Source organism: Solanum dulcamara, chromosome 12, assembly GCF_947179165.1.
Source record: "Solanum dulcamara chromosome 12, daSolDulc1.2, whole genome shotgun sequence".
Classification (NCBI taxonomy): Eukaryota; Viridiplantae; Streptophyta; class Magnoliopsida; order Solanales; family Solanaceae; genus Solanum; species Solanum dulcamara.
Genome location: NC_077248.1, coordinates 6,952,536 through 7,013,696, shown reverse-complemented (window position 1 = coordinate 7,013,696; position 61,161 = coordinate 6,952,536). Strand labels below are relative to the sequence as shown.

General features: G+C 33.2%; 5 protein-coding genes across 6 annotated transcripts; 2 read left to right on the top strand and 3 right to left on the bottom strand.

Moving 5' to 3' along the window:
• Positions 1 to 14,402: 14,402 nt before the first annotated feature.
• Positions 14,403 to 20,515, top strand: LOC129875512 (uncharacterized). Its single transcript, XM_055950789.1, has 2 exons — positions 14,403 to 14,895; positions 19,990 to 20,515. The coding sequence occupies exons 1-2, from the start codon at positions 14,575 to 14,577 to the stop codon at positions 20,437 to 20,439; spliced, it is 771 nt and encodes a 256-aa protein (XP_055806764.1). The 5' UTR covers positions 14,403 to 14,574; the 3' UTR covers positions 20,440 to 20,515.
• Positions 20,516 to 25,246: 4,731 nt separating this feature from the next.
• On the bottom strand, positions 25,247 to 28,721 carry LOC129877180 (protein OCTOPUS-like). The gene is made up of 2 exons (XM_055952666.1): positions 26,488 to 28,721; positions 25,247 to 25,672 (listed from the first exon to the last, which is right to left on the bottom strand). The coding sequence occupies exon 1, from the start codon at positions 28,434 to 28,436 to the stop codon at positions 26,496 to 26,498; it is 1,941 nt and encodes a 646-aa protein (XP_055808641.1). The 5' UTR covers positions 28,437 to 28,721; the 3' UTR covers positions 25,247 to 25,672; positions 26,488 to 26,495.
• An 8,217-nt stretch (positions 28,722 to 36,938) lies between these two features.
• LOC129876081 (protein DEFECTIVE IN EXINE FORMATION 1-like) lies at positions 36,939 to 46,469 on the bottom strand. Of its 2 annotated transcripts, none has more exons than XM_055951387.1 (12): positions 46,227 to 46,469; positions 44,653 to 44,763; positions 42,907 to 42,989; positions 42,553 to 42,670; positions 42,316 to 42,473; positions 40,728 to 41,308; positions 40,569 to 40,639; positions 39,589 to 39,845; positions 38,148 to 38,613; positions 37,941 to 38,058; positions 37,686 to 37,868; positions 36,939 to 37,610 (listed from the first exon to the last, which is right to left on the bottom strand). In XM_055951387.1, the coding sequence occupies exons 1-12, from the start codon at positions 46,463 to 46,465 to the stop codon at positions 37,293 to 37,295; spliced, it is 2,703 nt and encodes a 900-aa protein (XP_055807362.1). In that variant the 5' UTR covers positions 46,466 to 46,469; the 3' UTR covers positions 36,939 to 37,292. The 2 variants fall into 2 exon arrangements, with proteins under 2 accessions (XP_055807362.1, XP_055807363.1); XM_055951388.1 differs by having other exon boundaries at positions 40,728 to 41,179.
• A 593-nt stretch (positions 46,470 to 47,062) lies between these two features.
• Positions 47,063 to 48,697, bottom strand: LOC129876963 (uncharacterized). The gene is made up of 2 exons (XM_055952439.1): positions 48,510 to 48,697; positions 47,063 to 48,215 (listed from the first exon to the last, which is right to left on the bottom strand). Exons 1-2 carry the CDS (start codon positions 48,695 to 48,697, stop codon positions 47,063 to 47,065), a joined length of 1,341 nt encoding a protein of 446 aa, XP_055808414.1.
• Positions 48,698 to 52,904: 4,207 nt separating this feature from the next.
• LOC129876958 (uncharacterized mitochondrial protein AtMg00810-like) lies at positions 52,905 to 53,600 on the top strand. The gene has a single exon (XM_055952435.1). It carries the CDS (start codon positions 52,905 to 52,907, stop codon positions 53,598 to 53,600), a length of 696 nt encoding a protein of 231 aa, XP_055808410.1.
• Positions 53,601 to 61,161: the final 7,561 nt, after the last annotated feature.

Below are 61,161 nucleotides of genomic sequence, written 5' to 3'. Positions count from 1 at the left end.
TGACTATACATGAAATATACACCGACTATATATGCCTATAAAGCGAATGACCATTTTTTTGATAATAATTTTTGTCAAATAACCATATGGCGTAATTATCCCTAATAAATATTATAAGTCATAAGAAACATTTTATGATTCTCGTAAAAAGAAAAGTAATTTCATATAAATTGAGAGGTGAGGAATACCATTTTTAATTACCTGATTAATTAGTTATCTAGAAGTAATATCTGATGCTTGTTATGTACGTGCAACAGATAAGTTAGATCAAGCGTTAGAAATTTTCAATAAATTACTCAACAACCTTAATTTTGTCTTAAGAGAGGAATGAATTAAATAGTACTTCGTTCGTTTGTCTCATATTAGTTGATTATTTTTCATTTTACACGATACTTAAGAAATCATAAATAAGAAGATAATTTTACTAATTTAACCCGTAAAAGGTTTCTTGGGAACTTTACATATAAATAAATGTGAACACTTTCAAAAAAAATTATTTGCAAGGGTAATATAGAAAAAAAATAATTAATGTTTTTTTGATTTAGTAAGATAGACAATTAGTTTTAGTATAATGATCAACTATTATGAGACGAATGGAGTAATAAAGATTTCTTTAGCTACAATGCAAGCAAAAGCGATCACGGTCAGTTAAACTTTTTTTGTCAAAAAATTATATATATAGATTAAATATTATTTTTTTGACATAATTTCTAACTTCATCACTATCTATCTATCTGGAAGGAAGAATCTTGAATGAAATTAGACTATCTTTTGTAATGATGATATATGTCATTTTTTACTTTGAAATTTTTAAAGAGAAAAATAATATTGTGGCAAGTTGTTGAAATATAATATGAGATTAACTTCAAGAGTGTGCTCTCTGACAATTTAAAAATTACCCATTAGGAATAATTCTACCCACTAATACTAGCCTTTTAACTTGCCTTAAGAAGAAAAGAGGATGTATGAGGCGTGGGGAAATTTAAAAGAAAATAAAAATGTTTAAATTAGATGATCACAAACGTTGTCAACGCAATTAATATATTAGTTTGGTGTATGTATTTTCTACATATGTGTCATGTTAATAAAAAATACATATATATAAAAAAAGCAAATAATAGTACTTGCCATTAAAATTCATGTCAATAAAAATAAATAAATGTTATTATTTTGATGGAGTGGTTAAATATGTTATGAGCCTGCAAAGAAGAGAAAATCCATTTAATTAGGTATATAATATTTATTCTTATAGATGTGTTGATGCTTAAGATTACAATTTATTTTATTTGCATTTCATATAATATTTTAGATGTATGATGTGTTTTACATGCATATTTTATTTTAATGACTACAATATTTTAAATAGCTCATAAATTTTATTTTATTTTTTTCGTTTTAGTTTGTTTGTCATGATTCTAACTTGGCATAAAATTTAAAAATAATAATAAAATAATCTTATTAATATTTTTTTTAATTGTTGATTTCTAAAGTAATATTAATTGTTGAATCTTATTCTATTCTACTTTTTTTTTAAAATCCAACTATAATGTTGCAGTGATTTTTGAGTCCCATTCTTCTATTGTTTTCATTTTTTATCCAACAACAATGTGGAATAGTCGTGGAAGCATAAATCTAAAGTGACAATTTGGAATTGACAAGTGATCGAAAATTTCACTTAATATACCAATAAACAATTAATTGGTCAAAACATAATTAATAATATAAAGGACTCCCAAATCTAAAGGAGCTCAAAGTGCTAAAAAAAATCCTAATGTGCTTTTATGTGTAATTACTTCCCTTTTACAAATATGGTATATTACCTACTTTAATAAGGAAAAACTTAACAACTCAAATTTAACTTGATTTCAAAACCTTAAATATGAGGAGGGTAATTAAATGACTATTATGTCGTGGATTTATAATTTAAAATGAAGAAAGATTTAACAAACAAAATATTAGTCAATTTTAAAGTATTAAATATTATGAGTTTTTATATCTTACAAATAGGTAAAGATTTGATAGTTATAACTTTAATTAATTTCAAAGTCCTAAATATTATAATAGTAATCAAATGACAATTATTTAGGAAAAATAGTAAATGACAATGTTGCCTATTGTAGAACCTGTTAACTAAGGACAAAAAGTTCAATCAACATTTCTAAGAATCTCCATGCTTTAAAAATAATATAGAGATATATAGATATAGATAGATTAGTGATTTAGTAAAAATTAAGCTAATGTTTTAAGTACTTTAAGGAAGTAGAGGTGGAGACATTTATATATAACACTAGACATAGGAACTCGTGCCAATACGCGCTCAACACATGTTACTTTTTGTTTTAATATATGTGACATAATTGAAATTTGCAAAGTCGTCCAATTTTTTATATGATGTTTAAGTATATTTTAAATTGTTTGTTATTATGATTATAGTATTTTATATAATTTTTAAATAATATATATTACTTCATGTGTCTCAATTTACATGGTACAAAAAAAAATTCAAGCGTCTATAAAATTTTCATATGCCTTAAAATATTTTTAAGTTGTTAATTATTGTGATTTATAGTGTCTTTTACTTCATTTTCAAATAATATATGTTACCTATTCTTTTCTAATTTATGTGGCACCGATAGAATTTCGAGTGTCAATCAAATTTTTGTATGTCTTTTAAATATTTTAAGTTGTTAGTTATCGTGATTTATATTATTTTTATGTGATTTTCAATTATTCAAAAAATAAAGAAAATAAGACAAATAAATTAAATCGGAGAAAGTACATAAATATCCTCAGCTAGAAACAAGCACGTCGACAAAGAGGTGTCTACTTTCAAAGTTTTTTATATCGTGATTTATAATTAGTCACGTTCTCTAGTTATATTTGTTTTACTTTTTAAGACTTTATGTCAAGTTAAAATCAAACGAACACAAAAAATATTATATATTCCATTTATTAAAAATAAAGCTTTTCTATTCTATATTTATTAGAAATGGAGGATATGGTGCATGAATTGCAGTAACTAGTTAAGCTTCTAGATTGTAATACGTAGTGTAGGATTTGAAAAGTGCGACGTTTCACCTGAAATGATAAAAATACTCTTCAATTCAATTTTAATTCCTACAACCACACGTATTGATCAAGACATGTATGCTACTATATAGTTTTCTATATAGTAATAAAATTAAAATCCCCATGCATGAAGGACATATATAAGCAGCAAGACAACAAAATCATAGAAAATAGAAAATTGCTTTTTTTTACTATTAAAAAAAAGATCCTAGGTAGTTAGTTATAGGAGGAGACTTTGCTTATAGCTCTCCTACAATGCATGAAGCAGCTTCAAACACAAAACTTTTTTATTGTATATATTAAAATAAAGAAGCTTCTTTTGAAGATCATGATATACAATATAGAGGGCTAAAAGTGAAAAATATTTGAGGAATTTGTCTCTTTTGATCTGTTTGTAGTTTAAGGTGGCAAGTGGATGCCTGGTTGGATCGAATTTTGAATGAGTTAAAGATACATCCGGATTAATAAACGAGTGAGTTAAAAGTTATTTGGATCGAAGTGAATTCGGTTGTTTTGGGCTAAAGTAAAAGTTATTTGGATCGAAGTGAATTCGATTGTTTTGGACTAAAATGCGGATCAACATTCAATTCGTCTAATGTTTACTATGTTAAGTGTTTATTTGTTCTTTTATAACTTTTTAGTATCTAATAATATTAGTATTTATTATTATTATGGTTATATATAACATATCAAATAATAAAACTATTTTTAAAAATATTTTGGTAAGATTTCTCATAAATTAATTTGGGCTAGATATCAACCCAAATTTTGATGGGTGAAATGATCTGAGCTAATAAATAAACGGGTCAATAATCAGCTCAAATAACTTGAGCAGTTTAGGTTAATTACATCTTCATAGCTTCATAAGCATCGGCTCATTTTTAGTACGATATGTGATATATATTGATAAACAATCTTGAAATGTAATAGTATTATCTATAACCGTCTTGCTTCTTTATTTTTAATCGAAAATTCCAAATTTGAGTCATATATGAATTCACCTTTAAGTTAGAGCAGTTTACCCCCTCCCCTCCCCCCCCCCCCCCAAAATAAATAAATAAATAAATAAATAAATAAATAAATAATTTTTCATATACGAATCCGAATCACACCACATACGAACAATCGAACGGAAAACCAATAAAAAATTATCTGATATGCACCAACAATTGTAATAGCCAAAGATCTAACTCAATAATGGTAAATTAAACCAAACATTATAATTGTGTTGTTAATGCAAAGAAACGTGTCAAAACCCTAACCATAATTTAATTTACCACCAAATTTGGTGGAAAATAAAAGGACAAAATCAAAGAGTTTGCTAATTAGGAACTACAATATATACATTATTTTTTGTGAGAGCATATGGGAGTTAATTACACGTTCGAAGAACTGAAAAAAATTAGTTGTTGAATAGTTTTCATGGTTATATTATATATATAAAGATAGATCACTATAATTACCATTATTAGCTAGCTAACAATGAATATGACACTAGTATATATACATTGTTTCAAAGGTAAGATTAACCCCAGCCAATGGATTGATAAGTCCTATCATGCATCCACACTTACAGATAGATAGAACTTTCTGATATTATTACGATAAAGAATGAACAAACAATTCAGAACTCTTATTCAAATTTCAATAACATAATTTGATCTAATTAGAGGATCTACCAGTAGATGATAGATTATATGTTTCACTTTCACGTCGAATAGACCACTTCCATCATGTAACATCACCATAATTTTCTCTTGATACATTTCATGTTTGTATATTGCTTGTATATATAATAATAATAATAATAATAATGTGAAATGAAATAATCAAAAAGAAAAGAGAGACAATGATCCATTTGTTATAATATCAGGTGAAAATTAGGCTATTTTCATTTGATTAAGTAATCCCATAATAGTTAAGATCTTTGTATATGCCGTAAAATCTACACTAACTGATATTTCAGAGCGCAATAAATTTCTAACACGCAAAAAATTCATGGACCGCCATTTAATATGTATCCGTCTTTTAAAAATTGTGCACACCCATACACTTTAAATATATAGTGTTTGAAGTTAGGCTTGACAAAATTAAACTTCAAATATAATGTCTGAAATTATATGGCTGAAGTTTATATAATTATTTTAGTTCGATTTCAGGCATTTCTGTTCGAAGTTCATGCACATATAACTGATGAGTTCAAACAAAATGGTTGAATTCAGACAAAAATGATTAAACTTCAGACAAAAATCACTGAATTGAGGCATAAATTAAATAAACACCAGTGATATATGTACTTAAACTTCAGCTATATGAAATTTCATACACAGACTTTATCACTACCTCGTGGAGGTAGAGAGGTTGTTTCCGAACTTGTGTATAGATACACATGCAGAAAGAATTTATAAGCAAACACAAATTAAATGACTAAAAATGGAGTATATATCAGTGCACTTTGTCCTTCTAATACTTATCTTACCCAGGCCAAGTTTTTAATATAAGCAACAATAAAAACGACAATGGTGTTGAAAATTAAAACATAACATATCATTAACAATTTTGCCTAATAAAAAGTTTATTAAATTGGTAATGGAAACTAACGATGAGATTACCATATAAATTATCATATAAATTAATTTTTTAAATGTTTCAATAATAAAATTGGTTATTTTCTAATTAATTATTGAACTCCTAATTCTTTCTAGGGACATTTGCACTTTTAGTCCGTTAGAAATTGATAGATTTTAATTTTAATCCTTATGATATTTGGCTAAGCGCATTTAACTTTTAACTTGTGAAACCTTAGAAATTTACAAGTTATATGCTAATATATTATCTGATTACTCATGTGTTATGTTAAGTTTGTGTTTACTTTATATTTGAAAGTAATATAGTTCTAAGCATATTTCCTATATAAAAGGACCAAACATATATTTTAATAAATTGAACGTTAACTATGATTAATTAGCATAGGAAAAAATCATTTGATTTGTGAATTAAATTATTTATCTTAATAACACCCAAAATAAGATTCTTTATACACACCGAATCATCACATGTGATGATCTATAACTTCTGTTGGAACCAAAGCCTAACAACAATAAAGCTTATCAGATAAAACAAATTTTATTATGAAATAAAATTAGGGAAAATTTCAGAAATGACAAACATATTAAATTTAATAATTCTCTATGGGTATAGTTTTCTTAATTACTCTCAATAGCTATATTTATGTTCGTTACGGTCATCAACGTTTGTATATTTCGCTGTATTATATAAACTAATATACGTATCCGTGTGTTGCCCAGCCAGTTAATAATGTAATTATAAATATTAATTTATTGACAATTTCAAAATTCAACCTACTATAAAATATGATATTATAAAATTTACATTAGAGAATGTTAGCATTTAGCACGTTGACATGTTATAGTTGCAAGATAGTCAAAACGTGTTTTGAACGCGTAGTCAAAAAAGGAACAAAACGTGTTTTGAACGCGTAGTCAAAAAAGGAACAAAATGCGTTTTGAACGCGTAGTCAAGAATGGAGGGTCAATACGTGGATTTTACGCGTTTCTAGTTTCCTATAAATAGAAGACCTCTTGCCCTCATTTATCCCATCCCAGAAAGAGAGAGTAAGAATACAAAGAGAGTTATACACCAAGATAAATATTGTAGTCTTGAGTGTCCTCTTTAGTAGTTGTTCCTTTTACAAGAGAGAAGTGTTAATTGTTGTTTTCTCCTTGTATTTGAGAGTTGTAAACTTCATATTAAAATAGTGATATCCTTCTACCCCATGGTTTTTCCCTTCTATCATTTAGAGGGGTTTTCACGTAAAATTCTCGTGTCCAATTTATTTTCATTATTTTCATCATATCAAACTTTAGTTGTGGTGCTTCCTCCCCCCAACAGTGGTATCAGAGCCCTCGGTTATTCTGTCTGTTTTATGCAAATGTACTATTTGTGAATAGTAAATTTGGTGAATAATATTATTCACGTGAATAGTAAATTTTGGTGACGGTACAATTTATCACGATTGTTCGCAAAAATATTCAGAAACGATCTAGAAGGGTGTGAAGCAAATAACAATGTCGAGTACAACAAAGTTTGATGTTAAAAAATTCAATGGGACTAATTTCTCATTGTGGAAAATGAAAATAAAAGCGATATTAAGAAAAGACAATTGCTTAGCTGCAATTGAAGGCAGACCCACAGACTTTGTTGATGACAGCAAGTGGAACGACATAGACAGCAACGCAGTTGCTGATCTACACTTGGCACTAGCTGATCAAGTGTTGTCTAGTGTGGCGGAAAAGCGGACGACGAAGGAAATATGGGATACCCTTACAGGGTTGTATGAGGCCAAGTCTTTACATAATAAAATCTTCTTAAAAAGAAGATTGTATACTCTTCGAATAGCAGAGTCCATGTTAGTTACTGAACACATCAATACTTTGAATACTCTGTTTTCGCAACTTACAACAATGGGTTGCAAAATAGAAGGGACTGAACGTGCGGAGCTTCTACTTCAAAGTCTGCCTGACTCGTATGATCAACTCATCATTAACCTGACGAACAATACAGACAGTTTAGTTTTCGATGAAATTGCAGCCGCTGTCTAGGAAGAAGAAAATCGGTGCAAAAATAAGGAAGACAGACAAGCAAGTTCGCAGCAAGCTGAAGCCTTGATGATGGTGAGAGGAAGACCAACAGAACGTGGTCCTAGTAGGAGTCACAATCATGGCATATCTCAATCAAGAAGTAAGAAGAATATCAAGTGCCACAACTGTGGCAAGAAAGGGCACTTCAAGAAAGATTGTCGGTTCAAGAAGAAGAGTGAAAACCTTGAGCCATCAAATGCTCAAGGAAATATTGCATGTACCTCGGATGATGGCGATATTTTATGTAGTGAGGCAATATCAAATAATGAAGGCAGAAAACGTTTCGCTGATATCTGGATCATGGACACAGGAGCAACATGGCACATGACTTCCAGAAGAGAATGGTTCCATCAATATAATCCTATCTCAGGAGGATCTGTGTTCATGAGAAACGATCATGCTTTGGATGTTATTGGTATTGGGTCCATCAAAATAAAGATGTATGATGGCACAGTTCGCACCATCCAGGAGGTACGACATGTAAAAGACTTGAAGAAGAATCTATTGTCTTTAGGACAACTAGATGATAATGGATGTTCATATAAGACTCATGGTGGAGTCATGAAAATATCCAAAGGAGCGCTTGTAGTGATGAAAACGGAAAAACTTGCGGCAAACTTATATGTGCTTAAAGGTGAAACACACCAAGAAGGAGAAACATCAACCGCATCAGCAAGTTCATTTGAAGAATCAACGATGATGTGGCATCGTAAACTTAGCCATATGTCGGAACGAGGTTTAAAGATTCTTGCTGAGCAAAAACTTCTTTCAGGGCTCAAAAAGGTTTCACTACCCTTTTGTGAGCATTGTGTTATCAGTAAGCAAAATAGACTGAAGTTTAGCAGTTCCTCTGCTAAAAGCAAGGAAATACTAGATCTGGTTCACTCTGATGTTTGGCAAGCACCGGTGGAGTCTCTAGAAGGAGCGAAATATTTCGTGTCATTTATCGACAATTACTCTAGGAGAAGTTAAGTGTATCCAATCAAGAGGAAGACAGATGTTTTTTCAGTTTTCAAAGAATTCAAAGCGCGGGTAGAACTTGAATCTGAGAAAAAGATCAAGTGTTTGAGGACAGATAATGGAGGAGAATACACTGGTGATAAATTTAATAACTTCTGTAAACAAGAAGGTATTAAACGGCAGTTCACGGTGGCATATACTCCACAATAAAATAGAGTAGCAGAGCGGATGAACAGAACCTTGTTGGAACGGATAAGAGCTATGTTAGTAACTACAGGATTGGAAAAACCATTCTGGGCAGAAACAGTCAAACCGCCTGTTATGTGATCAATCGGTCACCATCAACTGCAATTGATCTGAAAACACCAATGGAGATGTGGACAGAAAAACCAGCTGATTATTCTCGCTTACATATATTCAGAAGTCTTGCTTATGTTATGTACAACACCCAAGAAAAATCGAAGTTGGATCCAAAATCCAGAAAATGCATTTTCTTAGGGTATGCTGATGGAGTCAAGGGGTATCGCTTGTGGGATCCCACATCCCGCAAGGTGGTAATCAGCAAGGATGTTGTATTTGTTGAAAACAAGATACAAGCAAAAGAAAATAGCACTTTAAAAAAAATCAGAGACTACTGCAGTTGAAGTTGAAGAAATAGAAGAAGTTCCAGTTTCTTCTGAAGCAGCACTAGAGCACGAAGAACAAGAGCAAGCTGAGATCGAAACTCCACAAGTTCGACGTTCAACTAGGGAGAGAAGAGAACCAGCTTGGCACTCAGATTATTATATGGAGAGTAATATTGCATACTGTCTACTAACAGAAGATGGAGAGCCTTCAAGTTTTCATGAGGCTATAAAAGGCCAAGAATCATCTCTGTGGGTGGCAGCAATGCAAGAAGAAATTGAAGCTCTTCATAAAAATAAAACATGGGATCTTGTTCAATTACCACAAGGAAGGAAGGCCATTGGAAATAAATGGGTCTACAAGATCAAACGCAATGGTAATAATCAAGTGGAGAAGTATTGTGCAAGATTGATGGTGAAAGAATTCGCTCAGAAAGAAGGTATAGACTTCAATGAGATATTTTCTCCGGTGGTTCGGCTCACAACAATTCGAGTGGTCCTGGCGATGTGTGCTACATTTAACTTGTACTTGGAGCAGTTAGATGTCAAAACTGCATTTCTTCATGGAGAACTTGAAGAAAAAATTTATATGCTCCAACTAGAAGGTTTTGAAGAACAGGGAAAAGAGAACTTGGTTTGCAGGTTGAACAAATCTCTATACGGTCTCAAACAGGCGCCGAGATGTTGGTATAAGAGATTTGATTCCTTCATTATAAACCTTGGATACAACAGACATAGTTCAGATCCTTGTGTTTATTACAAGAGATTTGGTGATGAAGATTTTGTTATTTTGCTGTTGTATGTTGACGACATGTTGGTAGTAGGCCCCAATAAAGATCGTCTCACAAATTTAAAGGCACAGTTGGCTAGGGAGTTTGAAATGAAAGACTTGGGACCAGCAAATAAGGTTCTAGGGATGCAAATTCACCGAGACAGAAATAATAGGAAGATTTGGCTTTCTCAAAAGAACTACTTGAAGAAAATCTTGAGACGCTTCAAGATGCAAGACTGTAAGTCAATTTCTACCCCACTTTCTATTAATTTCAAGTTATCCTCAAGTATGTGTCCTAGCAATGAAACAGAGAGGATGGAGATGTCTTGAGTACCGTATGCATCAGCAGTGGAAAGTTTAATGTTCGTCATGGTATGTACAAGACCTGACATTGCACAAGCAGTGGGAGTGGTTAGTCGATACATGGCTAATCCTGGTAGAGAGCATTGGAATACTGTTAAGAGGATCCTGAGATACATCAAGGGTACCTCAGATGTTACAATGTGTTATGGAGGATCAGACTTTGCTGTTAAAGGTTATGTTGATTCAGATTATGCAGGTGATCTTGATAAAAGCAAGTCCTCCACAGGTTATGTGTTTACTCTTGCTGGAGGAGCTGTAAGCTGGGTTTCAAAACTGCAATCTATCGTGGCAATATCTACGATGGAAGCAGAATATGTAGCAGCTACACAAGCTAGCAAAGAAGCAATATGGATGCAGATGTTACTGGAGGAGCTCGGGCACAAACAAGAGAAAGTTGCTCTATTTTGTGACAGTCAGAGCGCTTTGCATCTTGCAAAGAATCCGGCATTTCATTCAAGAACAAAGCACATACGAGTTCAGTATCACTTTGTCCGTGAGAAGGTGGAAGAAGGCAATGTGGATATTCAGAAAATTCACACCAATGACAACCTGGCAGATATGTTTACGAAGCCGATCAACAGTAACCAGTTTATATGGTGTCGATCTTCTATTGGCCTAGCAGAAACGTAACATTGCAGTAATTAGGTAGAAAGGATGGTGTAAAGACTTAATTGATTCTCAATTAAATCTTCAAGTGGGAGAATGCAAGATAGTCAAAACGTGTTTTGAACGCGTAGTCAAAAAAGGAACAAAATGCGTTTTGAACGCGTAGTCAAGAATGGAGGGTCAATACGTGGATTTTACGCGTTTCTAGTTTCCTATAAATAGAAGACCTCTTGCCCTCATTTATCCCATCCCAGAAAGAGAGAGTAAGAATACAAAGAGAGTTATACACCAAGATAAATATTGTAGTCTTGAGTGTCCTCTTTAGTAGTTGTTCCTTTTACAAGAGAGAAGTGTTAATTGTTGTTTTCTCCTTGTATTTGAGAGTTGTAAACTTCATATTAAAATAGTGATATCCTTCTACCCCATGGTTTTTCCCTTCTATCATTTAGAGGGGTTTTCACGTAAAATTCTCGTGTCCAATTTATTTTCATTATTTTCATCATATCAAACTTTAGTTGTGGTGCTTCCTCCCCCAACAATAGTTGAATGATATTTTTATAAATCTATTTTCAAATAATAATTTCATCAATCTATGATCAACGGAAACTACAATAGTGATTTCTCATGTTTCTCTCTCTACACAATCCAATCGCTTTCTCTAGTAAACATATTGTAAATTTTTATTTTAAATGTATATTTAAAATATATATAAATTCTTAATTCATAAATTTTAGCAGTTTGGAAATGACTTTTCTCTTGAAACACGGCTGAAAGTGTTGAAATTGTGAAATACTTATTATTTGTTTAAATTTTTTTCTTTCAAATTCATATATTTATCTTACCTGCACACAAACTTTATTAGATCCTCTTATAGTTAACTAATATGTTTGTTCACATATTTTTTTAACATAGAAAAGCAACAAAAAATATTAATATTTATTGAATATGAAGAAAAGTAATTTTTAAGCAATTGAATAAAACTTGTAAATAAATTATAATTTATATATTTTTAAAATTCTTTTATCAAAATACATTAGTCAAATAGGATATATTAACTAATTTTGATAGCAATATTTATGCATGCATTTATGATAACTTGAGAATTCTCTCTTTTTTTAGCATTTTTTGAACATGTTTACACCATTTGTGAATTGACTTATTTTAAGTCTATTAAAGCAAAAATAGTTTTAACCTTTTTTGTAATAGTATGATAAAAAAAGTGATTCTAAGCACATGTCAAAAATTATAAGTTAAAATTTCTAAATTATTATTTTGACTTATAATCAAAAAGTGAAAGGGAAGTCTTGAAGTAACTGGTAAAATTGCACAGGTTCAAGCTAATGCAAGGTAACCCTTTAATCAAAAAGTTATTAGTCCATTAATTCAAATAAGATTTAACTTTTTCAACCTATATGTAAATTATTATTCCTCTTTTCTCTGAAAGATTTTCATTCACCCTCAATTTTATAGATGGTTGGCTTCATAAAATCGTCAAGAGGTTGGTGATGAAACTCTCTTCATCTGAAAAAGAATGTGTCACTTAAGTCATTTCTCAATCATCTTTTTCTAACTTTTTTTAAATAAAGATAATTAATAAATATGAAAACATTTAAAAATAAAACTTACTTGACATCTTCAGTGAAACTATGAGGATCATCATCATTACCAAGCAAGAGAGAATTGCTATGTCTTCATTGCAATAGCCTTTGATAGTTCACTAATTTTAATTATATATATCAAAATTCTCTGTGGATACAACATAAAATTTCACAAATTCTACGTCACTCATAACATACAAAAAAATTAATAATCAACACTCATACAAACATTAAATTATAAATGAAAAAATATTAATTCATTCATTGCAATTAAAAAAACATATATTTAAGAAAAGAAAAAAATTGAGGAAGAAGAGAATGTTAAGAATAGAACTTTTGTGCTTAAAAATAGGTAAGTAGTAGACACTCCTTATCCCTAGAAACCGCTTTTAAGTACGGTTGTGGATATTTTCTTATCTTTTTTGTTTCAAATGAATTAATTTGAGTTATTTTGTAAATTATTTTTTAAATTAATTCAGGTTGTCGATATTTTGAATTATTAAAAACCAGTTCCTTCTTTATTGGAGAAATTTCCATTTATTTAGATTAGTTTTTTAAGTTATTTCTAGTTTCATAGTTTTTTTTTAAAACATTTCAAAGACTCCATATCTTATTTTTCTTACACTGTTTCAATTTTTTTAATAATTTATACTTTATTGTGTGAGTTTTTTCTTTTTGATAAAGTGTTGTTTAAAATTTAAATTTTAAATACTTATCTTAAAAAAATAGCACCAAATAAAATTGAAAATTAGAGTTATATTAAGGGCACATAATTTCTCACTTGAAAATAGACTACGTTATGGAATATAGACATTTTAAAATTTATATATTTAATAATTTTTAAATTTTTAATTTAAATGATTAAAAAATCTAATCTACGTTAGAGAATATAGACATTTTAAAATTTATATATTTTTTAATTTTTAATTTAAATGATTAAATAATTTAATTTTTAATCTAAATGATTAAATAAATTTAAAAATGATTTATGCAGATTATTTAATATAAGATTTAAAAATGCTCCCGTAAACTAAAAGTCAAATTAGATTAAACAAATAACCATTATCATGATTAGAAAACTGTCAAAATGTACTACTTATGAAAAAAAAATAACCTATTAAAAATAACGTAACAACATAAAAATAACTTTGAAAAATGTAAAGAAAAATATTTTTTATGAATAAAAAATTGAGAATTTTTGTGAGGCTGTCATGTGATACCTTTTGTCTCTCCTATTATATAGAGATAGATTGGGCTTTCTCATTGGAATATCTTGCTACATTATACAAATTGAGTTTTTAAAAAGATTGTCTATATTCGCTTCTAGAATTGTATATTCGTTTTTCAGATTTGTATAATCGCTTTCGAATTTACTTTAGAGATTTATATATATCAGCCCCCAGATTTGTGTATAGCAAATTTCATTAAATTATAGCTAATTCGTGTAATTAATTGAAACTATACCGTATCGCATAATTATAATAGTAATATTTGTCAATCCGCATAATTTTCCCATAAAACTATAAGGACATTAATACTGATAGGAGTCGCAAGAAAGTAAGATATAAAACTACTCTCATTTTACAAGTGCATACAACATAATACCCCTTTGGAGTTAAAGAATGATAAGTAATTCCACAAGTGAGATTTGGAGATGATGGGATGTTATGCACAGCTCTTACCTCTTTTCAATGCAATGTAACATACATATTTATAACCCACCATAAAAAATAAGAACTTCTTTAAGGACCACCCCAAAATAATGACCAATTCACTTCTTTTTCTCAAAAAAAAAATGAAATGGATAATGTGGTTTTAATAAGAGGTTCAAAAGTTCTTCCATTGCATCCCTCTCATAGTCACTAATCTTTTGCTCTCCATCCTTTTCTTCCTAACCTAAACTTGTGCAAATTTCAAAGAAAATGATCCATCCAAAATCTATTCACTCATCTTTGACATCTACACAACAAGCTTTTTTTAATAGAACAAGTTGTTTTAGGAGAAAAAGGACCTTCATTTCCTTTTGTAAGTACTCAAGAAATTCAGATTCAGATGGTAAAGGAGATATCCGTCAGCAAGAATTGCTTGCCACAATTGTTCTGCTTCAAACACAGAAAGTTCGTCTAACCGAATACTTAGATGAAAGATCTGCATATCTAACACAGTTTGCTGAAGAAGCCAGTAGTGAAATGGACCAGATTGGTGAAAATGCCCTCAAAGAACTAGATGAAGCTGGTGCAAGGGTCTGTTATTGAGTTGATATCTCATATGGCCACTTAACTAATAGTTATTTTCTCAGAAAGTAACATTTTTTTCAACAAAGAAAGTGACTTTCTGAGATAATAACTAATAGTTGAGAGACCATTGAGAAATTAACTCGTATGTTAATGTTACAAGAAGGGGAAAAAAGATTAGAAAACAGAAAGTTGAAGCAATTAAAATGTAGCTGTAAATTGCTACAAAACTGCAGGGAAGAAGAAGAGAAAGCTGAAATATTTTAAGTATTCTTCTTATTTCTTAGATTGATAATTGCATAGGCTACACACACATATATATAGTGTGTGTATGAGGACTACAAACCACAAAACAAGAAGAAAAAAAAAACTCACACAATACATATGTGGCCAACTATCCACCACTCTTTGTGGCCAACTAACCACCACTAAGTTTTAAATAAAAGACTTGGTTACTATATAAAAATATCTACTAAGTAGGAGTTTCTTAGATAAATCTTAATTTCCTAACACTCCTCCTTAAGATTTTTCATTGAAACTCCCTGCAATGACCTTTGAAACTCAAACTTATTGGTGGGAAGAGCCTTGGTTAGAATATCGGCTTGTTGTTCTTCACTTCTGCAATGCACCAGCTTAACTTCCCCATTCTTCTCGGCATCTCGCAAAGCATGGAATCTGATGTTGATATGCTTCGTCCTTCCATGTTGCACTAGATTTTTAGCCATAGCAATGCCTGATTTATTGTCTACATAGATCACTGTTGGTTCTTTTGGCAAAAGATCTAATTCAAACAAGATTTTTCTTAACCAAATTCCTTGATTTGTAGCAGATGCAGCTGCCACATACTCGGCTTCTGCTGAAGATTGAGCTACGATATCTTGCTTCTTTGTGCTCTAAGAAAAAATGCCTGAACCAAATGAAAAGGAGTAACCAAATGTGCTTTTGTAATCATCCACACATCCACCCCAATCGCTATCTGAATAGCCAATAAGAGATCCATTCTCCACACTTCTATACCAAATGCCATAATCAGTTGTCCCTCTAATATACCTCAACACCCTTTTAGCAGCTCCAAGATGCTTGGTGCTGGGATATTGCATATATCGGGACAGTAGACTAGCTGCAAACATCACATCTGGCCTGGTAGCAGTCAGATATAACACGCTTCCAATAAGGCTCCTATAAAGTTTTGAATCTGCCCGTTCTTCTCCATCATCCTTCATTAACTTTTCATTCACAACAAGTGGAGTTGCAACAGGTTTGCACTTATCAAGCTTGAACCTTTTTTAAGAGATTCAGGGCATACCTCTTTTGGAATAAGAAAATTCCTTCAGAAGATTGAGAAATTTCTATTCCCAGGAAGAACTTCATCTCCCCTAGATCAGACATTTCAAAAACTTTTAGCATCGCATTTTTAACTTCTTGAACCGTAAGAGAATCTTCACCTGTGATCATCAAATCATCAACATAAACGGATATCACAATTAGCTTTCCATCAGCTTGCCTTTTGAAGTATAAAGTAGGCTCATTTAGGCTTCGGTTGAAGCCTTAAGACAACAAATGAGTATCCAGCCTACTGTACCAAGCTCTCGGAGCTTGTTTAAGACCGTAGAGAGCCTTTTTAAGCTTATACACCTTGTCTTCTTCACCTGCAACTATAAAACCTTCAGGTTGTTCAACATAAATATCTTCTTCAAGAAATCCATTTAGAAATGCAGATTTGACATCTAAATGATAGATTTTCCATTTGTACTGTGCTGCAAGAGCAATTAGAAATCTTACTGTCTCATGCCTCGCAACAGGTGCAAACGTATCTCCAAAGTCCACTCCAGGCTGCTGGGAATAGCCTTTAACTACGAGCCTGGATTTATGTTTAAAGATGGATCCATCTGGATTGAACTTCGTTCTATAGACCCATTTAACACCAATAATGTTCTTTTGTTCGGGCCTATCAACCAGCTCCCACGTATCATTTTTATTAATCATGGAAAGTTCCTCCTCCATTGCGGAAATCCAAGCTTCATGACTTGCTGCTTCTTCAAAGGAAGATGGTTCCACAAGAGCAAAATTGCATTGCTCATAAACTTCAGCTAGTGACCTGGTCTTCAAAACTGGAGAATTAGTTGTCAATTCAACATTTGAAAGGTGTCCTGCTCCAGTAATAGGACTGGAAGAAATATCACTCGTCCGCGGACTTTGAGCTGCAACTGATGTGCTCCCATCTTGGTTCTTCTCAACAATATCTCGATCCCAATCATAGTGGCTAGACTCGTCCACCGCAAGATCTCTACTGATAAGCACCTTCTTCGTACGAACATTATACACTTTGTACCCTTTTGCAACTGTGCTATAGCCCAACAAAATACAGAGTTCTGCCTTGTTATCCAATTTGCCTCTTTTAGCATCTGGAACATGTGCATAGTAGACTGAACCAAAGACTTTTAAGTGTCTAGCAGATGGCTTTATACCCCTCCATGCTTCAAATGGTGTCATGTCTTGGAGTGCTCTAGTTGGTAACCTGTTCAGCAAATAGACTGCAGTATTGACTGCCTCAGCCCAAAAATATTTAGGCATCTTCTTTTCTGCCAGCATGCATCTTGCCATCTCCATCACTGTTCTGTTCTTCCTCTCAGAAACCCCATTCTGTTCTGGAGTGTAGCTTACAGTGAATTGTTGTTGAATACCTAAGTCTTTACAATACTTGCTGAACTGATGTGAAGTATATTCTGTTCCATTATCTGACCTGATATACTTCAACCGGCAGCCACTCTCAATTTCTACCATAGCCTTGAATTCTTTGAAAATAGAGAACACCTGAACTTTGCTACTTAGAAAAAAGACCCATGTCATTCGAGTAAGGTCATCTATAAAGAGAATAAAATATTTATTCCTACTCAAAGAAGACGTCCTCATTGGTCCACATATATCTGTATGAACCAACTCTAGCTTTTCCTTCGCCCTCCAAAGACTTCCTTTAGGAAAGGATCGTCTATGCAATTTACCAAGTTGACATGACTCACAAATATCTCGGCACATGTCAATTTTGGGTACATCAAGCACCATACCCTTGGATTGCATATACACCAATGAACTAAGGTTGTAATGACCGAATCTTTTGTGCCAAAGCCAAGTATCACTCATTTCAACATTGAAAGAGCAACTTTCAGCAGAATAGCATAAAATTGGAAAGGAATTGCCAATCATGCTAATTTTAGCTACTTCACAACCTTTAGGATCATAAATGACACATTTTTTATCCTTAAAAGTAAGTGAGTAATTATTATGAAGTAACTGAGCAACACTCAACAAGTTTTGAGTTAAGCTTGGCACATAAAGAACATCATTTATGATTTTCATACCTTCATCCGCAGGAAATTTTACAGACCCTCTACCTTGAGCTTGCATCAGTGCACCATTTCCAAGCTTCACTTTGGTCCTATCAGACCTGTCCAAGCTAACAAACAGATTTTCATCAATTGCCATGTGCCTTGTGCACGCACTATCGACATACCAATTGCATCGATCAACATGTGATGTGTGCGAAGCCATGAATACCTCCTCCTCTGTTTTTTCAACTTGGTGATCTTCCGCAAAATTTACTCGTTGGAAAGACTGACCACTTTGAGTTTACTTTTGCCTGCAATACTTCTCAATGTGCCCATATTTCTTGCAATATCTGCATTGAATAAGGGACCTCTTGGACTTCTGCCAACAATTCTTCTCCAAGTGGTTTGTCTTCTTACAAATACCACAAGGTGGAAATTTACCTCTCCTCGATGATTCACCTTGGTATCCACCAGATTTCACCTCTCCAGAGTGGTCTAAAGAGACTTTTTTTTCTTCATTTTGTTGCCTGAATTTATGCCTTACTTGAAAGGCATCTTCGATTGTCCCTTCGCTTCTCATGGTTACCCGTTGCTCTTGGATTTGCAATTTAGAGATCATCTCAACTATTGAAAGAGTAGTCAAGTCACAAGACTCTTCAATAGCTGAGATTTTTGATTCAAACTTGTCCGGAAGGCTGACCATGATCTTCTCTACAACCTTCTGGTCTGGAAAGTTTTCACCAAGTATCTTTATTTGGTTCACAATATCCATCAGTTTGGAAGAGTACTCTTTCACACTATCCGAATCCTTCATCTTCAAGAGCTCAAACTCCCTCTTCAAAGCTAAGACCTTAACGGATTTAACTCTGTTGTTGCCTTCAAACTCCTCCTTTAGCTTATCCCAGGCTTCTTTGGCTGTCTCACAAGCCATAATCCTTGTAAACATCACTTTCGTAAGGCTGGAATATATGCAAGTGAGATCTCTGGGTGATTTAGTCACCAACTCATCATACTTTTTTATATCATTGAGAGTTGGGTTGTCTCTCAATGGCTGGACAACAGGTTCTCCTCTCTCAATGACATCCCACAAGTTGAGAGCCTTCAAATAGGCCTTCATTTTAATGGCCCAAATATGATAATTATCGCCAGAAAAAATCGGAGGACCCGTCATTGGTTGATTTTCTGGTGCCATATTTTCTAGCAAACAGATCCAAGAAAAAAAGCTTAAAAAAGATGAGCCAATCAACAAAAAAAACAAATTCAGATTCCGTAAGAAATGGACTCTGATACCATGTTACAAGAAGGGAAAAAAGGATTAGAAAACAGAAAGTTGAAGCAATTAAAATGTAGCTGTAAATTGCTACAAAACTGCAGGGAAGAAGAAGAGAAAGCTGAAATATTTTAAGTATTCTTCTTATTTCTTAGATTGATAATTGCATAGGCTACACACACATATATATAGTGTGTGTATGAGGACTACAAACCACAAAACAAGCAGAAAAAAAAACCCACACAATACATATGTGGCCAACTATCCACCACTCTTTGTGGCCAACTAACCACCACTCTTTGTGGCCAACTAACCACCACTTATTGTGGCCAACTAACCACCACTAAGTTTTAAATAAAAGACTTGGTTACTACATAAAAATATCTACTAAGTAGGAGTTTCTTAGATAAATCTTAATTTCCTAACAGTTAATATAGAGTTTAGATTTCATATCTGAATAACATAGTTGTTTATTTGTTGTTGTTGTTTTGTTTGTTTGTGGAGTAGATAATGGGAAACATAGAGAACCAAATGCAAGCTTTTGAAGAATCAGTGGGGTTGAACAAACAAGAGTTTGAAGGGAATGAAAAGAAGTTAGCAGAATTTGAAGACCAAATGGAGGAGGAAAGAAATGAATGGCTTTTCTTTAAGAACTTAAGGCAAAGACAAACCATGGCCGTGGACAAAGCAAAAGCTAAGGAGGAGATGGAGAAGATTAAGCAACTTAGTAGAGAAAATGCTGGATCGACGACTAGAAGGACGGTTTACCTTTCATTTATAGGCCTTGTAGTAGTTGGAATTGCAGATGTTTTCATCTCTTCACCCTCTGACTGGAGAAAAGGTGCAGTTCTTGGAATTATTTTGGTGTGTTTGCTTTCTCAAGTCATCTATGAGCAGAGTGTTTTATCAGAAACAGAACTGGAGGGAAAACAGAAATCCAAAGAAGTCAAAAAGTGAAACCCTATCTTGTTATACGGAAAACCACTAGTATTGTAGCATGAGTTATAACCCCAAATAAAATCTTATTACTTGAGACTGATATATCATGCCAAATTTTGTCTTGCATCATGCATGTTTGGTGACAACACTAGCCACCAAAGTTGGATATGTATCGGATGCTTTTTATCGATCAAAGGAATGATACCTGCTGAATTCTAGAGAATATAGAAGTTATAGGACCTCAGATTTGGATCTCCTACATTTCTGATGTGATCTGGAGAAGCACACCATCCTTCAAGAATCCTCAAGTCTAAGAGGAGTTAGGCTCTATTGATGGAAAGTTTCTTATTCGGAGCACTCAGGGTGTATCAACCATGGGAAAATCATCAGAACAGAGAACATCTATCTTTAAGGAAACAAAAATAATCAGCTCCCTAGCATTCTCAACACGTCAAACATGCCATTCCATCAGACCGAAAATTAGGTCGTCTAGATCACAGATACTTTCTGGTTTTCCAAATTATTGCAGTTGTTAAAGGAAACTCAAGGACAATCAGTACATTTACTATCATCATGTCATTCACATGAAAAGTCCAATACTGTTTAATGACATATTCTGTTCCCTTTACTGTTCCTCTCCAAACTACATACTTAGATAAACTAGTAATACTATTTAGCAGACATTCCTATGAAAAGCATCAATAAGCATATTAGGAGGAGGGAGTTATAATGAGATTATGATATCTGGTGCACTGACTTGGTGACTTTAACATCTTTGAAGTCAGTCTTTCAGGGAAATTCTCAAACACATGGAAATATCATGGATACTCTAACAAACTTGTAGCAAAAAACAGAATTGAGGAATGTTCGTAGAAAAACAAGGCGCACACAACAGAAACCCATGCATGATATTTACATATAACTTTGACCAAATATAGCCAGGCATGCTAATGATAATTCTCCCTCCGTTTCAATTTGTTTGCTCTACTTTCTTTCTTCTTTTTTTTTGGCAACTCTTTAATTTTAACTTTCCATGTGACATGCTTAACATAACAAGATTAAAGGACATTTTTGGTACATTTGAAATATCTTTGATTTAAGACCACAAGAATCAAATGTCTTAGTTACTTCTTAAACACCGTGTCAAGTCAAAACAGGACAACCAAATTGAAATGGAGGGAGTTTGATATAATCATCTGAGGTGAAAGGAGATTTCTGTTATGGTTCAAAGCATGAAGCGTGGTATTGTGTGACAAATTTGCCTTCATAGTAAGCATAAAATGGCAATCCTGCAACCAAGAAGCAATCTTTCTCTCACTACATTGTGAATTCCAGAATCAACTTCAGAGAAAGCAAACTTACATTAATATAGAACATAGAGTGAATTTAGAACCTGAAAGCTTCTTACTTGCAAAAAGAATCATCTGATAGCTTTAACAAGTGTATTCACATATACCATGCATCCATAGTTAGAATGACTTCCTGAACTGAGCTTTATTCAAGAACAAATTGGTATCTATCTAGAGTGTACTTTGAGAAGTGAAACTCCTTAAGCTTTAAAGTCTCTAGCATTATTAAACCAATCTATAAGGGTGTAATGATTGAAAAGATTTGGCTTACAGTCCAAATGCACATGTTCAGAAACATGTAGAATACATTCTCAAGTTTGCAATGAGAGCAAAACACATGAATTATAATGTTGCTTTGGTAACATCAGGTTTGTAACCCTTGCTAACAGCTTAGCTCAACAAGTTGTGGATCATGTCTAATATTTTTTGCTTGGGCAAAGACCAGCTTGTAACAAGCTATATCTTGTACTTCACAATCACCAAAAGATTTGATTGCGTTTCCCAATTTAAGAAGCTTGGACAAAGTCATTGATCAAGTCATTGTAAGCTGAGAGTATCGTTTAGTTCCCTGTTTTGACATCAAATCCATCATAGAAGTTACTTCATTTTTCCTTCTCTGCATAATCCACTAACTAGACGAATATGTGAAAGAATCCATTTCTCCTCCATCATTTCAAAATCTCAACTAAGTTAAAGACTTGTTCAAATTCACACAGCCCGTCAACTGCTGTAAACTCGTAACACTTTAATCTTTCCAACCTTACAACAGTCATTGAGTATAGATTATATTCCACTACATCAAGTGATAGCATTCTCAATGATTTATTGGGAATCCTTTCAATCCCATATAACGTTGCCAATTCACCAACAAACGAATCAAGGAACTACAAGCGAACAAATCCATTTTTGACTCATCTTTTTCCATCCTATCCCGAACTCCAATTCTTCGTTAAATTTGCCATACCTACATAAACCAATGCATATCTCATTATACAAAACATTTGGCAACACATGCGACCCCCTTATTAACCGCTGCCAAAACTCATGGTCCATCGAATAAAATACTGAAACGGGCCACATTTGGAAGGAACCATCTTTAAAACATTTCATCAAACACCTTTAGAGCGTCATTTAAATGGACACATATAACTATATACATCAGGCTTCTACTCTCCCATATCCAGCCCAACATGTCTATGGGCGGAGCTAGCTTGAAGCTAGAGGTTCGGATGAACCTCCTCCGATGGTAAATTACATTATTTATACATAATTAAAATTATTTCTATGTATTTGAAGTAAGTGTCAACTCATTCGGCTAGTTCATATATTTACGTCTTCATATTTTAAATTCTTTTAGTTAAAATCATGGCTCCAAACAACTATTTCACCATACCAAATTGCCTCACAACTTCCTCTCTTTTTTTTGAGTTTCCACCTATGTTCGGAACCACATGATTTTTTCCATTGTCAAAGCTCAAACTTAAGACCTTTATGAAGCAGTCTCATCATTGCGCTATAACCATGTTGGTAATTGCCTCATAACTTATCTAATACTCAAAACTAACTAAAGCAAATTATTTTACTTCCATTTATTTCCTATCTATATCCCGTATCATTTGCTTTACAATTCTCAAATTTGTTAATACTCCATAATTTTTTACATGTTATAATTATTTGTGGATAAAAATGCTAAAATTGATAATAATCCATTATGTGTTTGTTGGTTAAAAGAATAGTGATAAGTTGTTCTTTTATTTAAATAGCATAGCCTTAAAACTTAAAAGTTTTTACAAAACATCATACATGTAAAAGTATCTTTGTGAAGAAAATGAGAAATGATGAATTTAGAGTAAAAATAAAGTTTAGCCTAGGAAAATGTATTTTGAGAATAAAAAAGTATTTTAAAAAATTAGTTAAATCAAAAGCGTTTGTAAGAAAGTCCTAAGTTAGGAGTGATCAATATAAACATTTTAAATTTTCATAAGAAAATTTTATTAGCTTATAAACTTAGATCTAAACGAAAAAGTATAACACTTATATGGGGACTAAAGGAGTAAGATTTAGATGTGTTATGCAAACTCATACAGTACGTTGTACAACATTCCTATTGGCTACCTGGTGAAAAAGAGAAGGCAAATCCCAAATGTTTTCAAGAAAATCTTTGCCAACCATTTCCACTAACGAGGAGGTTTTTAATGGGTAAAAAAGTCGACATTATTCCATAGGATTTCGAGCCTATCCTTTGTTACTACATCTTTTCTTTTTCATCTTTTTCTTAGTATTGACTAATACTATTGAATTGAATGAGTAAGGCATGTAAAATATTTGTTCTTTAAATTTGTCACTTTTTGACTTCAATGGCAAAAGCAGAGTTTGATTATTGAGACTTTTACTTGAGTAAAGTATCCAAGCTAAAACATTTTTTTGGAGCTGGCGGTTGTTGTTGATTCCTTTGATTTCCCATTAAGATGAGGAAAACACCTCACACTATCTGACATATAATCATTACTATGTCCATTTTATGTTATCTGAATAATAAACAGACCTAATGTAATTACCATATTTACCTAACTCAACATTATAATATTGTCGCGTGCTAAGTGTAAGAATAAACTCTATTTTTGGAGTAGATTAATTCGAATTCACATCGCGAGCTCATTTGGAAAAGCGCTTGTTATCAAAAACTTAGGTTGAAACCGAAATCTCTATACTTTAGTTAATGAGAGTAACCTCATTTATTGTACCACATTCTTTTTGCAGTTATAAATAATATACTTCGCTTTCAAATTTTCTTAAATTTAAAAATCCCTTTGGAATTTGTATCCTTTTACCGACTGTAGAATTTCTTCTTTTTTAGGAAAAAAAAAATTCTGCTTATGTTAACTTCTAAAATCATATTGCTATTAAGGATTGTGATAAATATATGATGAATCGTTTGAAGGAACTTCATAGAGACTAAAACTTAGTTAACAATTAACACACATATGGTACTTTTTTCTTTTTGAAATAGACCAAACATGGAAAGAATATTCACAAAATATGATAATAGAGATGTTTAGACCAGTTCTTTTACACCTCAATTATTTTACTTGATGTGGTAATAATTCTAATCGAGCTTTAGGCAAATATGAAGAAATAACTTGATGTTTTTTTCTGTGTTGGGATATAGGCTTAGGCAAATAGGTAATAACTTCACCATTGACCCAAATGATTGAAAAAGATTGTATCTTTTTATTGGGATGAAGAACAAGAGAGCTTTTAAGGCTTCAAAAGATGAGCTCAGTAAAGCACCCCTTGAGAATTGGTTAAAAATCACATGCTCAGAAGAGTCTATCAAGATAGAATGATCATCTAAGATGAAAAATAATAATACTAGTAAGACTTTCAAGTGCAACATGATCAATTTATCACTTTTATATTTAACCAATAACCCTTTGCATGATAAAGATTACAGACCCCAATCAAGCAAGTAATAATAAGTTGTAAATCTATATATTATATAAATATATCCGCAGGACCAAAAGCATATTATCTGAACCATGCAGGCATTGTACTACAAATATCAATTCAGATAAAAAAAAATATGTATGTGCTACAGTTGAAGGAAGAAAGATTCAGTTTTTCTACTCAAATCTCTATCCGATACGTCAGCAGCGTAAACAACTGTCTTTTTAAACTGAGGAATCTGTTTCGTTCGCATCTTTGCAATCCAATGCTCTCTTGGTAAGTTCAGTTCTCCCAGGGACGCTGGATTTCTTCCAACCTTATCGGACTGAATTACGTTAAAGCCTCTAACCAACAAGTCCATGAGGAAAACTTAAACAGGACTGACTTCACTCTCACGATTGTTACCAAGAAAGATGAACAAACTTGCAATACATCTAAAGCCTTAAGTTGTGTTCCTGTATTAAAAGGAAATAAAATGAGAAAACAAAATAAGGGTCAGTTCCAATGAGGTACAAACAAGAAAGTATAGAACTTTGTTTCAAAAAGAACATCGACTTTGATTTTACCTAGAAACAAATAAAGTCAAAAAAATTATCAGTTCATTTGATCAACCACATTATTGTTTTTCTTTCTTTTTTGGGTGGGTGATCCACTATGTTTCGTTTCCTTGACAAGGACTACTCTGTATCGACAACGACTAACACACAATAATGAACTCAAGAAGCAAGGAATATCTTCATGGGCGAGACTTGTCATATCCTGGCTGTTAAATATGTGGAGAAACGATTCTAACATAAAGTTTTAACAGACAACGATAAGTAGACATTTGAAGCACCATGAAACTAGTATCAAGTGAGATTACAGATCCTTAGTTGTCATACTAACCAAATATGACAGTTAAAGTCACCATTTTTCCTTTTTGGAACTATTGTTAAAAAGGAACATGGAATATACAGGTGAATATGGAATTTAAGGAGGTAAGATTAACAAACTAAACAAATGGAGAAAAAAAGTAAAAGACAAGAAGAAAGATTACCAATTCCCAAACATGTATAGATACAATAATCCTACTCAACTTAAGACATAAAGCTAATTCATTGAGAATTAAATCAGATAGACATCAAGAAGGCTAGAGACAGAGAAAAGACTTCATCTTCATGTCAATATATTACGACAAGTCCAGGAAACATTCTAATGACAAATGCATAGTCAAAAAATACAATGACACAAGTGACAAAATTAACAATTAAACAAAAGAAACACCAAGGACCTTGGATTTTAGTATAGGCGAAGTACGCTCCTCCCATTTGGCCTACTTTGTGCTGGTAAACTTCTGCGGCTGCCTCTCATGGGAGCAAAATGGAACCGCAAGAACCCATTATCGATATGATTAGGCGAATATCTTGCACTCCGGTTCCTCTCCAACACAAAATCATCTTTCTTTTTACCATTGCCATTAGTATCAATGCCAAGATTCCTCACAGTTCCAAAAGATCCACCAATATTAGTTGAATTTCTCCAACTAACACTGCTATTACTCCTAAACATATTCCTATTAAGACCCCCTTTTAAATCACCATTTGTCTCCCTCCTCGTGTCTTGCCAAGATCCTGAAAATGACCTCTCCACTCCATTTGATCTACTATACCTGTCATCTTCCTCATCTTTGTTTCCATTACCTTTCTTATGTATAAAACCCCATATATTCCAGGCCCACTTCTTTGACTTTTTTGATCCCTTCCGTTCCCCCCCATTTCCAATCCCAGAAGCACTATCCTTAAATCCTGTCAATTCAAAAGTCTCCGAGAAATCATCCCTTAAAGAATTAGAATTGGAAATCGAATTCAAATCCCTCTCAGGCAGAACTTTAGCATTAGACACTGCCTTCATCTCATCAATTTCTGCCACTACAGCAGCTGCTGTTTTCCTAATTGAGTTAGATCTATCAAGGCTCTTCCTTCGCCTCGAAGACGAATCCAAGTAATAGTCCCTAGTTTGAGCAGACCCTCCAGGCAAATCAGCTTCCTCACCAATGCAATTCGCTGAAACAGGTGACTCTTCAACCGGAATTTGGTCATCCGCCCGTTGAACATGCACTACTGGTGCATCTTCTATCACTGAAACCATAGGTGGAACCCTGGGAAGGCTCCTTCCCATGAAGTGGACATCGCAAGAAGCTCGGGGCTCATCGAAAGAGTACCTTGGATCATCAATACTAATCCTCCCAATATCGAGAGAAAACCGAGGTTCAGTGTCACAGGACCTCCTCCCAAACCCATAATCAGCAATCTCCGACTGGGTGTCCCTGAATTTTCTCGAAATGGGCTTCTCCAATGACAGTGTAGATGAGTTCTCGCAATTGTTTCGTTTTTTCACCTTCTGCTTTCGCCTCCAATTGTGCCATTTCTTGCTGAAAACCGATGCAGCAGACAAGAAGCTTCCTGCTATTTCCTTCAAGTCCCTTCCCCCTGAAGGCTTTTTCACCTGTGAATCGAGATCTATATGATCTTTCATCGGCTTCAATATATCCCCATTCACCAGCTCTTCTTCCACAATTTCTGAATCGACCTCTCTACCGAAACTGTTTTCGACAGGAGACTCTTCAGTTATTTCATTCACCACATTTCCGTTACCTATTTGGCTGATTTGATCGTTTTCTGGTTCCTCTTCCTCTTCTTCTTTTAACTCGATAACAGGCCTATTGACAAAAGCATCACCAGTATCCTCAGAACGAGGGTTTCCGGAGCAGGTTTTTGTCTCTCCGTCAAGGGAAAATAAGGACCAAAGTGTGTTACGTACTCGAACGTCACAAGACTTACGTTGGGGCTCAAAACCAGAACCACCCAAGTAGCTCAAGGCCTCGTTTTTGGAAGCTGAAAATGACTTAGTTCGGCGAAGTTCCGGGAAAAATGAAGTGGGTTTAGAGGGTTTAGGAGGAAGAGGAGGATGCTTCTGGTTAAAAGTAGAAAAAGTAGAAGTTTTTGAGAAAAGGGCTTTAATAGCAGAAGCAGATGAAGTAGAAGGACGACGAGAAGAAGAAGAAGGATTGTTATTAGCTGCAGTTTGATCTAAGGTGGTGAGGCGTTCACAGAGGCATTCTGGACAGAATCCGGTGAAATCTTCATCTGGGTGTCTGTCACAGCTGAATGAAGAACGAGGTGGCTGCGGCGGTGGCAGTGGCGGTGGTGGCTGTGTTGGGTCCTCAGTGGTGGGATTCATACCAGGTGGTAATGTGCAATGCGCACTCTGCTCATGTTCTGCAAGTGAGTAATAGACTGAAATACTGTGAAAATTTGTGAAGTGCTTTGGGTTCTCTCAACAATGGGTAAAAAAAAAGTGAAGAGACAAGCAAAGAAGAAGAGAATTGAAGGGAAAAATAAAGAACAGAAAGAAAAAGAAGAATGTAAAATGTCTCTTCTTCCTTCTCTTTTCCTTCACAACGGACACACTCTCATCTTTTTCCAAAATATTATAAATAACTAATTTGTTTGACCAAATATTGTAGCCCTGTCGTTAAATTATTTCATACTTTAGTATATAATGTATTTTTCGAGGGAAGCAACTCCTGTCTTTTTTTTTTTACGTAAAAATGATATAATTTATTTTAATATTGAGCAATACAACATAATACATTAACATAAGTTGGATGCAGTAATATATTATGATACATTATGAAATAATACTATCTGATTGATTTAATAAAGAAATTTCACTAGAGGCGATCATGTTTCCTACGAGATTTTCCATATTTTAAGAAAAAATTATAATAATTTTATTTCATTCTTAAATTGGAACTAAAGACTAAAGATCAAGAATAAAAATGAGATTTATTAAATTAAAAGCCTAATAAAGTCAGAGTTACTCAATTTCATACGGTTACATTAGAAAATTTACTATTTTCCCTTGGGTTATGGACGGAATTTGATAATTAAAAATAATTCCTAAACGAAGAAAATGAAAAGTTGAAATACATAAAGAGGGAACGAATACTCACACGCTCTTTTATTTTATTTTTATCACCTACGTTCATTCGCTTTCCAAGGAATAAGATTTTTCTGTCTCTATTTAATTAATTAATATAAATAAATTTTGTTCTTTATTTTACCTTTTAATGTTGTCCCATAAATTATCTTTTCAGTTACAGTAATAAATAGATATTTGCTATTTTTTAGAAATAATATTAATCCCCTTAAAACTAAAAGGATTAACATAATGTTTAGTACCTAATACTTATCAGCTATTTTTAATCGACTAATCCAAACATGCTCTAAATATTGTCAAACAAGCCTACAACATGTGTGCTCAAATCAAAAGTTTCCCTTTTTTCCGATAGTTCTTTATATTCATATAATAACTTGGATGATTTTAATTAAGGAATAGAATGGATATCTCTTATTACCAAAAAAGAAAAAAACAGATTTGTTTAAATAGTGTTTGGGAAGGAACTTTTGATTTTCAAAGATTCCTTTAGTGAGAGATAAAAGCAAAAGTAATAAATCACGCCAACACAACACACACATTAGTCCTCTCTCTTTCTGACTGTGTAATACAAGAAATGTCTCACCTCTTTCCTCTGCAACACATCTCTTTTCGCTTTCTTTGCTTTTTCTTTTGTCTAATACAGTACTAATAAAACTTTTTCATTTTATCTGATCGAAATTTTGTGGTGGTGTAATAAGTACTTCTTTATATTTAAATAGATATTTTGGTTTCGAATTCGAACCAGAAGATGTCTTTGTTAACTTCTTTGATTAGTTGTATTCAATACAAAAATACCGAATACTGAATTGTAAAAAAAAAACAATTTTTTTCCCTCTTTTCTTGGTTTTGGAGTTCCTTTTTGTTTTTTCTCTTTTTAAGTGTACCGTTTTGTTTGGCACCTCATTTTGAGTTCCACCATTCTCCCTTTTTTAAAAAAACAAATTGTCATACCCATTTGTGGGTTGTTATGTTACACTGGTCCCAGCTATCTGGAATACTTATCAGCGGGAAGAATGAATCTAGTGGCATACATAGAATTTTTGTAAGTAATATTTAAGAGTAAATAAATAAATTCACAAATTATTGTTATAAAAAAATAGTCATAGTGAAAAGCTTCAATGACAAAATAGTTTTTTTAATTAACAGTGACAAGATTGTGTCTGTTATACATTTTTGATAGGAGGGTAAAAAATGGAAGTAAGAAAGACAACACACCAGAGAAGGCAGTAAACCTCCTCGTATAAAGTCTATGAAGACGATGATGGGACATGCACACCTTTTATATCATAAACTCCCTTGCCCTTTCACCTTTTGGAATATAGTAGATGCACTACTAAATTTCGCCGACATAATATATAAATATGTCATTTTAACTTAATCTCATTTTATATTTATGTTCTTCAATTTTGAATGTGCACAAATATGCACTCAAACTTGTATAAAATTGAATAAGTAGACAAACGTGTATGACACAAAATTGTCATGTAAGACATAAAATTGTCATGTAGGATGTCATATAGGACAAATATGTCTATTTGTTCAAGTTGGGGATAGTTAAAGTGTTTACTTGTGCATTAGTAAAGTTAGAAGTCATAGTTGTCGGTTGAAATCAAGTTAAAAATCATATTTATGTATTATACCAAACTTTAGCACTTTGCTAAGAACGTGTTAGGATTGACTTATTTTAAATGTTTTTAAAGTTAAAAATCATAAGCAATTGATCATTTCGTTAAAATTAGTTTTAGGTCACTGATCGATCTTTATTGAGACTCCCCGAATGTCATGCTATATTAAGGTTTTAATTAATTAATATATAATATTTAAAAATTATACTATTAATATGTATAATTAACTTAAATAATAGAGACATGATAATTTACATTAGCTTACGTGTGTGTTATTGCTTTAATTTTTTGTAAATTAATTATAATTAGCTGGTGTATGGAATGCATGCTGCGTAAAGTGAATCTCTGTCGTCAACTATATATTGTTATTCTCTTCATTTTCTAATACTACAGAAGAAGAATAAAACAAATAATCTGTATAAACACAAAAAAAAAAACTTTCACTTTTGTCTGTGTCTTAGCTGATCTCTTTTCTTCTTGTTTCTTCTATGACATTATATTATAATAAAAAGATGCCAAAAAGAGACATCTAAAATAATCTTGAAATTAGCTGGCTGTGCAAACCACTATGAATAGCAAAATTAAGCCATGAGATTTGCTGTTGAGGTTTTTATTCCAACTAGCGAAGAAATGTCTCGTTTTGATTGATTGTTTAGTTTATTTTGATTCAATTTATCTCAATTCAAATAACATTTTAACTGATTGTCCATTTATTAGTTTAATTCATATTGACCTATTCAAATTGAGCATCACCTACCATTTATCTTCGGTCGAAATCACATCATTATGTTCTTTCAAGATACCACATTTTGTGGGGCAAATCACAGCATTATGCTGCATAATGATAATTAGACAAATCTTTAACTACTTAGTACAAGGAATATCGAAACGAAATCGTACCATGTATTATAGATGTGTTAAGAAAAAAAAGGTTTACATCATATGAAACCATCATAGTACAATGTTTTGTCTATTTAACAGCTGGAATTCATCATCTACAATTGTCTTATCAAGAAAAATCATTTATTTTCAAATCTAAATTCATAGTTTTGCTCGATTTGTCAAATTACAACCTCCGTGGCTCTCTAACTTTTTGCATTAGCTTCAAAAGTATTTAAACGCTATTTTGATTTAAAAATACTTAAAATAAGTCAATTTAAACATATTTTATGTTTTGTCTATCCATTTTGGAGCAACTTCATACAAAAATATAAGAAGTGACGAAATTCAACCACATATGATTGAGTTCATACAAAAATGACTGAACTTCAACCATATGAAATTTCAGACGTATACTATTTATATGATATTATTCCGAAGTAAAACCTAATTTTAGATACCACATGTCTAAAGTTATTCTAAAGCGAATAAACTTATAAATTTTACTCATTATATATATGACTATTAAATGATGGTCCCAAAATCGGATATATATGCCCTTGGCCAAATTTATTCATTAATATGGTCAAAATATACTAAATGTATACATTAGTTATGCATAGAAGTATGTATAATATATGAATATAATGCTTAAATATACAAAATATATATATATATGGTGTCTACTTTATAAATTAGATCAACCAAAGAAATCGAACTGTAATTGTATACCAATATGTAACAAAGTTGGTAAAAAAATAAATTAAAACCTGGTGACTATTAGGTTGATCAATTTTTCCCACTAATTCTGGTGGGTTTAAAATATATATTTGTTAATATTATAGTGTTGATTGAGATGGGGTAAGAAGAAAAATAGTAATGAGAAGCCATGGAATAATTGCACAGGCGTGCATCAGAGTTTCCACAAATTTCGTCCATCTCATTATTAGGTCGAATAATGTTGTTTCATAATTATTACTAATTCTTCTTTATTAGAAATCGTAAATTTAACCTATGAAAATATAATCTATCCAATTTATCTATGTTTGGGATGGTTATTAGTGTGCTTATTAGCACAACTCATTTCAGCCTAATTCATTTCAGTTTATTAAAATCAAACGTATATGTAGCTCAAATTGATCCGTACGAAATCTTGTTAAAATATTTTTAAAAAATCATCTTTTTTATTTGATATGTTATATATAGTCATAATTAAAAAAAATTAGTTTTAGTAGGTACTTAAAAACTATAAAAAATAAAATAAAGTAATTAAAATATAGTAAATATTTGATGAATTGGGTTATGATCCACATTTTTTTAGCTCATTTCAATCAAACTTATTTCAGCCCAAATAACTTTTTGGACGAGTTACTCAACTCATTTTGATCCACTCAAATTTAATCCAACTTACCTATTTAATACTTCTATATTAAACCATCTTTTGTGGCTTCGGGATATTACTGATACTCGTTGTCAACGCAAAATTGTATCAATATAAGATAGTTAAGTTATAAATTAAAGTAAAATAATAATTACCCATAGTTAAAAAGTGATATAAAAAAAATGTCTCCGTGTTTTTGGTGCAAATTATTAACATGGATATTTATCCGAGCTTATCTAAATAGATACTGTACTATACTTATATATGAATCCCTATATTATTACATTCACTTTTAGATTAAAAATATGGCAATATCATATGACTATTAATGGAGTCAGAATTTTTTTAAGGAGGTGCAAAATATAAAGAAGTAAACATATAAAAAAGTCAAAGGGGTTCACTCTTACTGGATATACATAAAAAAATAATTTTCACCGTGCATAAATAATATAATATTTCATCGAAAGACGTTCAAATGAACTTTTGAGTCGCACTTGCTTATAGATTAATGTTTAAAACAACGGAAAAGGATTAAATATACCTCTCTACAATGGGAAATAGTTAAATATATCCCTCGTTATGCTTTCGGGCTAAATATGCCCCTCCTGTTATACTTTCGATTTAAATATATCCCTCTCATTATTCTTTGGTACAAATTCGCTCTTAATTTTAACGGAATAACACTTGAAAAACTCAAAATTAAATAATTCATTTCCAATTTTAAATATATGATTTTTTAGGAATAAATAAAATTTCAAAGTACTAATTTGGATTTTTTTTCTTAAAAATTACAATACAAAATGCATTGCATAATTTTAAGTACTAAAAGATGAAATTTCTAAATACTAATTTGAATATTTTTTTTCTTACAAAATAATAAGACAGAAAATGTTGGCTTTTACAAACAATAGTATACTTTATATCTTGAGATGTTATAAAAAATTCAGTGATAAATAATATTGAGATGTTATCAAAAATATTTGCCAAGTAACTAGTAAATTGAAAAAGAGAAATTGAAACACATACTCTATATCTTTTATAAACAACAGTACACTAGTCGAAACACATTGTGGTTTGAAAACACATTTGTTTTATTATTTTGTAAGAAAAAAAAACTTAAATTAATATTTAATAATTTTATATATTAATATTTAAAATTATGTAATGCATTTTATATTGTCATTTTTAAGAAGAAAAAAACTCAAATTAGTACTTTAAAAAATTATTTATTCTTTAAAAAATCAGATATTTAAAATTAGGAATGAATTATTTAATTTTGAGTTTTTAAGTGTTATTTCGTTAAAATTAAGGTGAATTTGTAACAAAATATAATAAGAGGGTATATTTGAATCGAAAGTATAAAAGGAATAATATATTTAGTCTGAAAATATGACAAGGGATATATTTAAATTATTTTTAATAGTACAAAGTTATATTTAACTCTTTTTCCCATTAAAACAAATACTTAAAAGGGAAGCAAAAAGGACAAACATAATAGAGTATTTTCACCCCACATGCACAGAAATATGTACAACTCAGTAAGGAAGATTGAATCTAACAACCAAAAAGGACATCAAATATGTCGAATGATAGCCAAATACACACAGAACCAAAGCCTTCATCTTTGAACCTAAAATTCACTATTGTCAATATTTGAGGCCAGTACAGTTTCACTTATTTGGTAATTCTTTTCTCCATTAGATTTAGGACAGTATTGATAGAGAACATTTTTGTTCAATTTTGCATTGTTTAAGGGTATTTTAAACATTTTTCCGTTGATTTTTTGAGATTTCGATTAATCCCTTTGAACATAAATAGCAATCTATACCGGGCTGCCCTTTATATTAAACATACATATTTTATACAATATAATATACATATACTATACACCATATATATACAGCTAAAATGTATCAGTAATATATATATATATATTAATGATCATGTTGGAAAACTAGATAGTTGATCAACTACGCCAATACTGACTATAGACTAAATAATTTGAAGAAAGAAAATGAATATGGATTAAATAGCAATGTTAAATGGCTACTGGATGCAAAAATGCTACATTGGTTAATTAGCCCACTTAATCACAATTGGGCCATTTAATTAGATCAGCTAATTATAGATTGTTACACATTCTTCTAATGTTTTAAAACTGTCTAATACACACATTATTTTTGTGATATGTCGCGTGCTTGGTTAACCAATCACCTAAAAATTAGTAAGCAAAATCATTTATTTTTTTGAAAAACATTTTCGTGGAAACATTTTGCTTCTTACTAAACACACTCTTAATGGCTAAAACTTAAATGTAAGGTGGTTATTGTCCTCCCAAAAGGAATAAAATAAAGGAAAGATTACGCAAATCTCAAAAGCTAATTGCATCTTATTTCTATTTTTTCAAAATCACAAAAATTCCTTAAATTTGGTGGAATCCGGATACATTCCAAAATGTTCTGATACATCATCTAAAGTAATGTATCCTAAAACATCACGTAAAGTAATGTACCCGACCAATATATCACGTAAAGTGATGTATCTAAGAATAGAAGAGAGGAGGGATTTTTCTAAATTTTTTCAAATGATAGAAAATTTTAGAGAATATGATAAAATAAATTATGTATTTAGGTAAATTTTTCTTATTTGGTGAGCAAATTAAACAATGTTCATTGGGTTAAATTTCTTATACAAAAAATAGCTTACTTTTAAAAAATTAATAATTACATCATATCTGTATTTTTTTTTCAAATTACAAAAATCCCTTAAATTTGGTAGAATTTGTATATATCCCAAAACGTCATGATACATTGCGTCTCAATTTTGGATACATCCCTTAATGTCCTGATACATTGCGTTTCGATTTTGAATACATAACGTACGTCCCAATATATTGCGTAAAGTGATGTATCCGAGAATAGGAGAGTAGAGATTTTTGTATTTTTTTTAAATGATAGAAAATTTTTAAAAATATGATAAAATAAGTTATGTATTTAGGTAATTTAATTTGTACAATTTGGCAAATATAGCAAGAGACCAGATAATGAAGGAATATTCACCAAATTTGGACAAACAACATATGCTCGTGTAAAAAGTAATCTCTTTAAAGACATAAAAACAAAAATGAAAATGTAAACCCTTTTGCTATCACACATCTAGAATTTGATAGATCTATCTTACAATATATTACTATAATTGCTGGGTAAATTTCATTTATGGTCGCGTAACTATTACTTTTTCTTTATGAAAGTCTATCAACTATCAGTTCTAACACAAAAATCATATGACCAGAAAATAATAACTTTCCGATGAATAACTTATTTTTACTCTTTTTCAAAAAATTAAATACATAATAATTTTATTAAAAAGCTCTGACCCAATCCGATCCAAAATCCGTAAGATACATCTCCCAATCGTGTATGTTTTTGCTTTACTTGATGCACAATTTTGTGTTGGAAGTAAGGTTTGTCCAAAATAATTCTATAGCTTTTTTTTTTTTTACCCCCATTTTGGAGGATTTATAGTGTTTCTACACTTCCCCTCCAGTGTGACTCGAACCCAGGACCTACCGGTCGTAGGTGCTTAACCAACTGAGCAAGCCTCACTTGTCTAATTCTATAGCTTTCATTCGTCAATTTGGTGATTTGAAAATTCTTTCTTGTCACGAGTTAGCACAATTCATTTCGGGAAATAAATGATTTTGTGGCAATTATTTAGCGACATTAATATAATTATCGCTATATTTATATTTAGCGACAATAATAAAAAAGTTTTTGTGACTCTGAATACAATGATATTAACTCAATTGTCACTAAATATTTTTGCATTAATTAAAAAAAATCTACTACCATTAAATGTCTCTTTTATTTTACTGATTACATAAAACTTAGCATTAGGGGTAGTCAACTTTGTCAATTAATATCTCAATATTTTACATGATCCGTTCAAAAGACCGCTAAGATTACCCCACAAAAACCAGACTTGATTGTATACACAGATTCATGTCAGATCAAGGAACTTCCTTTTTCGAGCACTCTATTGTTCAAGAACATCGTTAAAGAACCAATAGATATTGTCTGAATTGTCCTATTTGAACTATTGATCATACCCAGTATCAGTAAGTTGATTCTCCGCTCAAGGTCCAGAAGGAGTGATTGCTTCATTTCTTCAACCTGATGGAAACTTGTTGTAATGTAGGTGACTGCAACATCACAAATCAGTGTTACGCGAAAATGATGGTAGTGGCATGGCCTCCTGCGGACGAAGGATGACAAGCACACCAAACATTCCCAGCATAGGGAGTACGAGAATCCATTTCAATAGCTTATAATAATGCATATGGAATGTTAGAGAGAAATCATCTGAGAAATGTAGTCCGTTCTTGTCAACCATCTCCAGCAAAACAGTCCCAGCAGTCCTCACACTAACGGTTGGGACCATAATCCGATGCTTTCCTGGACGGTCGAATATCTTATTTTGCTTAATAGTTCTTTCCCCTTGGTAATTACCAGGAACTAACAAGCTCACCTGTGTGACAATGGAGAAGAAATAACTGATGAGATTTTAATAGAATGCAGGATGGACCATGTGAAAGCTATTTACCGTGACATTATAAGGAGCTTGAGACCCAGATGGGTATCTGTATTTATCAACAATCTCTATTTCAACCCAGAAGCTCTTGCCCTCTTCATCGCGGAAAGCTCTTGAAGATGGAGTTGCATAGATCCCTTCACGATCATTACGGTAAGCAGCATTGTTTCTCCCTTGGTTAGGAGATCTCCAGGCCTGAGAGCAGGTATCAATATCAAAGAACACGAACAATTAAGCAAAAACAAATACACCAAATTTTTCACTTACCTTGAGGGGATGATGTGGAGCAGACGTGGAGAAACAGAAGACATTACCATTCATGGTTGTTACAATAAGATCAAGATCATCGCCACCGTCAACATTATCAGCCAAGACCATGCTGTATCTGTGACAAGCAGAAAATATATAGCTGATTAAAGATAAGTCTACAAAAGAAAAAGGAAAAAGGAGAGAGAGAATGAATGGTTGTCTTACGAAGTTTCACCAATATCTACAACATCAGCACACGATGTTGGTCCGTCTATGAGATACAAATAACCATCAAATGACATTGTGACAATTGTAAGCCCTTTTTTCTTCTCCCCACGTTTGCTCAAGTCTACAAGAAGTGCTCGATTCATCACCCTACCATGAGTCCTATAAGGATATGGACGTACAAATGAGCCATCCTTGCCATTCAGAACATATATATTCCCAGAAAGAGTTGGGACAACGATATCTGTATGGCCATCCCCATCCACATCACCAATGACCGGTCCCTGAGGAACAAGGCTCTTGAGATGCTTTTCCCAAATTTCTGTGCCTTGTGCGGTCCAAGCAGCAACATTTCCATGTGAATCTGTTGTAACTAGTTCAATCTTTCCATCATCATTGATATCAGCTGCAACTACTGCTCCTTGGATTTCAGCCATTTCGAGAGGGAACTTTTCCCTCACTTTGCCTGATTTTAGGTCATTAGTCTTCAAAAGGTACGACAATAAGAACAATCATATGAAGCAGAACTGACAAGAATTAGGAGGATGACACATTTACTAAAAAATAAACGAACAGACATCAAACCTAACTGCCACTTAGGGAACGTGTATGAACTGTCCAGCGGAGAGTAGGTCAAAAGTATTGGTAAAGCCCCGCAAATTCAAATATTTTAATTTGGGTTAATTACGAGCTTAATGGATGATAATTAACTGCAAAGTGTGCACAGACACACATGGGGGTGGTAAAGTATTTGGAACGTGTTAATGGGTGTATGGTGTGGTTTAGGATTTGGTTGGAGTGGTAGGAAGGACAAAAGGACCAAAATGGAGAAGTTTGACAAGGCCGGATGGAGCCATTTTTTTTAATGAAGATGAGGCGGGTGGTGTCATTAAATATGTTTATTAAAGGATGTTTAATTTGCACATGTTGTAATCATGCATGGATTATGTTAGTATGCCATGTTAGGTTGGTTCGCTTGATGGAAGTTTACGGCATCAGGTGCCGGTCACGTTCTCCAGATTTGAGGCGTGACAGTATCATGCTTGCGCGTTTAACTGATATTTGGTGCATCTATGACTAAGAGTGATGCCAGACCTCATAGGCTTGGCTGAAGAGGAACCTAGCAGGAAACAGCATTCTTTAGATAACACAGAGCATTATAATTACCATGACAGGACATAGTGTTAAATCAATGATGTGTCTCTCACGATGGGAAAATAATCAGATCACATGGAAAGAACAGTTATGGTGCTAAGGTGGATAATAGAAGCTGAAAATTATTCTGAATTTTTTGAATTGAATGAACTGAATAATGGAAATATAGGATTCATATTGCTGAATCCAATAATAGGAATGAGGTGTAGTGGTCGATTGATTGATCGACTTAAACCAGACATCAGCAACACAATAAACTAAACAATCAGACTGGAAAGAGGATTACCGTTGTGATCCAACACATAAAACAAGCCATAGGAGGTCCCAACTAGAATGTCCATATTTCCATCACCATCCAAATCAATTACCATAGGAGAAGAGTATATATAGGCACGGAAGTTCCCGTCGTCAGTACTTAAGTCCAACTGTGCAGTCCATTTAACTTGCTTGGTATCTAGATTGAAAACAACAATGCCACCAGCAACATATTTTCCTATTTCAACGTCTCCAAGTTCCTTCATATGCTCCTGACTGTTGTAGTACCTGTGGATTCATGATCCATCAGCTTCTTTTTTTTTTGGGGGTGCAGAATTGAATTCCAAAAGTTTTAATCAGCAGTCTATTACTAGAAGAGACCTTTTTTAGGACTTCTTTTTTTGAGTAGATAAAAGAGTCCTTAATAAATGGAGGAAAATAAAGGGGTTCTATTTGACAAAGAAAAAAGGAGATTTCAATCATTTTTAAAATATTATATATGTTTCATACAGTCATGTGCATCAAGAAGATCCTAAGTCAAAAAGATATAGCTGAGATAAATAACATTTAATTAAAAGATCTTGACTTGAACAATTGCAACTCCCATTTTATTTGACATGAGTGGTATGAGAACTGAAATGTATAACACAGCCTATTAACATAACCAAGCTGAAGTTTTAGTTAATAATCCCACATACCCAAGTAAACATCCTTTTTCTGGAAGAAGTAATCATTATCCAATCAACAAGACGCTCACTTCAAGATTACATGATTCAGTCAACTGTCCATTTAATAGCAGCAACAAATGTCTTAAATAGCATTACCATACAAGAGGAGGCTTGGTGTTTCGCCCTTTAATAAATGCTAGGCAAGACTTAAATAGCATATACTATACGATGAAAATTCAACGACTTCAACATTTAAGAAGCAAATAAATAAATCAGCAGAGACTTCAGTCAGAAACAGAGAAACAATGTAAGACCAAAATAGCACCACAGTGAGAAATCTTACTCATGGTCAAAGAAGTAGGATACTGCAACAATCATCTCTGACACCCCATCGCTGTCAATGTCAGCAATGACCTAATAGAAGCAAGGACATCCAAAATTTATTACCTGACATTTAACGAATATGAAGTATCAATCAAATAAGAACATCCAAGAGACTTACAGGAGTACATAAAACATGAGCATCAATATGAACATAATTCTCCAATTTCTCATGCTCTGGTTGCTCAAATTCTTCACCTTTCCATATTTCATCATCATCAAGGTAATCATCATCGTCATAATCATAATCATCAGGCAGTTCCTCATTCTCAATATCCCGAAATAACTCAAACGACGAATCAGCATCCACTTCCAGACCTCCTTCATTTTCCACAGTTGCAGATCTAACATCTTTGGATCCAGAACCACTTTCCTCTGATCTTCTCAAGACATTGTCTTCAAGAAGCCTTCTCCCTTTACTTGTTCCATTCACCGAAACACTGATATTGTCATTATCAGAATTCAGAGTAACATTGTTCAAGTTAGTCATTTTAACTTCTGCACCAGCTAGACTATCATTTTTCCCCTTTTGGTCCTCTAAATGAGATGAATTTGATGTGTTAGGTGAAACTCCTGACGGCAAAGAAATTGAAGCATTAGATGCGTCATGGTTGACTTCTTTTTGAATAGAATGGATTTCAGTGTTAACTTCAGATGCAGTAGATTTTGAATGGTTGCCTCTATGAGTGGATGCATTGTGACCTAAGGGGAAAAAATTGAATTAAAGATATGATTTAATTGATGAAGGTCAACATCTAGCATTCCACATCTAAAAGAAAGAGGTTATCATTAGAATGTAACATCACCAAATAAGCAAAAACAGAAAATAAATTAAGAGCATCTCTCTTGACATGTTGAGATAATTATCTAGGAAAAATTAGTCTTTCCGAGTGGCAAGTCAAAACAAGCACAAGGGTCAGAGTCCCATTGAAAATCAGTTGAATATTAGAAAGCACAGATGAAGAGGTAGAATTGGCAAATAGGTGAAAATAGTTGAGTGGAAACATAGGATGTGCACCATTACTGAGAAAAATATAGACCAAGGTACCAAATTACAACAGAAATATTCGAGTAATACACCCTACAGGATAACAGGTAAATTAATTCAGTACTGCAAAATCAAGAATATTTAGCAGTAATTTATTCTGGATCTTAGTAACAAAAGATTAACTTATAAAACATAACGAAATCACGATTAGTAGATCTATGACAAGTGTCACAAACAGTGTTATCAAAGGCGAAAAACGCAAAAAAGCTCTAAGGTCCATTGGGGCTTTAAGCGCGCAAACAAGTGTGGGCTTTAATGAAAAAAGGCGCAAAGGAAGATAAAGATACAAATATATATGTTTAGTCCAAAACCAATAATTATAAACATGAATGACAAATATTTGACCAAAGATATGATAAAATGAAATATCAATTGTTTAGTCACTTCTTCAAAAGAGGCTCATTGGCAAGGAAAAGTTTGCCTTAGAACTTGATGACCACACTAAAGCGCACATAAATCAAGGCAAAGCGCTAAACACATTTTGAGCCTCGCTTCAGGGCTTAAGCGTGCTTAAAGCGCGCCTTTGACAACACTGGTCACAAACACATTTTAAAAAATTACTTATGCTAGGGAAACTTGGTAGCATATATCATAAACAAGCAGGAATATTAAGAGGAAACGAAGTGAATATGAAAAGCAAATGTAAGAGGAAAATACTCACGGGCTATGGAGTCCATGACAGCCTCCTGTACGAGTTGGTCATCATGGACATCTGGATGAGAACGGTCCACCGGGTCCTGTTTCAAACCCACATGCCAATCTTTTTTAACTCTCAGCCGAGGAATCTCCAATTTATCAGACATCAAGTATCCTGAGATCCTATGCAAATCTAACAAGGTCATACTAAATACAGAAAATCTCAACAAGACAACAATTAGAAAATACATTGTACTCATACCTGAAAAAGAGCACCTCACCATTATAGGTGGCCAGACCTATCTCCCTCACCCCATCCTTGTCAATGTCATATAGGAAAGGAGTGGAATGAACAGTTGATTGATGGAATGCTGGCCATCCTGATGATGTGAAGTTATAAAATTTGTAGAGATGTCATCAGATTTATATATAACCTGCTCAAACCTCATTATTATTCCTATAGATAATTTCTTCATATTAACGTGAATTTGTTATTTCATAGTTTATAAATTTACATCTTGCTTGTCAACTTATATACAAGCGGCATGTGAGGTATTCTGTAGCTCACCTAATAAGCTCACATTTATTCTTATAACTAACTTTTCACAAATCATACCTGGAACTTTATCTCCATCAGAACCTTCCAGAACTTCCAAGTAATGAACAAAAGAGGGAACTACCACCTCAACCTTTCCATCACTGTAGTAATGATCCAGAAACATAGCCGAAATGAATAAATTTAGGAAACAGAAAAAATTAAAAGACACTCAAGTTTGAAAATGAGAAACTGCATGTAATTTTGTTGAATCTCACACATAATAAGGATAGTTGCAACTTTTACCTGCAATAATCAGGGAGAAGGTCTTGAAGACATAGTTATTCACCTTTTCAAGAGACCATCCATTCTCATCAACAAATTTATATTAGGATGCATGTTATCTCCTCAATTACTTCTTTTTTTTTTCAAAAAAAAAAACAAGTTAAAAGTTCATTCATAAGGTGCCAAGATGGTACAGAAAAGTACAGAGAACAAACAGAGGTCAAACAAACAGCCTACTACCCTTTCCTTCCTAAAAAAAATCCATGAACTGATCCAGACTAGCTAAACTGCTAAGGTATTACTTTTACACCAAAAATACAGATTATACAGACATTTATTCTTAATTCTAGAGATATGATTTCTCCATCCTTCGAAGCAAGCTTTGTTCCTCTACAGAAGATGCATACTGGGATGGTTCTCCAAATCTGCTTCAACACTCTTAAGTACCATTTGAAGTTGCTAGCTTTCAATAAGCTCCTAACCTGAGGCATCACCCGTGAAATGCCACATATATTAAAGAATAATTCCCAACATTGTCTTGAGACTCTACACAGAAGGAAAAGATGATTAACTGTCTCCTGGTTCTCTTTACACAGATCGCATCTATTACGCCAAGCAAAACATAGGTTTTCTGCAGGTTATTTTGAGTTAGCCAAGCCTCCCGAGCTGCAATCAATCCCAAGCATGCTACCTTAACAGGAGCATTTGCCTTCCAAATCATCTTCCAAGGCCAAGTCTCATCGCAATGCCTGTCTGCTTTAACAAAATACTATAGCAACTTTCAACTGAGAATATTTTATCTTCACAAGCTACCCAAATCAGCGAATCCATCTTACTTTGATCCATAGGAACTGATTCCAGCTGCTGAAGCATTTGGAAAAAATCCTCTACCTACCAATCATTTAGATTCCCCTGAAATTTATTTGTCAAACTGAGTTTGAGTGAAATTCAGCAGCAAAGCCTTCTTTATTAACAGAAAAATTAAACTATATGGGGACTTTAACCTTTAGACATTTTTTTCTAACCCATAAATCTGTCCAGAAATTGATCCTATGTCCATCTCCCACCTCCACCTTTGTGTATTTGATGAATTCCTCCCTACTCCGGCTTATATCCTTCCAGACACCCCCTTTAACATTCACTTGCATAGAAGGTCTCTAGTCATCCTTTTTGCCATGTATAGCATTAATTAACTTCTTCCAGGCTTCACTGCCATCTAAGTTATATCTCCAAAGTCATTTGAAGAGCAAGGTCTTATTGTGTAGCTTCAGATTTCTTACACCTAGTCCTCCACCCTTCCTATCCTTGAGAACCACCTGCCTCTTTGGTTACTTTTAACGAAATAATTGCATCCATATCATTTAACTATTTTATTATTACTATTATTCTCTTGATAATAATTGATTGAAGTACCACTATGGAAACAAGTAATCTCAGAAAGTAAACAACGACAACACTCATCATAAGGCAGTCATCACACACTTGAGCAGTGTAAAAGCAAATGAATTACAACCCAAAAGAAAGAAGCTTCTATTACGTTACCTGTTAATATCAGCAATCAAGGGGGATGCATACACGCTAGAACTAACTTCCGTCTGCCATCTTAGCTCCAAATGCTGAGGGCACTGTGTATTCAACAATTCATCCTCATCTCTGCCAGCAGTAAGCACCAAAAGCTACATTAAAATCTTTTCAGTTTTTATCCTTCGTGTATCAGGCGTTGAAATCAAACGTATACGTCAATGGTACTTCCTCCGTCCCATTCTGTTAGTATGTTTGATAAGAAATGGAGTTTAAGCTGTTAATTTGACTTATATACTCCCCCCATGTTAATTATACCATGGTGTTTGAATGGGCACAAAGTTTAAGGTATTTGTTTTGACTTGATTATAATAAATTAGTAATAATGGGAGAAAATAATATACTTGCAGTTGAAAAGTTAGTTTGATAGAGAAAACAAAGAAAACATCACATCAAATTTTAAACATTGAATAATTTAATGTATTTGAATTCTTAGAATTTCTGCAGCTTGACTAGAAATAGAATGGCGTGAAACATTTTGAACCTTCCAAAATGGAAAGTGTCGTATAAATTGAAACAGGTACAGTATAATTTAGTAAAACTAGTAGAAGAAAATGGTAAAATAATAGTTAAAACGTATGTTATAATCAAAATTTTAGTAGTTTCATGAATGTGAATTCTTGAAAGTTCTATAGAAATGTTATAATGTCAATATTTTTGTATGCAAAAAAATAAATTAAAAATTAGAAAGAGTGCCAGCCATATTGGGACTTGCACGTGCCCTGCTCTACGAAAGGAAAACGGGCTCGAGCGACAGATCATAGTCGACTCAAGGTGGGTAGCAGTGGAGTCAAGAAGCCTTTCAAGAACATGAATCAGTTCGTTGGGGCTAAGACTTTTCTTCCTCCCTTCTCCAGGTTAGCTAGGTGACACGCCACGAATCGTCCACCAAAGATGTCGCTAGTCAGTAGAACGAGATAAGCCACTAGGTTCAGTAGTTAGATATAGTATTCACTCGCCTTTTCGCGAGTTTCCCATACCAACTATAACTTGTCCACTTTTCCTACCTGGACATAAATGTATTAAAACACACCTCAACTAATCAAACATTTCGTTTTCCTGCTTCAACTATGGTGATAATTCAGGTACAAAAAGGAAACAACTGATAGTTGAGGTGTCTTTTAATACATAGATGGTAATAATAGAGATAATGGTTAAAACCACACATAACTATCATCTTTTCACGAGTTTCACTCCCCAACTATCACTTGTTCCATTTTTCCTACTTGAATTATCACTGTCATGTATAAAAATACACCTCAACTATCTAACCTTTCCGTTTTCCTACCTTAACTATGGTGATAATTCAGGCAGTAAATGTGAAACTCGGGAAAAAATGCCATAGTTTAAGTGTCTTCTTTAATCATAAATCACGATAATAAGACACTAAACTGGTATTATCACCAAAAAATTAGCATAAAATTTTCAATGAGTCAGTACAACTCTATGTAACATAGTGAATTAAGTGATTATGCAAAATTAAAATCGATCAAACAGCTCAAAAAAGCACAGAGAAGGAACGAACGGAAACTTACAAATTGGGGTAAGCCAGGGAATCATCAGTTGCTTCCCGTTGTCGAAATTTGTTGTTTATCGTGTCTTCAGATTGCAGAAAACGGAAATTTGAAGACAATAGGAGAAAACAGAGTAGGAAAACCCTAGCTTTCATTGAGATCACCGGAGGGGTATCGTAGACTGCTAAAAATCTGAAAAGGAAAAAAAATGAACTTTCCAAAGCAGTGTATTTTGATACAGAAAAGTCTTTGGAACACATTACGGTTTCACTAGAGAATTCTTTTTTTAATCAATAAATATTTATGCGCGATAATTTTAAAGGTATCAAGTTAACATTTAAATTTATATAAAATTGCACATGCATCTTATATGTCGTTATACTACAAATCACTTTAAGTCATAATATGTACCCTATGGCATAATACAAATCTGCTAGTTCAAAAATTGACTATACATACAGTCTAATAAATCTTTTTATATGCTTTCTTTAACTTAAACCAACTAAATTGTCCAAAAATTTTGCTTGGGATTTGGGAATAATACCTATACCCTATTCATAAAATTCTAATCAAATATTTGCTGCTATGATTTGAAGACTAAGAAATTTCTACCTCTTCAAGGACTTTCCAACGGAACTTTTCAGTGTTTGTACTTGAAAAATAGTCACTAATTGAAATTTCAAACATTGTCATGGAATTCCAGTCTTTAGTAAGTCAAGGCATTCGGGAAGCAGGAGATCGATTCGCTCTTTCCATCTCTCTTGCTGGCTTAGCCAATTTAACGATGTAACTTTAAACTTTGTCACAATAGCTATTTTCAATTATAGACGCTAAAAAGTGGTTAGCCCGCGCTATTGCTACCTTTCGCACTGTGCCAATTCCTTCATAGCCATTTTAATATCTTTGATCTCTTTCAACATGCTGCTTATACAATATCCCAAAGCATACAATGAAATAATTGACTTTCCTTTTAGCTCCTCCTTTTCTTGGCTACTCAATATTCTATCAATCACCTCTATTGATCTCTCAAAGCAAAAACTTAATCCTCTTTCTTCTTTTTGATCATTTTTTTTACCAAATTTGCCCTCCTCAAGATCATCATCTGGGAACAACTTGATCAAACTAGGCTTATCAAGAAATGTACTTATCGACGAAATCACAGTTTCCTTCCATATCTCCAATTCATCATTTATATATTCTTGTAGCTCTTTGCAATCAACACCACCGCTTTGAAAATCATGTGACATGTTGTTGATATTGTAGACAACGAAGAAAAATAAATCGTCTACTTTTGAAAGAGAATCTTGGAGCTTCTGGTAGCGTGTTGCATTAAAAAGAAGAAACCAAAAATCAGGCTCTAATTCTGCATTAAGACAGAATTTTTTCAAGTCCAGGATATTGGATTGTAATTTCCTCTGTTTTTCCATTAACCCCTGAAGTTCTTGATTGTCTTTTTGAACTATTTCGTTCATGCACTCTTTGAGAATATTTAATGTGCAATGCAATTGATTCCTAGCAAGATTGGCTGCTCGTTTCGGGTACAGTATAAACTGTACCACAATGAAACAAGACAGTCCAATAAAAGTTTCTGTTAGTCTTATGATGGCAAATTCGTTGAGAGGGCCATAATTTTTTCGTCCTAAGATCATCACGGCTGCTAATAGTCTTATGATGGCAAATTCGTTGAGAGGGCCATAATTTTTTCGTCCTAAGATCATCACGGCTCCTAATAGCGCGGAAATTCCTCCTGTTGGGCCATAAATCCGGCTATGTTTTAGAAAACTGCTGAAAATGATCCAAGGGAGAAGAGCTAAGAATCTTAAGTTATCGATTTTTTGGAAAACAGAACACCCCAAGACTCCATAGACTGATCCAAATGTAATTCCTTGTGCCTGAGCATTAGCAAGAGTAATGTTGCTAATTTTCCTTGTGCTAAAGTACTGGCTACTGTTAGCCCTGCCCAAAAACCGTTTTGTTTGTTCAATAACAGACCTAGCCACATAGTTAGGCCTAAAGAAACAGAACACCTAAACGCAAACACCAATGTTTCTTTTCTTGGTCTAATTTTCATCCAGCTCGTATGGCAAGGTCTTCGTGAATCATCGTTATGTGATGTGAATGAATTGGTGAGCAGCATATTTGCACAAAATAAGAAGAAAAATGCAGGCAGGCTTATAGTTTGTGTTGGAGATATGGGGTCATTATGGAGCAAGATGGATTTATTGGCAAAGTCTGATCCTTTTGTTTCTTGATGTGTGGCTTGATCTGATATTCGACAAATTTGCCCTTTAACTCCTCATTCACCAGGCCAGTGGAAAAGGGCATGATGTTAACGCGATTTCCATTCCCCTTATGGTTAATTCCATGTTTTGGATCTCATTGTCTCCTGGAATTTCCGAACATGATTGGAAAAATTGGATCCAAGGTGTTTCCCACATTAGACCTCCCTGCACAAAGAAGTATAAATATGAGGTAGGAGCGGTTTTTCCCATAACTGGCTTTATGTAGTGCAAACTTGGATTAGTCGAGCCAGTGAGTTCCACATACCAAATGATTATTAAAAGAACCACATATTATCCAAATAGAGATAAAGCGAAAAGATGAGTAAAAACTAAATATATGTTAGTCCAATTAATAAGTAAAAACTAAATATATGTTAGTCTGTTGAGATGTAAAGGAAGTAGTAAAAGGAGTTAGAAAAATCAGTTAGAAATAAGGGCAGTATGGTCATTTTAGTTAGTTACATAGTTAGAACTAACTAACTAATTTGTTAGTCAGTTAAGTCAATGTAATTAGCTATATATACATAGCAACTATGTACTGTTAAGAAATATGGGCATTTTCACAGATTAGCCCGAACAATAAAATCTTCTCCTTCTCTCTAACGCCTCTCTTCTTCATCTTCTTCATCATCTTCATCTCTAGCTTCTTCATGGCTGATCAGTGAAGAAGCAGAGCTCAACTAAGCTCATGGTATCAGAGTGTTGGTCACTGAAAGAGTTAACACAGCTGAGTCAAAGACTCGAAGATCAGAGTCAAAGAATCAGTCAAAGTTGTTAGCTTGTAGTTTGCAGATCTGAGCTCCGTCGAAGCCAAAACTGCAACCAACATTAACTTCCGCAACAAAGAGCCCAAAAGGTTGAAGAAATGACAAGTGAAGCCACAGGTTCAGCTCAACGAGTGGGTATATCAAATTCAGCAAGCTCAGCAGGTAACAATGGACAAGGTATTGACTATAATCATCCCCTATTTCTTAGCCCCACAGATGTGAGTGGTATAAGCATCATCTCATTCCAGTTGCAAGGTATTGAAAACTACACCTTGTGGAATCGGTCAATCAAATTAGCATTGTTAGGTAGAAAAAAATTAGGGCTTGTGGATGGAACGTGCAGGAAAGAAATGTATGGTGAAGAACTGTGGGGCTAATGGGAAAGAGCAAATGCAATTGTGTTGTCATGGCTTATGAATTCAGTCTCGAAGAGTTTGTTGAGTGGAATTGCGTTTGCGTCAAATGCTTCGAGTGTGTGGACTGACCTACAAGAGAGGTTCGATAGAGTTGATGGATCAAGAACTTATAGCCTACACAAAGAAATAGCTACCTTACAACAAGGAACAACCTCTGTATCAGCATATTATACAAGGCTGAAAGCGTTGTGGGATGAGTTTGAAGTGTTAGTGCCCTCACCTTGCTGCAATTGTGAGAAGTCCAGAGGTTTTGTAGCCCACATGAATAGACAAAAGCTGTATCAATTTCTAATGGGACTGAATGACACATATCATCAAGATAGAAGTCAAATCCTCATGATAGATCCCTTACCTACTATCAAGCAAGCGTATGTTATGATAGTAGGAGATGAGAGTCAAAAGGCTGTGGTTACAGGAATCAACAATTTGGGACTATATGCATCAACTTCTGAGTCAGTAGCTATGTACTCAAGAATTGGAAACAGTTCAGGTATGAGCAATAGGTTCAAGAAAAATACATCCTTAATATGTGATTTTTGTAAGTATAGGGGCCACACCAAAAAATCCTGCTACAAGGTGGTGGGGTATCCTCCAGATTTTAAGTCCAAAAGAAAGGCTCAGAGTACAAACATGGTCTATGTAGACACCAATAGCCTTACAAATCAATCTCAGCAGTCAGGTCAGGCTAACTTCTCTTATGGCTTGAATATAAATGTGACTAATGAAGCTTTGTGGAGTAGGAATAGCACAGTACAGCACACTGCAGACAAATCACCAACCACTAATTCTAACAAGGCAGCTGAGAGAGAGGTCAAACAACTACTTCAGGGTTGTACATTTACAAAAGATCAGTATGAATAAATTCTTATGATGATGAATCAATAGTCTGGTTCAAGAGCCAATGCACCTGATTGCAATAAGGCAAACAATGTAGGTAAGGCTCTATGTGTAACTGAAAATAATGATGTGTGGATAGTGGATACAGGGGCAACAAACCATATGGTATCTAAACTGCAGATGCTACTAAAGGAATCTGTCCTTCAACTTAACACTCCTAAGGATGTGTGCTTACCAAATAGTGGTACCACTAAAGTAACTCATATTGGTTCTTGTAGTCTACCATCTAAAAGTTTGATTACTAATGTGCTCCATATTCTAGAATTCAAGTATAACTTGATGTTTGTCAGCAAAATAACCAAGGAATTAGGCTGCTTTGTCTTCTTCTTTCCTGATTTCTATGTTTTCCAGGAACTCTACACTGGGAAGGTGAAGAAAGTTGGTAGAGAAGAGGGGGGTCTATATCTGTTATGGAACCAATTCACTTAAAGTAATGCAAGTAAGGCTAAGGAATTTGCATACTCTGTTGATGATGCTTCTTCCACAGACAAGGAATCGGATATGGAGCTGTGGCATAAAAGGCTAGGACATGTGTCTTCAGCTGTACTGGCCAAGATGTTCAATATGAATAAAGTTAGTATGTGTAAGGTGTCTGAATGCTTAGTGTGTCCATTTGCAAAACAAACTAGACCTGTATTCCCTTCTAGTATCATCAAAAGCAATAGCTGCTTTGATTTGATACATGTTGATCTTTGGGGACCTTATAATACAACTATATTTGATGGAAACAAGTATTTTCTTACAATAGTTGATGACTTTTCAAGAATGACTTGCCTATTCTTACTTAAACACAAATCAGATGTGTGTGTGTCTCTTAAACCTTTCTTGCAGTATACTAAGAATCAGTTTGACAAGGTGGTCAAGGTCTTAAGGTCTGATAATGGTACTGAGTTTGTGAATTCAGTATGTGATAATATGTTCAAAACACTAGGTATTATCCATCAAAGGTCTTATCCATACACTCCTCAACAAAATGGAGTGGCTGAGAGGAAACATAGACATCTACTAGAAGTAACCAGAGCCCTCAGGTTTCAAGCAAAAATACCTATCAGATTTTGGGGTCATTGTGTCCTAGCAGCTGCTTACCTGATCAATAGACTGCCTAGTAGTGTGCTTCAGTTCCAATCTCCTTATGAAAGATTGTATGGCAAAAAACCAGGTTTATCTCATTTGAGAACCATTGGTTGCCTAGCTCTAGCCAAGAATCTCACTGAACATGACAAACTCATGCCCAGATCAAAGTCAGCTGTGCACATGGGGTACTATGAAGTGCAGAAAGGCTATATCCTATTTGACTTGCACAATAACTCATTCTTTGTCAGCAGGGATGTTCAGTTTAGAGAAGCCATATTTCCATTTGCCAAGGCTGATGGCTCAGCCACCCAGCAATTGTTTGTAGATAACCTACAAGGTCTAGGTGAGACAGCTCCACAGCTTCAACTATCCCCATTCACAATCCCAAGTACTACTCCATCTGTACTTTCTGAAGAGGCTACATGTGGGCATCCAGATGCTGGTGAGCAAGAGTGTGTGTCTATACAAACACACCCTATTGCAAGTGATACTGATGTGTCTGGGCCACCTCTTACTAGAAGATCTGCCAGGTCCAAACATCCTCCCATATGGCTGAAGGATTTTGTCTCTCTGAATGTCAAACAGGCTATTCAATATCCACTATCCAACTATGTAAGCTACTCTCATCTATCACCTTCTCATTAGTGCTTTATTGCAGCTACATCCTCTATGATAGAACCTACCAGCTATGTTGAAGCAGTAAAAGACCCAAGATGGGTTGAAGCTATGCAGACAGAAATCCAGGCCTTAGAAAACAATAATACCTGGGAAGTCACTTCTTTACCTGCAGGGAAGAAGCATATTGGTTGTAGATGGATCTACAAGGTTAAATACAAATCCACAGGTGAAATAGAGAGGTTCAAATCCAGGCTAGTAGCAAAAGGATACAGCCAACAAGAAGGGATTGATTACAAAGAAACATTTTCTCCTGTTGTGAAGATGGTGATTGTCAGGGTTGTTCTTGCCATGGCAGCTTCCAAGAACTGGCACATCCATTAGATGGATGTCTTCAATGCTTTTCTCCATGGAGACCTAGAGGATAAAATATATATGCAGCTGCCTTAGGGATTTGTCAGTCAAGGGGAAAATATATGTAGACTAACAAAGTCTCTTTATGGACTCAAACAAGCTCCAAGGCAGTGGAATCACAAACTTACTGAGGCTCTTATTTCTCTCAAGTTCAAACAAAGCCAATATGATTATTCCCTATTCATTAACAAGTCAGCAGAAGGTATTGTCATTGTACTTGTATATGTAGATGACATGTTAGTCACTGGCAGCAGCCTAAAGCTGATAGAAGAGACAAAGAAAGCTCTACAAAGTGCATTCAAGATGAAGGACTTAGGGGAGCTCAAATACTTTCTGGGGATTGAATTTGCAAGATCCACAGCAGGAATACTCATGCATCAGAGGAAGTACACTCTTGATCTGATAGCAGAAGAAGGAATGACTGCAGTTAAGCCAGCAGCAACACCAATGGATGCCAACATCAAGCTCACATCAAAGCTCTATGATGACCATGTGAACCAAAAGCAAGAAGAGCTACATGATCCTCTAATAGATCAGGCAACCTATCAAAAACTCATAGGTAAACTTCTGTATCTCAACATGACAAGGCCAGATATAGCCTTCAGTACTCAGACATTAAGTCAGTTTCTGAACCAGCCAAAGAAGTCCCATATGGAGGCAGCCCTAAGAGTAGTCAAATATTTGAAGAGACAACCTGGACAAGGTATACTACTATCCAGTCAATCAGACAACCAAATTACAGCTTTTTGTGATGCAGACTGGGCAGCATGTGCACTCACCAGGAAATCAGTCACAGGATACTTGATCAAGATGGGAAAATCACTAATATCTTGGAAAGCCAAGAAACAAACTACAGTGTCTAGAAGTTCAGCTGAGGCTGAATATAGAAGCATGTCATCTACTATTTCAGAACTTGTGTGGCTGCTGTGAATGTTGAAGGAGGTTGAGGCTGATATGAAGGTACCAGTGCAGGTCTATAGTGATAGCAAAGCTACAATTCAAATTGCAGCCAATCCAGTTTATCACGAAAGAACAAAACATATAGAGATAAATTCTCATTTCATTAGAGAAAGACTACAACAAGGCATGATCAAAGTTGACTACTTACCAACCCAAGAACAACCAGCTGATATATTGACAAAGGGATTGTCTAGAGGTCAACATGAGCACCTTCTATCCAAGCTAGGAGCTTTGAATATTTTTGCACCTCCTAGCTTGAAGGGGAGTGTTGAGATGTAAAGGAAGTAGTTAAAGGAGTTAGAAAAATCAGTTAGAAATAAGGGCAGTATGGTCATTTTAGTTAGTTACATAGTTAGAACTAACTAACTAATTTGTTAGTCAGTTAAGTCAATGTAATTAGCTATATATACATAGCAACTATGTACTGTTAAGAAATATGGGCATTTTCACAGATTAGCCCTAACAATAAAATCTTCTCCTTCTCTCTAACGCCTCTCTTCTTCATCTTCTTCATCATCTTCATCTCTAGCTTCTTCATGGCTGATCAGCGAAGAAGCAGAGCTCAACTAAGCTCATAGTCCAATTAATAAGTTGTGTTACCTTCAAAAGTTTGGTGCTTTGGAGAAGCTTGGCTCCTGTTTGAGTAATGATTTTGGCTTTGGACAAAAGTTCAACTGCAATGAGATTGTCTTGGGAAGTGATTGCCGTTGAATAAATTTCCACTCTCTCTTTAGAGATTTCAGCATATAATTGATGTAGTTTCCTAACCTGATAGATTTACAAGAAAGAAAATTAAGGCTACAACATCATATCTATCGTTTTCAACATTTACATACAAAAATGCAGCCATATTTTGCTTAAAGATCAGTTATATAAGGCTACATTATAAAGTGTTAAAACTGATTGAGATCTAAAAGAACCCAGAAAAGATTGAGTGGTTAAACTAATAAGATCAATTACCCTCTAGTCCTATATTTTTTGACTTCCTCATTAAAGGACGTAAAAACTAGAATTTAATTTATATATGCACCAACAATGTAAAAGTATTAGTATTACAGTACTATGTGATCATCTAGAAGATAATTACTATTGATACTTGTCCATTATAAGTGGGATTAGTAACCTAGAAAATAAGACGGTTATCTTCTTCAACATATGCATTGACAGAGGAGTAAAATGTGATTGTTAAGACGTGTGTGAATTAACAAAGTCCCACATAGAAAGTAGAAAACAAAACGAAGTTACTTACAAGGGGTTTTAATTTGGAGAAAATCATTCAAGTTTGGCTCAAGACAGATAATATAACGTTATGTTAAGAGTAACTTTTAGGTTATTTTAGCCGAATACTGACCTCAAAGTAAGCTAGCCTCGGATAAGGAAGCGACAAGGCGAGAAGTGAAGCGGTGATCCCAAGGACCGTACTACATGCAACACGAAGAGGGTGAACAATAACACTCGCTCGAATAACACCATCATCAAACACAAGCACCAACTGCCCAAAAGCAATTTTTTTGCACCTAATATGTGTACACTCAACGAGAGCCACCAATAACGAAGTTGCCTGTCAGACCCGTTGGCTGCGTATGGATAGCGGCACGGTTTGAACCGTGGCGAGAATTGCATGCCAATGTGTTACCTAGCGTGGAATCGCTAGTGACGAGAGTGACTGTTACGTATGAAAATGCTGGAAATGTTGCCAATTTTTTTAAACAAGGTGGTCCATAAAGAGTGGAGCAGCCAATTATGCTATATGCTAACACGGTCCGAAGTGCGGACACAGTGGTTGCGGCCACTTCCATGTTGGAAATTAATTAATGAAAAATTATGGTCAAGCAAGAAATGAATCGAGGAGGGTATTTGTAGGGACTAGAAAATTAGGATGAATATTATGAAGTACACAAAACGTGCTGAAAATGCAAGTACTAATTAGTCGTGATATGTTAGCCATTATTAAAGAATAATAAATATAATTGTACTTAAAAATTTATTATAAGGGGTCCCACTGTACTACGTAATTAGTTAGCATTTGTTAGAAAAATTTTATGATGAGTGAGGGATACCATATCATAGTTGTGTGACGAAATTTTTTTAATAGATAAAACTATATTTTGTGGGTCCCAAGCATTTATAACTTCACATTTTCTCTTCTCACTCTTCCATCTTCCATTTACCCCTCCTTCTAATATAGAGTACTTTATATTTTTAAATTTATAATATATTTCATTGCACAAATTTAAAATAATACAACAATTAAATTAAGGCATAGTGAAAATAGTAATGTCCTAAAATTAGTGTTTTTTTTCTCTCTCTAAAGCATTACTTTTCGAATTCTCCTCTCGAACATGTAATTTATTTTTCTTATTCTGTTAATAGTTCTTGATGTTCATTTGTCAAAATCAAATAACGGTGCTCTTAATATGAATAAAAGTTAATTATATTTTTTAAGAATAAATATAAATAATTATTAAAAATTACTTGTCAATTAACAAATTAAAATATAATTATTATTTTTCATTTTATCCTAACAATTAATTGTTCTTGAAAGCGTAAACAAGATTTGTAAACTTGCAAAGTAATTTCTTAAGGAGTAAATTTGAAGATTGAAATTCAAGCTATAAAATGCATTATTTTCATAAATAAACATTCTCACTAAGTTACAATTCTTTCTTATGTTAATATATTGAAAGAGTATATTTTATAACTTGAATTTTGAGAATAAAAAAATATTGTATAAATTGACGGAGAAAATATGTATAGGTGTAGGTGTTTATGAAGGCTTTTCGATTAAAGATTTCATGAAAATAGTGTCAAAATTTATGCAATTATTTGTCAAGATTATTGATTCTCTTTCCGTTATATTTTCTTGTTGGAGGATATTTGATGGATTTAAGTGCTTATTAAATTATGAAATTGTTGAGAGGAGAAAAAGAGAATAAATTATTTTTATATCCTTTTCTTTTTTTATATTAGTTTTCCACTCTCCTTTTTATACGTTCTTTATAAATTATACATAAAAATTATAATTTTACTAATTTACTCCTTAAAAAAAATTACAACTTTACAAATCTTATTTCTGCTTTCAAAAAGAATCAACTATTCTGATAAAATGAAAAATGATTGATTAATTATATTTTAATTTTATTAATTGACAAATAATTTTAAATAACTATTTTTAGTAATATAAATAGTTAATATGAGATAAAAAATAATATTAAAATAGTAGAAATAAAATAAATTAGACTAGAAATATTAAAGCGAAGAAAATAGTAAAACTTGAAGATTGAAAAGTTGAAACAAAGAAAAAAAGTTAAAAAGGAAAGAGAGAAGGAACTTTGGGCCCTTTTTTTCTGAAAATGGGACCAACTAATCCACTTGGCAAAGTATAAGAAGAGTCTCACATGCTTAATAGATTTTCCTTCATTCTGTATTTCTTTTAAGCTTAACTAATATTCTTTTCTAGACATAGGAACGTTACATGAGGACTGACATTAATTAGGAATTATTCTTTTCTAGACATATATAACTCATATAAGAAAGTTGATAACACGTATTTTTTGTTTTGATTCGACAGACATCATGAATATATTTTCTCCAATTTGGTTTTCTTAGCCTAGCTAACCCTCGGGGGTTGCTTGGTATACTAGAGAAGCATATATAGTTTTGAGATAAAAATATATTTTGTGTTTGGTTATTAATTTTGAGTAAATTATATTAAGATTAGTAATTAGTATCAGAATAAGTTATTCTATCAGAGAGTGAAATAATAGTATTGAAATTTTAAAAAAATGAAAATGAAAAAAAAAAATTGTAGTCCCTCAAAATTTTTTCTACTAATTAAATAACATGGAGGGTATTTATGTAAACAAATAAGTTCTTACTAGAAAATTAGGAGAATTAACCTAAATTAGCCGTTCACACTACTGATTATAGTAAAAATAGCCGGCATATGTATAATATGTGTATAATCGTGTCTAGAATAAATAAATAGTAAATTTCTCCGATTATTCCATAAGATCCCTAGAAATTATTTAACACATGCTATTTTGAACACAATAAATTAAATCATCAATTAAAAAATTACAAAAATTACTAATCCAACATATATAATTATTTATACCATAACTTATCTTCAAATCAAATGACCCGTTAAACTTCATGAACAAATTCATAAAATGACAGAGAGGTGCAGTAAACACGCTAGAATTGACCAAAACTAAAATTTGCTTAATTTAATTATTTCTGAACTCGGCACGCAAAAAATGAGTGTTTGGGAGCTTCTGAGCGTAACGAATCAAAGTCGAAGACGGATCAAAGTAGCTTATCTGCCAAGCCGATAGGCGAAGGGCTGAAGGATGGACTTGCGTACGGTATTACTTGCCTAACAGCTGCCAAAAGCGTGAAGCTTCAATGTTGACGGGCTTATTGTCTCTTTTCTTATCTTAAAAAAGGGGAAAATAAGAGAGGGATCACTCCTTGTGTTTTTTTTCCTTTTTTTATTATTTCAAAATTCTAATTATTTTCTGACACGCGAGAATATTAAACATATGGGTGATAAATTTAGCTTATGAAAATATGATATGTCTAACTCGTTCATTTATTGATATAGTCCATCTAAAAATTAGACGGATATGTAGCTTAAATTGATATAATTCAAAAAACTCTTCTTTTTTTTTAATATGTTACCTATAGTCATTAAAAAGAATATGACCCATTATTTAGTCATTTTTAATTATTTATTAATTCAATATGTTTTAATTGGACCAAATCCGTTCATTTAATATTCCTAATGAAATGTGATGAAGATAGGACGCTCGAGCATGTTAAATTAATAATCTCACCGATATGTTTTTAAAACGATATATTTTGCATGAGATGTGAGTGTCTAACAACTTCAATGAGACATTATATTAAAGAAACAACGTGGAGCAACTATATATATAGCCAAATTATAATTGGTCAAGCATGCCCTCTCCCACACTAGAGGAACTACATACATTAAATATAGTATCCTCTCAAAGTTGAAATTGAAAAAAATAAATTTAGATAAAGTTATACAAAGATCTGTACGAAACCCTAAAAAGGTGGAAGAGAAGTATCCTTATTTCCTAATTTAGTAGTTAAGCAACAAAATGTGTCCTTAATCTTATTTAACGATGAATTATCAAAATAATTTGCTAGCTACGAGCAATTAATAAACGAAGATAATTGTTATTTTTGTTGTCAAAATATAACAAGCTTATCAAACTGCAAAACAAATTAAAGATGCCTTATTGTATCGTTCAATCCGGTTTTACAACTCACATTAAATTCCTAATCCTAATTTGACAGAGTCGTTAAAAACTTTCGATGCAAAGGGTGCAATTTTATGATGAATAGATTTAATGGAGTATATAAAGAAGCCTACAGTGTGTCTTCGATTGACAAAGTAAGAGATGTTAGATGTGTATGAAACTAAGAAAATGTGAAGGGCCTCACTTTAGTTTGACTAACAAAAGTTGTTTTTACTCTGACTTAGGACAAAGTGAGTACTTTTTTAAATACATTATCATATTCATTCATCTATTAAGGACCAAATGGAACTAAAATGACCATTTTGATCATTTTCTCTTATCACTTATATATATACTTTGTGGATATATTGTTGAGGGAAGAGATGAAATGTAAGTTAGTCAAGCAAGAAATTAAATGAGTATAAGGGTATTTGTTGGATTAATGGAAAATTAGGAAGAATATGAAAATATGAAGTAGAAAACATGTTGAAAATACAAATATTAATATATTATTATGTAATATGTATCATAAGAAATAAATATATATACTCTCTTTCGATCGTAACACATTCATTGGGAAAAAAAACGTGTTTTCTCCTGTTTGATTTCTTATAATTAGCAAGTGATAAAATAAATGTACATATATAGTAATCCCTAAGCCTAATTAAAAAGTAGATAATTAAAGTCAGATGGATCGAGTAGGTCATTTTGGGGTTAAAATGACAGAGAAGTGCATGCAGTAAATGATACTGCTTGATAGAAAATAGGGTTGCGGATTGACTAGCTAAGGAAGGAGCGAAGAAGCAGCTTTTTGACGACATATTTTTGCTAGTAAATATAATTGTTTGCCTATGATGCTTACTGGACAAACATGTTTGAAATTACTTTTAGAAGATCTGTTTCGTAATACATACTTAATTAAGTATTTCAATTGTAATAGTTCGCTAGAAAACAATTTAACTAATATTATTATATGGTCTATCGACCCTGTAGTGACACTTAGTATTTATTATTATATAAATATCGTCCTTTTAACCAAAAAAATTTCACTTCTTTAGTTTGTTTTCAATTTATATCTTTGTGATATTTGAGTTAAATAACTTGTTAATATTTTTTTCAAAATTATAATGATACTACACGTTATTTTCCAAAGTTATATGTCTTTGAAAATGCAATTTTTCGTTAGCAACTGATCAGTAATATATTTTTTGTTAAAAATGTATTAAGAGGCTTTACTTTCTGTTCGAAATTTAGTCCCTTTTTTTTTCATTTATGAAACTCGCCACTAAAAGAAAAAAAAAACTACAATATATATATATATATATATTTTATTTTTTTTTCAGGAGAAAAAACTAACAGTAACATATCTATTGATTGAATGTTTTAACATAGTATTTGTTTGGATTATATATAAAAAATATATATATTTTTTTTGCTTACTTACCAAATTAAAAAAATAAGTAAAAAACTCACTTATTTTCCTATAAAATATTTTCCTTAGTATCGAATACACAGTATGTAAAGCCATTAATCATCATCTCATATATTTTAATTTAGAGGACATTTTAATCTTTTTAATGCTTAAAGACCTTTCATGACATTACCAAATCATATTCATATCTGTTTGATCACCAACCTAGGCAATGAATCTATATGATCACTCATTGATCCTGTCCAAATAAATATAATACAGGGACAAAGCAAGTAGATTTCTCTCAGATTTCAATTACCTTTGCTAGTAGAAAGAGTTTTCCTTTTAACAACAACAACAATAACAACCCAGTGAAATCCCACAACGTGGGTCTGGAGAGGATGAAGTGTACGCAGACCTTACTCCTACCAAGGTAGGACGGCTGTTTCCAAGAGACCCTCGGCTCAAAAGAAGCATAAAAAAGAGGTCAGATAAGGCTAAAAAGTTCAAAGCGATATGGGAAAGCAAATGATGAATATCGCAAATAATGAAAGAGATATAGATAAAGTAGAGTAATCAAAGTACCAAAAGTAATAGAAAGATAGTAACAGAAGTCAGGGCACAAGAAATTACAGTGAGTTAATGCGCCTACTATTAAAGAAGAAAAATGAGACTATGTACTAGCCTTCTACCCTAATATGGGTCCTCCACACCCTCCTATCTAAGGTCATGTCCTCGTTAATCTGTAACTGCACCATGTCCTGTCTAATCACTTCTCCCCAATATTTCTTCGGCCTACCCCTACCTCTTCTAAAACCATCCATGGCCAACCTCTCACACCTCCGCACTG

Coding starts and splice junctions, on each gene's coding strand:
- LOC129875512 (XM_055950789.1), top strand. CDS start 14,575: ATGATCCATCCAAAATCTATTCACTCATCTTTGACATCTACACAACAA. Junction 14,896..19,989: donor TAGATGAAGCTGGTGCAAGG/GTCTGTTATTGA, acceptor TTTGTGGAGTAG/ATAATGGGAAACATAGAGAA.
- LOC129877180 (XM_055952666.1), bottom strand. CDS start 28,436: ATGAATCCCACCACTGAGGACCCAACACAGCCACCACCGCCACTGCCA.
- LOC129876081 (XM_055951387.1), bottom strand. CDS start 46,465: ATGTGTTCCAAAGACTTTTCTGTATCAAAATACACTGCTTTGGAAAGT. Junction 44,764..46,226: donor TCCCTGGCTTACCCCAATTT/GTAAGTTTCCGT, acceptor TACTGCTGGCAG/AGATGAGGATGAATTGTTGA. Junction 38,059..38,147: donor GTAGATATTGGTGAAACTTC/GTAAGACAACCA, acceptor TGCTTGTCACAG/ATACAGCATGGTCTTGGCTG.
- LOC129876963 (XM_055952439.1), bottom strand. CDS start 48,697: ATGGGAAAAACCGCTCCTACCTCATATTTATACTTCTTTGTGCAGGGA. Junction 48,216..48,509: donor TGCCCTTTTCCACTGGCCTG/GTGAATGAGGAG, acceptor CTGTTTCTTTAG/GCCTAACTATGTGGCTAGGT.
- LOC129876958 (XM_055952435.1), top strand. CDS start 52,905: ATGTTAGTCACTGGCAGCAGCCTAAAGCTGATAGAAGAGACAAAGAAA.